The sequence below is a fragment of the Carcharhinus amblyrhynchos genome, chromosome 14 (assembly GCF_965287045.1).
Source record: "Carcharhinus amblyrhynchos chromosome 14, sCarAmb.v2.hapA, whole genome shotgun sequence".
NCBI lineage: Eukaryota > Metazoa > Chordata > Chondrichthyes > Carcharhiniformes > Carcharhinidae > Carcharhinus > Carcharhinus amblyrhynchos.
The window spans coordinates 39,733,221-39,805,309 of NC_137337.1; the positions used below are offsets into that span (position 1 = coordinate 39,733,221).

At 42.3% G+C, this 72,089-nt stretch overlaps 1 long non-coding RNA gene across 2 annotated transcripts; it reads right to left on the minus strand.

The window, feature by feature from the left end:
• Positions 1-19,641: 19,641 nt before the first annotated feature.
• Positions 19,642-55,692, minus strand: LOC145352248 (uncharacterized). Of its 2 annotated transcripts, none has more exons than XR_013888521.1 (3): positions 55,142-55,692; positions 22,213-22,374; positions 19,642-20,885 (listed from the first exon to the last, which is right to left on the minus strand). It is a non-coding gene; the product is annotated as an uncharacterized LOC145352248 (long non-coding RNA). The 2 variants fall into 2 exon arrangements; XR_013888520.1 differs by lacking the exon at positions 19,642-20,885 and adding an exon at positions 20,941-21,055.
• Between the last annotated feature and the right edge of the window lie 16,397 nt (positions 55,693-72,089).

Genomic DNA, 72,089 nt, shown 5'->3' on the forward strand with positions numbered 1-72,089 from the left:
ATTCAGATGGAGGTCATGTCTACACAAGTGTAAGATAAAATAGCAAGTAACATTAGTATGATGAAGTGGTCTCCTCACAATCAGTTCAAGGAAGTTGGAGAGAAATTTACCAATTTTTTCCCCAAATTAGCCTTCAATTTCTTAAAATCATCTTTTCTGCCTTTACCAATAGCTTCTGTTATTGGTTGGTAGGGAGGGTCTAATCAGGATATGCTGGGCATCACAACAGTGGGACAGACTTGAGAGACCAGCTAATCCTTTCCTGCCCGTCATCATGTTTATCATGTTCGCCACCAGCCTGGAAAATAGCAACTTGAATATTATAGCAACACAATGGACTGTCCAGCTACCTTGATGAGGAAAAGTGAGAAGTTTATCTCTCTGCATCTTACAGTAAGTAACAGCAGCAAAAGATTGGAAATTGTCGTCTGGCCTGTCCCCACAGCTGATCTTACTGTTTGGACTTAGTCATAAAATCTGTCTCTCCTAATGGAGGGTTGAGTCATCAGAATATCAAACTGTAGTTCACAACCACTGAAGGTAGTTTATGAAACACCTTCCTGTGCAAGTGTAACATCAGGGCAGCATGGTGGCACAGTGATTAGCACTACTGTCTCACAGCACCAGGGACCTGACTTGGGTCACTGTCTGTGTGGAGTTTGTACATTTCGTGTCTACGTGGGTTTCCTCTGGTTTCCTCCCACGGTCCAAAAGACGTGCTGTTTAGATGCATTGGTCATACTGCTAACTTGTCCCTTAATGACAGGGGAAATCACAGGGTGATTCTGAGGATAGGGCCTGGGTGAGATTGGGCTTGGTGAAGACTCAATGGGCAGAACGGCCTCCTTCTTCGCTGTGGGGATTCTATGATTCTAAATAGAATGTACTTCAGCCCAAAACAAAACTCACGGCAACTGACTGATATCATTGGAGAATTTTCTGCAGTCTCTCTTTTGCCTCTTAGTTTGTACTATTTCTAATTACTGAGTTTCTCTGCTGTTTTTGCTCATTGTTCCTGAAAATATGGACAACGTGGAGGAACAAAGTCATTTAGCACCTCAGGTTAATAGCATCCCAAGGGTAAGTGTAACTTGATGAAAGTGAATGTCAGTGAATTGATATTTAACCATAGCACATTGGTTTGATCAGAAGTTGCTTAAATATATTGCAAAAAAACTTTTGAGTTATGTTATAAATCTGGAAATGAAATATAAATGATGCCTAGGATTAATTTATTTAACTTGACTATAGTTTGGTGTCACTGAGTTCTGAAATTTCAGGTTAAACTGGAATGCTATATAGCAGGTTCAGATTTGAAGTCTTTTACCCAAATTGGATATGGTCAACCTCAGCATCTTTATCCACTCACCCACACTAAGTAAACTTTCAATTTACATACAACGCCTATCAAATTAAATTGATTTTTTTCAACGAATTCTCCACAGCATTATTCAAGCTTTCTGCAGCTTGGCTTCGCTATCTACCTGTCAAAAAATAGAACCCACACCCCGTTCACCTGTCTGCTGTTCCAGGGCTGATTGATAATGACCCCCACCCCCAGTGCTTACAGGATAATGTTTCCCCTGGAACACCATTAATAATGTACCAGATTCAGTGGTAGCATTGACACACCTGGGACACACAATATTCACCATAAGTATATCTTAATGAAATCCCTCGGCTCTCTGTGTCCCACCCACAGTGTCTATTCTTCCCTTACTTCTTTGCAAAGGGTGACACCTGTGACTTATACCGGGTAGAGAGAGTTGAGCCTTTTCCACACAACTGATTCGCTGCAGTCTGCGAGCAGACTCCTGTATCTCCGAATACGTGACCTCGTTTCAACACCACTCTAATGAAATGTGTGTGAGACCTATGAGTTTTAGGTGGGTACCTGAGCTGTTTGGGCAGATGGCTGTTTCACATCGGGGTAGACAAATTGTTTTTTTTCACTGTAGACGGAAGTATTCCCAGGGTATTAAGAAAAGAATTATCCAGACAACCAAATAAGTTGTCAACATTTCAACGCATTTAAGTTTACAACCAGCAGAGGGCAGAGCAGGCAAATAATTTGCCGGGCATTGTTAACCTAAATCTTAATAAAGAATGTTGGGTATTGGAGGTTTGTGGGAGCATGTCTTGCGTGCATTTTTTCTTGCTTGTATGTGGGTTGTAGGTAAAGCTGTGGATAGCCATCTGTATTTTAAAGTTTATGTCATATAAATAATCCTCTTTTATTTATTGTACCCACATGAATGAATAGTATTTCACAGACTTTTCAGCAAGCAGTGTGGAATTTTAGCTGTATTTGCAAGGATCTTGGTTTTTTTAAAAAATGTGACCATAAAGCTGTTGTTTATGAGGTAGTGTGATAAATAAAATACAGACATTACGAACTGCACTGAAAAGTGCCCCAAATAGGCTTTTCAGTGCAGTTCGTACTCGGTACCTACTTTTGTCTATATTTCACTAACTCACTTGACATCAGCATGCATGGTCATTAGATATTTAATTCTAATGATACTAAGCTATTAAAGTATACCGAATAATTGTACATGATGAGTACCACTGGGATATTGAATTTATCGCAGAGTTCACCTCATCAGAGTAACTGTTATCACGTCGATGGTGAGAACTGTCTACTTTGTCATTATGTTTTGGTTATTTCAATGCCGAGGGCTGGGTTTGATGTATGTCTGACAGAGAATGTGATTGTCACACCATCTTGCTTTTAGGTGCCTCAGTTTTGATTATGTGTGTTTGGAATTTAAAGAAGCCACTTGTTCATACAGTATGAATAACATTTAAAAATAACATCCCCATGTCCTTTAATTCATACAAAAATTTGGTTGATTCTTATTGTAATTATAATGTTGCTATGACATTTTCCAGAATTCACCAACATTGCTGTTTTACACAAAAATAAATCTGCCTCTTCAGTGTGTTTTTGACCTTGCTGTATTCAAGGAATTGCTGATTCTTGTTCAATGGATGTTTACTCTACCATACCTCACCCATGTAGCCATTCATTGTGTGTTTCTCTGTTTGATGGATACCATCAGACTGTTGGGATATGAATAGACCAAACCCAGTCTTCACCCAATGGTCACAATCAATAACTTCCAGCACAGATCACTGAACAGTGATTAGAAATCTATCTGCCTTTCCCCTCCCAGCACAGGGTTGCTGGTGTCAGTTTTAGCATTGAAATTTAACAAGAGTCTTACCTACATTGATTTCATTTCTTTAAGTTGATTATCCCTTGCCTACTGTACGAAGCCACAGTAGATTCATTTCCACTTCCTGCATTGATCTACTGTTTCTTCCTAGAAATGGCTTTGTTTATAGAGAGAAGAAGTATTGTGCACAGCATGAGCTAATGGGATGGGGTCTCAGGCTTGTCAGTTCCGAAGAACAGGTATCACTTAGTTAATCAGTAATGAATTGGTAATGAGAGACTCGAAGAGTAGCAGGGTAGATAAGGGCAAGAAAGTAGATGTAGTATATTTAGATTTTCAAAAGGCATAAAGTACTCCACTCTTGATTAAAGTCAGAACAAAGAGGACAGGATTTAACACATCCTCACCGATGGGTTTGAAGATCGGGGCATATTAAGTCCAATGGTTGATCTTCCCATCCATCCCACCACAATTTTACCAGCTGTGGAGATGCAGTGGACAATGTGCCTCTGATGGGCCGGCAGCTCTCTGAGGCAGGACCTCCTGTCCCTGAAGGGCGGAAATCCTGCTTCCGGTCTATTCACAGTCAATGAGTCTTTAAATGGTTGCAGAGCAGCCAATCCTAACCTGGGTGTGTTACCTCGTGACTTTTCTTTTAGTTGGGTTGTAGGGCAGGGGCTTTGTTTTAATTCAACCCGTGGAGTCAGAACAAGAGGAGAATTGATTGAAAGTGTAGGGAATAAATGTAATGACTAAAACTGCAAATAGGGAAAGTGATGATTCCCGAGAATCAGTTTGTGACCACTGTCATTCACTGATGAGAACTGTTCAAAACACAGAAATCCATAAATAATCTTGCAGAACATGCATGTAATTAGCAAATAAGCCATACAGATAACTATGAGTTGATGCATTTTAGAAGGGAGATTAAGGAAGTCATTCACTCTTTGCAAAATAAGCATGTAAATAGGATGAAAGAACAGAGAGATTGGGAGGTAAGGTGACAAGGTAGCAAAATGGTTAGCACTGCTGTCTCACAGCACGAGGAACTCCCGGATTGGGTCATTGTGTGTGAGGAGTCTGCACATTTTCCCCATGTCTGCAAGGGTTTCCTCCAAGTACTCCGGTTTCCTCCCACAGTCCGAAAGATGTGCTGGTTAGGTGCATTGGCTAAATTCTCCTTCAGTGTACCGGAACAGGTGCTGGAGTGTGGTAACTGGGGTATTTTTACAGTAACTTCATTGCAGTGTTAATTTAAGCCTCCTTGTGATACTAATAAATAAACTTTAAACTTAAATGTAATGGCATAGGTTAATGAGGATATTAAAAATTAAGCAAACCAAACATTGGGTTCCATATCTAGAGAATAGAATTGAAAATCCAAGAAGTTATGTTAACCTTGGATAGAACTGTGGTTAAACTACTTTTGAGGCATTGTGAATAGTTTTGGTCTCCATATTATAAAAAGGATATAGAGACGCTAGAGAAGATGCAAAACAAAACTAGAATGATGTACATATTAGAAAGAATTGATCAGTTAGATCTCTTTTCTCTAGAAAAGCCAAGAATGACACTTGATCTGATGGAGGCCTTTAAGATTCTGAAAGGGCTTGGTGTGTTAGATGCAGAGAGGATGTTTCCACCTGGGATATCAGAACTAGGAGCCATAAATACAAGGCAAATCCAATCGAGAATTCAGAAGAAAGGTCTTTACCCACAGGGTGATTGAATATGGAACTCACTACCACATGGAGTAGTTGATGGAACTTGCATAGTTGCATGTAAGGATAAGTCAGATAAACATGTGAGAGGAGAAAGGAATGGGATATATTAATAGGGTTAGATGAGAAGGTTCATGTTGAACATAAATGCTGGTGTGGTACTGTTGAGCTAAAGGCCTGTTTGCGCTATATTATTATACAATGTTAGCAGGGAAAGGTTCAGGGAGGAGGCTCCCTGCCTGATCAGAGGGGAATTTGGAGCAGGCTTTTGAAGGAGTGGAGAGGGATAGCAAAGTTCAGGGTGAGAAGTTGATGGTGTAAAACCAAGGCAGTTGAATGAACTGCCACTAGATGTGGAATAGAGGGGACGTGATGAAAAGGAAAGCAGAGTTAGATGAGCTGAATATGTCAAATATGTAAGTCAAACCAGAGTTGCTGAGCAGTTCCAGGTCATGGACAAAGATGATGGTAAACTCTGAGTCAATGAAAGTTGGCAGAGCAGTGGTGGTAGGACAATGTGACTCAGTACTGACTAGATGATGAGATCAACAATGTTTGTCAAATTGGTGATTTAGAAACTGTGACCACATCTTTGATGAAGTCTTGAGTTGATAACATCATAGATAATGTTGGACAAGATAAGATGAAAGTAGTCTTGGTGATAGATAGGATAGAAACTAGAAGCAGGAGTAAGCTGTTCTGCCCTTCAAGCCTGCTCCACCATTCATTTTGACCGTGACTGATCATCAAATTCAATATCCCCTTCCCCATCGCCCTCCCCCCCATATCTCTTGATCCCTTTAGTCCCAAGAGCTCTCTTCTCATATGACAGACCTGCCAGCCCAGGAATCAGCCTGGTAAATCTTTGCTGTGCTCTCTCTATAGCAAGGACATCCTTCCTCAGATAAGGACACCAAAACTGTACACAATACTCCAGGGGTGGCTCACTCCAATACTCCAGGATATGTGACTTGAAGCTGAGCTTGGGGTTAAAAAAAGATGCTGAGGATGCCTGCTATTGAATTCAGCCTGAGAGAAGAGCCAGGAAGTGGGTAGAACCAGGAGAGGCTGCAGGATGTTTGCTTCTGGTCAGCAAGGTAGCTTCAATCTTGTTGATGTCTAAGTGGAGCACAGTCTGCCTCATCCACAATTTTATATCGCATTGTGACTCCAAAAGCTGCGACCTACACTCTGGAGCAGTTTAATTTATCATAATCAATCAGGCCTTTTCCAAATTGCTGGTGTGCATGTTTTATGAATACAAGATGGCACAGGATTAAAATCAGGGAAATTCAAAAGTAAAATGTATCATTTCCTTTCTGAGAGTGGAAATCGATGCTTTAGCTGATTTCTAGAATACGCCTGTTACTTCACAGCGACAAGTTAGCTGCAGTATGAGGCAGTTTAAGGAATTATTGGAATAATTATGACAGACTGCTTTACCTCTGAACAAACCAGACTCCCTGCTCTGGGACAAAAGTGATCTCCAAGCCAGAAACCTTGGACAACAGTAAGCTTTTAAACCTTTATATCAAGTGATATAAAGGTTTAAACTTGAAGGGTCAATTCCATTGAGGTGCACTCACTCTGCTGCCATTGGCCATGTGTAACACATTTGAAGACGATTGCAGGGGTCATCATCAAACACATTTCTTGATATCAGTCTCCAGCTCACAAAAAATAGGGTTTCAATTATTTTTGTTTTAATATGGAACAAGACAACTCTGTTGATCTGATGTCTTTCAACAAGTTTAATTCTGTTTGTAGATTAGTGCTGGAAGTAGCATTTCCACTCAGTGGCAGAGTGGGGCATGAAGCAGACAAACTGCTCATTGTTTGTCTAGCTCCCTGTGTATCCCCCCCCCTCCGCCCCACCCCCAGCCCCCTCTCCCACCACCCTTTGCATTAAGCCCTAGGTGGCATTCTTTACATCTGACATCACAGCACTTTCCGTGAGCTGCTTTATCTGACAGGATTTGCTGGGAGAGCAGCGGAGGTGTGCGGAGCAGCGAGAAAGAACAAAACACACCGTTGTGAGGCGGGCAGTCAGGGAGATCTGCGGCGATCGGGTGACTAGCCGGCCATTCAAGCCTTGTAACCGAAGATCATTAGAGAGCATCAAAGGGAATTAATTGGGAGGGAAACAGAAAGTGCTGCTTACGTGTTTTATCTGTTCCGTGATTGCAAAATAGCCCCAGAGATGGTCAGTTTGTTAGCAGAGTTCATTGCAATTTTTGGAAGCAGCAGTTGCTGGCTGTACAGAAGTGATCATTTTTGATGAATTTCCCCCTGCATTCTCCCTTTTTTTTTTACACTGCTACCTTACATTTACTGCTACCTTGCGCAGCAAAGATTGGTTGTCACCGTGGCTTTGTTTTTGGTGCATTTTACTGTGGGCCGGGTTTTTTTTTGTTTTGTTTGTGTGAGCAATAAGTTAAATCCGTTGTGGAATGTGGGAACTCTGATTGGGGTCAATGTGTAAGTGTACTTGAGTCCTCCCTCTGGCTGTGTGAGATTCCCATTCAAGAAGCTTCATTCGTAGAACTAAAGGGCTGGAGGTTTTCCTTTGGTCTCATCTCTTTATTTCAAACGTAAGGAACTGGATTAATTTGCTATTTCTGCTCACTTTGGTCGGAAACATCTTTTACCAGTTGCATAGTTTTGAAAGCCGCTGTTAAACTGGTGAGCTAACCACATTTCCCCTACATATATATTCTATCACATGCTTTAAATGCACAGGTTTAAAAGCTTACTGTTGGCCGAGGCTTGGAGACCACTTTTGTCCCAGAGCAGGGAGTCTGGTTTGTTCAGAGGTAAAGCAATCCATCATAATTATTCCAATAATTCCTTAAACTGCCTCATACTGCAGCTGACCTGTGGCTGTTCCTCTGAGTGAGCCTATACAGAGTAGGTGAGAGATACCTCAAGTTCTTCATGGTTCTTTCCTTTCTCGGGGAAACACAATACCCTCTGTTCTCTACCTGACTCAGGGCGACAGTACACTATGAAGGGAGGAATCACCATAGATCACTGTGATGGCAAAACCAATGCGCTGAACTTCTGCCCTACCTCACCTGATTTTCAATAAATCCTTTCATGGGATGTGGGCTGCGCTGGCAAGGCTAATGTTTGTTGCCCATCCCATTTGTTGCCCATGTTTCAAGAGGTAGCTAGATATAGCATTTGGGGCAAAAGGGATCAAAGGTTATGGGAAGAAAGCAGGATTAGACTATTGAGTTGGACGATCAGTCATCATCGTGATGAATGGCAGAGCAGGCTTAAAGGGCCTCCATCTGCTCCTGTGTTTTTATCCCTAGTTGCCCTTGAGAAGGTGGTGGTGAGCTGCCTTGTTGAACTGCTGCATTCCATGTGTTGTGGGTACACCCGCAGCACTGTTAGGAAGGGAGTTTGATCCAGCAATAGTGAAGGAGCGTTGCTTTAGCTCCACTTGAGGATGGTGTGTGTGAAGGAGAAAATGAGGTGGTGGTGTTCCCATTGGCCTGCTGTTCTTCCCCTTCTAGGTGCTGCCGAAGGGGCATTAGTGTGTTGCTGCAGTTTATATATAATAGACACTGCTGCCACTGTGCATTGGTGGTGGAGGGAGTGAATGTTTAAATTGATGGAGGAGATACCAGTCAAGCGGATTGCTTTGACCTGGATACTATAAAGCTTGCTGAGTGCTGTTGGAGCTGCGCTCATCCAGGCAAGTGGAGAATATTCCATGACACCCTGATAAGTGCTTGTAGATGGTGGACAGGTTTTGGAAGGAAAAGGGAATCTCAGGATGAGAGTTACTCACCAGAGAATTCCTGATCCTTGATCTGCTCTTGTAGCCACAGTATTTATATGGCTAGTCCAATTCAGAATTCTGATTAATTGTAACCCTCAGGATGCTGATAGTGGAAGATTCAGAGATGGTAATGCCATTGAATATCAAGGGGCAACGGTTAAATTCTCTTTTGCTGGGGATGGTCATTGTTTGGCATTTGTGTGGCATGAATGTGACCTATTATTTATTAGCCCAAATCCGAATGTTGTCCAGGTCTTGTTGCGGATAGACACAAACTGTTTCACTATGTGAGGAGTTGTGAATGGTGCTGAACGTGATGGAGGGAAGGTCATTGATGAAGCAGCTCAAGGTGGTTGGGCACTAAGGAACTCCTATTCATTGCCTGGAACTGAGATGAATGGCCTCCAGCAATTACAACCATCTTCCTTTGTCTTGGGTATTACTCCAACCAGTGGAGAAATTTCCCCTGATTCTCAGTGACTTCCTTGATGCCACACTTGGTCTGGTGTTACGCACAAGCGTTCTCACCTACCCTCCACCAAGAGCCTTCAGCTCTTTTGTCAATGTTTGGACTATGACCATAATAAGGTTAGGAGGGGTGGCACGGTGGCACAGTGGTTAGCACTGCTGCCTCACAGCACTAGGGACCCATGTTTGATTCCTGCCTTGGGTCACTGTCTGTGCAGAGTCTAAACATGCTCCCCATGTCTGTGTCAGTTTCCTCCGGGTGCTCCAGTTTCCTCCAACAATCCGAAAGATGTCCTGGTTAGGTGCATTGGCCATGCTAAATTCTCCCTCAGTGAACCTGAACAGGCACCGGACTGAGGCGACTAGGGGATTTTTACAGTAACTTTATTGCAGTGTTAATGTAAAGCAATCTTCAAACTTGACAGAAACCAAACTGAGGATCAGTGAGCAAATTATTGCTGTGTAAATACTGCTTGCCAACAGTGTCAGTGACATTTTTCACCCACTTTCTGTAGGTCAAAAGTTAGATTCATCCTGCTTTGTTGGAAAATGTTTACAGTTGAAATAGGAGTTCCATCAATTAAATAGGGAAATCATGGAAGTGTAAAAAGATGACCAGAACATGAATATTTTCAAAATTCTAGGGAGTAACAGATACACAGTCAATTGCTTCAGATAGAGCAACATATCCAAGGAAACTCTATATAAATGATTTGGATTTTCTAGGACAAGCCCATCTCTTTGTGGGTGGGCTTGTTGTAAGCATGACCGTTGTTTGGTCAAAGTAGTTTCACGTTCCAAGTGATGGGTATCATTTCTTGAATTCAAGTAAAGGGGATAAACAAATGAACATCAAAATTGTATGTTGTCCGTGCTCAGCAAATAATAAATTACCAAACACCGACTTCTGTGAAATATGCTGAGACCAGTGTCAGGGTAATCTGTGATAAAGATGATGCAATAGTGGCTGCCCCTTGGACCCTGCAGTCATTTTAAAAGGAGTACATATACCAGCTAGCTGAAGCCAAGGGTTTTGACATTTTCATACACTTTCTTGTTCGTATCTCCCTGGTAATTTCCCAGATATGCTGATTGACTCTTGTTGAGTTACTCAAAATCCAAGATATCCTGGGTCACCCATTACTGGAATATGAAACGAGATTTGTCTCTTTGAATATCACGTATTTGGAGAATTTGAATCATAGAATCCCTACAGTGCAGAAGGAGGACATTGGGCCCATCAAGCCTATACCGACCACAGTCCCACCCAGGCCTATCCCCTTAATACCACATATTTACCCTGCTAGTTCCCCTGACACTATGGGCAATTTACTATGGATAATCAACCCATAAAGAGACAACTGAAAAACTGATGACCTCTTGAGCTCCTGTTTAAATAAAAAGGACATGTATTTATATTATAACCTTGATTCATTCATATTTTATTTGCTCAAAGAGATAATGAAAAACATTCCTCTATAAATATGGAAGGAAGTTATAACATTGTTAAATTAATTATTTGCTTAGTTTCATACATTTCCTATATTTATACAGTACATTTTGACGCTCTTCTGTTTAAATAAGAAAGGAAGCATAATATTTTCCAGCACTTTAACATCAATGTTGTCTGTCACCTGGATACTTTACCAAAACACTTCAAGCCAAAATGAAAGAACTAACTGATATTTCTAAGCACCCTTCATGTTGTCAGGGAGTCCCCATTGTCCCATGCACCCCTCAACCTCTCGGGGGGTCTGGTGTGACCTGAAATATGACAGGCAAAATAATCAGTGTAGGAAGATTTAAAAAGGGAATGTAAGAGTTTGAATGAAATTACCTTCAGTAGCTTTTAATATTTCTTAGACTGGGAATTGATGAATAGAATAATATCACGCTTTGTTGTGGAATCTATTTGTTTTGTTCCAACCCTTGTAGAACTACTCAAGCTATGTAAATTATCACAGCAACAAAACTCTCATTGTAACGACAATCGGATTTATAATTTCTGTTAACCACTGCAATGCACAGATTACACAGCATGCGTGATAATACTTTTGGAATGTGTGGTTGCACAAATACGAAAGTAAAGAGTTTTTTTTTAATTATGTAGGATGTTGGTGAATAAGGGAATATCAATTCAGTGATGAGGGCCATTCAATTTAAAATTGCCATTAAGAGATTGAGAAAAGAGGTTAGCAGATTAATTTTACACAGAGGCTTTTAAGAGCACAGGTTGCTCTGTTGTAGGAAATGATTGGAGCAGAGACCATTAGAATTTTTAAGGGAAATTAGATTCACATTTGATGCAAAGGAAGATATAGCCATGGTAAATGTGTGTAAGATACGCTGCCAGAGAGTTGGTGCAGATTTGATGGGCCGAATGGCCTCCTCAGCACTGTAGGGATTCTACAATTCTATGATAAGTCATGGGAGAAGGTAGATCCATGGGAGTAGGTGGCTTTGGATTTTTGTCACAAAGAGACATACAGACAACGGGCTGACTGGCGTAACCATCAGTGGTTCGATGGATATTCTCTGGCAGTCTTGAATCAGGAGTGAACAAATTACAGTGCAAAGAGGAATCTGTCGCAGAAATAAGGACCTAAGAACAAAAGCACAATGACAAATTGACACCCAATGGGGAAACAGTATCAATTGAAGCAGAACCTGGCTCTATAAATGTCAAATCCCAAGATCAAATCACACTTGCCGTTGGACATAAACACACGCAGCGCTGAGAAACTGCCACAGAACATACAAAGCTGATTCTCTTGTGTCACCAAGTCACGACTGGCACACTGAGAATATCAGCCATGGTCCATAGAGAAGTAGCAGGAAGGATAAATGTTGATGTGTGTAAATTGGCTTACAGCATTAAAAGCATGGAACAGTTACAGCAGAGAAGGAGGTCGTTTACTGTGTTGTGTTGGTACAAGAGGAGTCCACTCCCCAAATGGGAGCCCTGCAAATTTTTACCATCCTGGTGTTTATTCCATTCCCTTTTGGAAGTCACAGTTGAATCTGACTCCCCCACACCGTCAGTGTGTTCCTGCTCTAAAAAACTCATGGAATAAATTACCCCATATTGCCATTGCTATCTTTTTGCCAATCACTTATTTTGGTCTTCTCTTTTTCTCCACCCTTTTGCCAATGGCACTTGTTGCTCTCTGTCCATTCTTTCTAGACCAGCAAAGACTTTGAATGTTTCTATCAACTCTGCTCCCAACTTTCTCTTCCTCAAAGAGCACAACCTCAGCTTCTCCAATCTATCCACCTAACTGAAGCTCCTTTTCTTTCTAAAGGTGTCACATCCTTCCAAAAACTGCCCAGAATTGGACACAATGGCCCCAATTTTACTGGTTCACCCCACTCATCAATGGTGGACTGAGCCGATAAAATTGGGACAGAGCCAAGGAATTGATCACGCTTGATTTCTTGGCTCTCGTGATCTTACCAGCACTGGATTTCACCTATTTCCGTGAGAGACTGATTATATTATCTATGTTTATTTGAACCTGCATTTACGTCTATTTAGCGAGCCTGCACTCAATTGTCCGGGCTTACTTGCCTTTGCAGCCTCACTGGGAGATGTTCTCTTTGGTGAGGAAAACACCTCCTGGGGAAACAGTTGTGTTGCCCTTGCTGGTAGAACAGAAAGCCATTGAGGCTCCCTTGAGGAGGTGGAGGACAGGGGGCTCCCCTTTGGCTGAGCACTGCCAGCCTGGCACCTTGGCAATGTCCACCGGGACTTGGCATGGTCCACCATACAGTGCCAGGGGATGGGCCTGGTGGGGCATAGGGGGGTGAGGCCTATGTGAGGGCAGGGCCTTTGGGGTGGGGAAGGTGGGGTGAAATTTCCAGGTGCTGTGAGGCTTACATCAATCACTGTCCCCTATGATTGTGGGTGGGGGGCTTTTTGTGAGGCCAGCTGCAGCAGCAAAGGCCTGATAGCTCTCCTCTCTGTCGGACCTCTGCAGTTAGAATTGTGCACGTGCAGCCATAGAGGTCTGCACACGCGCAGTAGCTCCCTCTGCTGCCTGATCAGGCTGGCTGACGAGTTTAGCCCCATCCACTGCCTGTAATAGCTAGAAACAATCTAGCCCAGCTTTTCAAGCACTATGTGTATAAGATTAGGAGTAAAAGCCCACCAAAAAATGGACCTACAACTCTTCACGCTAGCTGGACATTCAGAACTTACAAAATTCACTCCAGTGGGCAGAATTCTCCTGTTGTTCACACTGGCAGGGTTCTCCTGTCTCTCCAGCAGTGCACCCTCACCCACAAGTTTCCCGTCGACATGGGATGACGTCAATGGCAGCAGTGGGATTGGAGAATACCACCACTAACAAACAATGTGCCACCACTTGCCAGCAGGAAACATGTGCTGAGAGGCCAGAGAATCTTGCCCAATGTTCTGGTTGAGACCAAACTAGAATTGTATAAAAGTTCAACAAAAATTCAATGTTTTTATACACTGTGCCTCTATAAAACCCAGGATTCTCTGTACCTCCAACCCGCTCTGTCACCTCCAACAAATTGTACACTTATACCCCCAAATCTCTCTATTCCGGAATCCCTTTAGAAATGAACCCTTTGTTTTCTATTGAATCTTTTCATTCTTCCTACCAAAATGTAGCACTCCACACTTCTCTGCACTTAATTTCACTTGCTACTAGCACACCATTCCACTCTCCTGTCTATTTTCTCTTGAAGTCTGTCATTATCTTCACTGTAAGTTCACAATGCTGTCAAGTTTTGTGTCATTGGCAGATTTGGAATTTAGACCCTGTACTCCCCAATCTCAGTCCTTAATGTCTTTCAAGGCAGACAGTGGCGTTAACATTGATCTCTGGGCGACCCCACAGTATGACTTCCAGCAGTCCATTAGCCTAGAAATGAAAGTGAGCAGCCTTCAAAAGTACATCGTGGGTTGTGAAGATTTTAGAAAGTCCCATGGATTTTCCATGTACATATAAATACAAGGTCTGGCTTTTCGATCTGAAATGGTCTCCCTGAACCCCTTATAGATTACTGCCAGCATTTGATAAGTATGCAGGAAGGCCTCACTTCACAAAAGGCAGAGATCTCAAGGAACTGAACCAGAAGGATGATCATTTAATTTTAGCTTGGTTTCTTTCTCGGTCACTGCCACTGTCATTATGTTGCCAGCGCCAAGTATTGGAGACCTCATTAGACACTAAAACTGGCAATCCTCAACGTTGCGCTTGTTGCAGCTCCTTAACTGACGCTCACTGCTGTTTGCAGCATGAAATTTATTGACAAATTGCAGCAGGTGTCAATACAAAAAAGGGCATTCCAATTTCTATCTGTGGGAAGCAGAACCATGTGAGTTGAAAGATAATGCTATTGCGAGTACAATTATGTCACCAGGTGAGTGCAGTGTGTGAACAAAGTTTACCACTGTCTCTGTTGAAATGCCTATATGTGTCTGTAATGTGTATATATAATTTCAGTGTAGTAAAAGGCTTAATATGTGTGATTTATGTGCATGAAATCTTCTGTATGTAGGTATAATAAAATATTTTTGTAAGTATCTATTTTGCTGCTGAGGGAAAAGTTGCATTTGAGTTACCAAGTGTTTGGTTCTGGAGATGCATCATAACATCGGAAGTTGTAGCTTTTGAGGCAATGTTATGAATGTGAAATCTGGGTCCACTTAAATGTTGCAAAATGGTGAGAGTCCTCCTCCCAGTTTCTACCCAAGCCATCTCCATTCTTTTTGAATAGAAGATTTGTGGCTTTAAACCTGCTGAAAGCAACGTGGAATTTGAAATGTGACTGTGAGATTTGACGTGCAATGGGTGAAGGGGAATGGCTGGATAGTCAGGGTTTAGCTAGGATAAATGCATGGGGATACGGCCCGGGTTGGATTGTGGTCAGTGCAGACTCGATGGGCTGAATGGCCTCCTTCTGCACCGTAGGGATTCTTTGAGTTCAGGTTGGGCAGCAAGAGGAGTAAGCAGGTTAGTTGTTGAAAACAATGAACAGAGTTTGATCGAAGAGAAAGATGGGGGTAGATTTGTGAAGGAAAGAGTTTAGGTGGTGATAAAGGAGAAATCAGTGAGAGAACAGGCAAGGAGAAAAATAAGAAAAGCGACAAATTTCCCTTGCCATTATTCATGGGATATTAAAGCATGAAATCTTGTTTGTCTGTCACATTCATATTCATGTTGCTAGTTCTCATGTACCTATCAGAGCTTTGACTATTTTCTCTTTTCAGTATTCCAGTGAAACCAAAAGAACATGAGTTGGAACAGTTTTGCTCTATATTTGCTTATTAATATTCATCTCCTATTCACTCACTGCCTTTATCCTCTTCAAGCCCTCCATCATCCTCTTTCATCCCATCTCTTTCTAATTGCCTTCTGCATGCCTCTAACACGCTCCAGTTCTCCATTTCCCTATTGTCACTTTGAATCCCCATTGTTCCATTCTCCGATTGCAACATTTTCCTCTGCTTCTCTGCGTCCCAGTAAAATGCTTCTGTGCCTTTTACACCTCTGGTGTTTCCTGAAGCCTATTAATCTTCTCCATCTCCTTCCTTTCCTAACATCTCCCATCTCTATTATTGTACATGGCCTTCCCCTCAGCCCCAAAGGGTACCCTTCACCATCTCCTTTTATAGCAGTTAAGAGTGACAGCAGTGTTGCTGAGGAATCTCTGGTCCACAGGGAGGAGGCTGCAGGCTGGGGAGCAGCCAGAGGTGGGGAGATTAAGCTGGTGATAAAGTTCACTGAATGAAAGGAAAGAGGATGGGGGGAGGCAATGCTGGCCAACAGTGGATGGAGGAAGGTTTGCTGTGTTCATAACATGTTGGTCATGTTATTAACATACCTTCCATGGTCATTGAGCCTTGCAATGGGACTCGAATCCAGAGCTTTTGGCTCAGGTGGATGATGCAACCTCCTTAACTATAAGGCAATTTGTCCTTTTTGTTATAGAGATTAGTTATATAGAATATTAATTTAGAAGAATATTAATTAATAATGTCATCATCTGGACATATATTTATATATGTCTATATTGAATTTTTAAATAAACAAAGGACACTGGCCTACAGCAGCTAATATGCTGTATTTGTGAAGTACACAAGCTGCATTGTGGAGGCAAAGTCTAAGGAGCTCCCAGAGACAGTGGCTAAAATAAGCCCAGACTGAAACCACAAAGAAGTCATGTGATCCAGCTCTTGAGTGAAAAGTACCGAATTTGAATGAACAGAGATAGGCTGCCACAAGGATAAAAGGGAAAACAGCCTTATTCTCTCTCTCTCTCTTTCTCTAAAACTTCTCTGGTTAAAGCTGGGTTGACTGTGATTTGAAAACCCACCAGAAGACTTCATTGCTGCAAATTAAGAGCTCTTAAAGGAAGATTCTAAATCAACACAACTGTCTCCAAGAGAGAAGAGAACCAGCCATGCCTGCTCCAGTGAGAAACCCAAATACCAATAGTTCCTTCAGATATAAACATCTGGAAAATGATCCTTCAGATATAAACATCTGGACAATCTGTGAATATCTTTTTCTGACTTTAGTGTTTTATTTGGCCAAGGTTTCAGACCTAATACCCTCCAGTGCTTCATTTCTTTTCTGCGTGCTTATTGGTTGGGGGGGTGAGGAGAGAGCTGCATTTTATATGTGTTGCTTTTGCAATAGTGTGTAATTGGACATATTTCCACATTTTAAGCTTTGTGTTTTAAATTTAGTGAGTTTTAGCAGTGAAACTAACTCATTGCTAGTTAACTTTAGGAACCTGGCTGGCTTAGTCCTAAAACCAAGCTACATGCAGTTAAGTTTATGTATTGAATCAGCAATATCACTTCCTTTTTAAATTCATGAGATGGAGGTGCCAGTTTTGGACTGGGGTGGGCACAGAAAGAAGTCTCACACACCCGGTTAAAGCCCAATGGTATATTTAGAATCATGAGCTTGTGATTCCAAATAAACCTGTTGAACTTTAACCTGGTGCTGTGAGACTTCTTACTTTTTAAATTCAAACTCTGCCATAACCAACCCAGAAATGGGACAAAGAGAGGAGTCAGCTCAACCATCTGAACCTGGTCATAACATTGGACACGATTAGAGGGATAAGGAGAAAAAGATGACAATTTTAAATTAGAGAATAAAATCAATGTGGATCAGTGAAGTGGGCACATGTGATGGGTGACCAGGACTTGGTATGGGACAGGATAAGAGGAACAGAGTATTGAAATAGTTGTTAAGGAGGCTGGCCAGGAGAACATTGAGTTTGGAGGTGACATATACATGGGTGAGAGTTTTGGCAGCTGATGGAGTGAGATGGGTTGGTGATGAGCATTGTTATAGAGATAGAAGCAGGGGATCTTTGTGATTAAGGTAATATCAACTAATGCATATTTTGGACATAAGATTTTTTTACATAGAATCCCTACAGTGCAGAAGGAGGCCATTTGACCCAGCGAGTCTGCGCTGACTCTCCGACAGAGGATCCAACTCTGGCACTTTCCTGTAACCTATGTATTTTCCCACTAATCCCCCTAACACCAACCCCTAATTTAGCATGACCAATCCACCTAACCTGCACATCTTTGGAGTGTGAGAGGAAACCAGAACATCAGGAGGAAACCCACATAGACACAGGGAGAATGTGCAAACTCCACACAGTGAGTCACCCAAGACTGGAATTGAACCCAGATCCCTGGCATTGTGAGGCAGCAATGCTAACCACTGTGCCGCATGCAGTGATATCACAGAATGTGAAAAGGCCACGTATAAGAAACAGCAAGTCATTTGTAATAGTCCATTTATATTTTATACTCTCACTATTTTCTTTTAATCTCCTGAGGTAGATGAAAAACCCTGAAATTTTATCTTAACTCCCAAAGGCAACATGTGATAAGAATATTTCATCTCATTTACTGCTACATCCTGGAGTGCCATATGTGTTCCTCAATAATATCCTTTGGAGATAAAGACCTGGAAAACCACGGCTCCAACCAGCTGTGAGAATCTGGCAGGATTGGCCTCCCAAAAAATGAACATTACTCTGCGCGTGACCTGCCTGTGTAAGGAGCCACTTCACAGCTTTTGACACACACAGCATACCTTCAGAATAAAATAGCAGTTTCGATTCTGCTGAATTTAAACAATCAAAATTATTTTAATGCTTAAAAAAAACTCACATTCCATTTATTTTGTGAAAAGTAGTCAGGGTGGTACACGTGCAGATCAAAGGAAAAAAAGCCACCATAGCACACAAGCCACTTAATGCATGAAAGCTTAATCAGCACTTTGAGGAGTAATACAGTGCTGGGAAAGCTATTGGCCTTAAAAATAAAAGCATCAAAGTTTTAATGAAAGTCTGTTTGGATCAATGTATCATAAAGAGCATCCAAAACTGCTTAGGAGATCCTTCAGTAAAAATGAGAATGGATCTTCAGGATTTAGTCAGTAAAGCCTGCCTGTTTTGACCTTACTTGGTCTCATATTAAGTCTGCTGTAAGTCTATGAAAGCAGTTTTTGTTTGGTTAATGCGTGGGATTGCGGCCACCATTAGACAGTACTGTTCAACTGATGCTGCCACTAAACTTCAGTATGCATATAATTGGCTGATAAGACTACGGCATCAAATGGCTAAGGGACAGCTATCATAGAATTTGAAGATTTGTTCTTCTTTGCATTTCATTTACATCTCAAGCCATATTGGAGATACAGTTGAACAAAGCTGCGGCTTAAACAGTGATTAGATCTGAGTGGCTTGGATTTTCGCTGAAATTGCTACGTTTTTATCCCATGTATTCAGAGCACGGGTGAAAAATGATACCTTGGGTAAACTTTATTATTTAGTGAGGCAGTTTTAGTGCATTGCAATCTGTCAATTAGTCAAAAGCCTTTGGCACCATTAGTGTCAAGGGTTAGATGGAAATGAAGCCTGGAATAGGCCAGAAATCCAGCAGTGCAGCTTTGATAAGAAAACCTCCAACCTTGTCCTGCTCCAGCCAGTTACCTTTGCCAAACAGAAGCCTCAAGTCCATGAGGACAATTAATGTTTTCATTAATCCCTCAATCTGTTGAAGATTTCAAAAGAAACACCATTTTGTTTGATACAAAGGAATTGTTTCTGGATTCTGAATGGCATCACCTTGATACAATATTGGGTCATTTACACCTCATTTTAAATTCTGCTGCTTACATCAAGCAATAGGATTTATAGATTTTGTGTTACGGACTGTCTTTTTGAACACCAAATTGGAAATAACGTATTGGATTCAAAGAATTATGAAATCTGCTTTGCATCAAAGTATTATTTACCTGTAGCAAAATAATATTAATATATGTAATATTATTGGACAAGGCAGAAATGAGAAGCGAAACCATCTTCCCTCACTAGGTGAGGAACAAAATCCATTGTAGAGAATAGTGTTTCATGAAAAAGAACTGTTGTTCAAAGATAATGGAGAAAAGAAAAAATAAATCCCATTTTTATTTAAAGTTCAAAATATCTCACCTGTTTTTTAACAAAAGAATTCAAAACACAACATGAAAGCATGTTTAGCTTAAATTTGTAGCAATTTTAAATATATTCTTTAATCATTTAAATAATTTAGGAAGTTGCATGCAAAAGTATAAATTCAAGCTCTATTTCATGCAGGTAATTTATGTATGTAGGATGTTTTTTAGTTAAACCAGGTACAAGACTAACTAGTTTAGAATGATTTATATAAATGCATCACCTAGGAACTATATATCACTATTCCCTGCGAACCTATTGGTGATAGTCACCTTAAGAAAGGTGGCTGAAATATTTTTCCCGAACATTAGTCCCTGAACATCAAACTCAAGCAGCAGCATTGTAACATTAAGCATACAACAGTCAAGTCACTTTGAGTCAGACAGCTCTGGAGTGCATTCCTTTTACAGAAGGACAGAATCATTATCTGAGAAGCGTACCCTATAAATTGAAGCAATTTCAGAATAAATCGTAATCTCATACCTTGCCATGAACACGCAGCTTGAGTTCCTAACATTAGAAGCCACAGGGGATGTAATTTTTTAGCATAACATATTCATCTACAAAAGGTAAAGATTGAACATTCATATCAATTGCATTTGTTCCAAATATGAAGCAATATGACATGCAAGAAACATGTAATTTTAGGGTGATAATTACATTGTTTTATTGGTGTATCTGTGGATTAAATAACGGTCCTATCTATGCTGAATAATTATTGCAACCTTTCAAGTGAAATTACTTTTGAAATTTTACCATTTTCATCTCTGGTGGAAAATTGTGTGTTTATTTGTGATGCAAAAATATTTCTGCTTAAGTGTAATTTTGAGATTCTTTAAATACTTAATATTACTAAGCTTCCATACATGGGGGAAATGGAAAAACAACAGAAAAACTGTCAGCAAAATTTATCACCAGGTTTTTTAAAGATGCATTTAAATCACTGGTGAGCTTATTTTGTTTATTACACTTTCTTCCTCTCTTCTTCACTCCTTGTCTTCTCCGATTTTTCCTTTCCTTAAGCACTGACAGATGGAATAATTCTGCGTTGTAAGCTGCAACATTTTACGGTCCTTTTATTCTGGCAGAGTTGGCACCACTGACTACAGGAAAATAGTTGTGACATTAAGCCATGTCGATAAATGAACAGCAGCAAGTAAAATAGGAACCCATATCTCAGCCTTCAAGAGAGGTGAGAGGGGGCCACACAAGCTGCTTCATCTGTATTAACAAAAAAAAGCAGAATGTTCAAAGCAAACTGATTGAGAACGGCAATTTTTGAAAAAAACATCTCCACATCAGTAGCACATCCCTGGCATGAAACAATGAAGATTATGTGAATTGAATGTATTTTGCAACTTGCACGTTTGTTAACTTCCAAAATTTAAAGGCTGTAAAAGAACAGGACAAAAAACAAACATTTGTTTGAGTTTTAATAATTACAGACCTTGATAAACACTGTATAAACTTCCCTAATTTAGTGCAAATCAATCTAAAAGTCTCACATAATTTTCTAAAGCAGCCAGAATTAAGGAGGGGAGAGGGTGGATGGCCCTTAGGAGTCAGCCATTTAGCATTTGATAATGAAGTGTACATTATAATGAATATGTTTCATATATTTTAATGGAACATGAATAGTTAGAACTCAAAATGTAGTCTAAAGTAGACTGTACTTTAAATAGGCATCTTATAAGAAGTGGGCAGCGCAATTTTATTCTTGAAAACTAAAAAGAGCAGCCGTTAAAACGAAAATGAAAATCTCTAAAATTCCTGAGACATTCTGAATATCTTTTAAAGGAGCCGTACAATAGGCAGCACGATTTTCTGTAAATTAATTTGTTTTTTTTAATCAGTTTGAAATATACAGAAAATGAAACAGAAATTCTTCATGTTGTTAATGTTGGTAGCAATTCTTATATTTTTTGTAGTTACTTTTACATCTCCTTTGGGTTTGACATTTTAGTTAGTGAAAGTTCTGCCTGTAATCCTTTCTGTGAAAAAGAGTACTGACCCCGGAAAAGCGTGTTAGTCAATGAAGGTGACTTCTTCTATACTTCAGTGTTAAAATATTGTGCTCACAGCTCTTGCACATAAAGGTAACTAATTGTGACTTGATGCCTGTCATTACCATGGCAAAACTGATATTGTTTTAACCCGGGGTCCTTCCCATTAATGAGGAATAGACAGGAATACCATAGGAATGCAATTGGCAATGCAGATTTATTTTCAATAATATGTTAAACCGTATCCACTACAAGTACCCTTTGTTCTTACATTTGATGCATTTTGGTTGAGGAAATGTCTTTTTGCTGCAACTTTTTCCAAATGAATACCTTTTTTCTTTAAATAGGCACAATGAAATTATATTTATTTCAAGGACTTCAGGATCATAAAATATCTCAAACCTGTGTAGCAAAATGTTAGAAATCACATTGAACAAAATGATTATTTTAGGTGCACTAGTAAGTAAGATGGTTGTTTGATCTTGTTACTAGCATTGTGAATTAAAATGGACACAAGTTGAGTGATATATTTATTTTTACCCTACCTTTTGGAATGAAGTTCTGAAGAATCACAAAACAGAGATTTTCATTAGACAAACAATGGATGCTTAGAGTGCTGGTCAACATATTGAACCTATACAGATTGACCAAATAGATTAAGAGAAAATCCTCCTCGACTCAAATCCAGCAGATGGACAGTAGGGTGTCTGAAAAATATCAAGATAAATGTTCTGCCTTAAAATGACATCCATATGTCCTAAATGACATTCATAAATCCTCTTTGTGTACTTTGATCAACAGAAAAAAATGAAGCAAAAATATTTTTAACGTTATCATCAAATTTCTGAAATGAAATAATTCTTAAAGTTAGCATGGGATTGATCAAAATGGCAGTCCTGACTTGAGACATATAGATATATCATTCATTTAATTTTAATATATTTGTCGATCCACTGCAATTTTAAGAATAGGCAATGTCTGTATTAACTAGCTTTGGAGAGAAGGTATCATCCTTAATAAAAACCAATATTAAACCTAATAGGAAAAAAGCAACACTAATCCAATAATATAAAAGCTCTGACAAAGGGTCTTTAGACTCGAAATGTTGGCTCTATTCTCTCCTCACAGAGGCTGCCAGACCTACTGAGATTTTCCAGCATTTTCTGTTTTTGTACTAATCCAATAACATTGGCCCAGTTTTGAGGTCAGTGCTATGTGCCAATTATTATACTTTTAGCTGACCACAGATCTTCCATGGGTTTTTGAATGACAATTTACAATAATTTGAGAGGCATTACAGTGTGGTTCTCCCTGCAGGTAAGCAAGAGCATCTTCCACCAACAAGACTGAAGAATCATCATTGAGCCACATAGTGACTAATCCGGGAAATATAAATTAGAATATTTCCTTCACTGTGGAATCACGTACAGAATGCTAAATAAAATGAGGGAAGGAAAGATGTAAAGAGGAAACTAAAATGAGTGGACAATGTTTAGAAGTAAAACAGAGATGAAGGAGAGTTTTTTTTCTCCCGAAAGGTCATTTGTGTGTGGAATCTTCTTAAAGTTTAGAAACTAAGTTTATTCATTACTGTCACAAGTAGGCTTCCACTGCAATGAAGCTACTGTGAAAGCCCACACTCTGGGTACACTGAGGGAGAATTTAGCAAGGCCAATACACCTAACCAGCACATCTTTCAGACTGAGGAGAACATACAGACTCCACACAGACAGTGACCCAAGCCGGGAGTCGAACCCGAGTCTCTGGCATTGTGAAACAGCAGTGCTAACCACTGTGCATCTTCCTCAAAGTAGTGGTGACTGGGTCATTGAATTTATTCAAGGCAGTTAGAGTTAGAGTCGAGGGTTATAGCAATCAGACAGGAAAGTGAAGTTGAGGCCACAGCCAGATCAGTCATGATCTTATTGAACAGTGCAGAGACTTGAAGAGCCAAATGGCCTATTTCTGCCCCAATATTCCCAGGGTATTAAGCAAAAGAAAGAGAGAGAAAAAAGAGACACAAATAAAAACTTGAAAGTAGCTTTATTATGATTTTCCCCTTTTAAAGACTCCAAAACTAATCAAGGTCTAAAGGAATGAGAATCTGCATTTGATAATTTGCAGTGCCAGAGAGGTTGTTTGACAGTATGAAGGTTGATCTTGCCAGTAAAAAAAAATCACTGCACGTGAATGCATGAGCCCTAACTTTTCCTGTCATTCTTAGTGGGTACCTAATGCATATGTACCACAACTTCACATCCTTCATATTTTTGAATGCCAAATGCCTTGGCACAGTACCAGTGTAGTGTAGTTTGTAGAAGAACAAAGCTCCCTGAATTCCATGTTTAACTGTGCGTGGGCAATTGCTGGAAGTTGCTGTTGGATTTACTCCATAACACGGAGTGTTGATAGCCTCACTGTTATTCCTACTGCAAAATCTCTGAGCCAATATATGCAAATGAAGATCATATAGGTAGAAAAGAATAAGTAAAGGGATCCATTCCATCACTGTCAGAGCAAGATTCTAATGAATTCAATGTAGCTAAATAAACTTGTTATAAACAAAACAATTGTACAGAACATCATGGCCTGGATTTTCAAATTGTTGTGGAGACTCCAGAGTATCCAAAATAGCGCATAGACCCTAGATCTAGAAGTCCTCCCCCCATATCCATAAATAACCATTTTGGCACAGAGCAGGCAGGGGCAACGGGACAGGACGTGTTTTAATCATGCCCAGTTCAGGTCTTAGGCACAACATTTAAAGTACCACTGAGGTGAAGCAAAAGCAATTTCTGGCAGTGATGATGACAGAACCTGTCTTCTGGGTCTTACAAATTTGTGGCAATGTCACAAACCCCTCGGAAGGTCTTTGGAAAGTACATTATCGCTCTGAGTGCAGAAAGTTTTAAAAAGTACCACTGGAAGTCCAGCAACACAAGTAGAGGTTTATGGCTGTCAGCCAAAATGGTTGTAGACCTGCAGTTGCTGCTTTTCTGATGAGACATTAAACTAAGGCCCCATTTGTGGACACAAAAGGCCCCATGGGGGTGAATAAAAGATCAATGCCACAATTTGGAAGAAGGGCAAGGGAGTTTTCCCTGATTAATATTCGCCCCTCAACCAGCATCGCAAAAACTCATCGCATTCCTGTTCATTCATTCATCGGAGGTGGGTGTCGCATCTATTCCCCATCCCTAATTGCCTTTCAACTGAGTGGCCATTTACAATTCAACCACATTGTTGGAGGTCTGGAGTCACAAATGGGCCAGACTAGGTAAGGATGGCAGATTTCCTTAGAGAAAGGATAGATTTTTCTGATAATTGACAATGGTTTCAATGTCATCTTTAAACTTTATACTCAAGTTTTTTTTATTGAATTTAAATTTCATTATCTGTTGTGGTGGGATTCAAACCTGGGCCTGTTGGAAATTGCCATGAGAGCTTAAGACATGGGAGCAGAAGTAGCCCATTCAGCCGGTTTGAGTCTGTGCACCATTCAGTGAGAACATGACTGATCTGATGTGTTAATCCTCAACTCTACTTCCCACCTTATCCCCATAACTTAATTACCTTACTGATTAAAAATATTAATTGCCCTGAATCTCTTGATCACTAGTCAAATGACATTTCCAGAAACCATTATGCCACTATTTCCCTGTGCTGTGCACAAACTGGCTACTGTGTTTCCTTTGTTACAACATTAATTACATCCCTAAACTAATTCCTGAGCTGTGAAGCACTTTGGGACATCTTTTCGTTGTGTCCACCTGATTCCTGATCTCTGGAGTATCGGGTGTGCGATTATAGTGTGTTCATGAAATGTTCGTGTCATTCAGAAAGGCAGAGACTAGACTTGATCCCCTGGTGAAAATATCAATCTCATCTATCAACAGTGGAATCATAGAATCCCTACAGTGCAGAAGGAGGCCAATCGGCCCATCAAGTCTGCGCCAACCACAATCCCACCCAGGCCCTATCCCCATAACCCTATGCACTTATCCTAGCTAGTCCCCCTAACACTAAGGAGCAATTTAGCATGGCCAGTCCACCTAACCCGCACATCTTTGGGCTGAGGCAGGAAACTGGAGCATTCAGAGGAAACCCACACAGACATGGGGAGAATGTTCAAATGCCACATAAACAGTGACCCAAGCCAGGAATTGAATCCAGGTCCCTGGCATTGTGAGGCAGCAATGCTAACCACTGTGCCATCATGCTGTCCCATTTGGAGTTCCCAAACTATAGGTGATACATTGAGGAAAATTGGGCAGAAGCAGAGAGGCTTAAGAGGGGGTGGGAGAGAATAGTATATGTTGAACTTGAATTAAAATATCCACAAAGTATTTCTGGCTGTGCTGAGTTAGTTAATCCCACTTAGGGCAGTGATAGGTTTATGTTGTGGTCCCCATGGAGACCAATAGGCTCAAAGAACGGAACTTACCAAACAACTCCAATGGAAGGAACAATTGAGAGACAGGATATACAGGTATTTAGGGATGCAAGGACTGATTAGGGACAGCCAGAATGGCTTTGTAAGTGGAAAATCATGTCTCACAAATTTGATTGCGTTTTTTGAAGGCGTAACCAAGAAGGTAGATGAGGGCAGTGCAGTTGATGTTGTCTACATGGACTTTAGCAAGGACTTTGACAAGGTAGGTTGTTGCATAAGGTTAAATCTCACGGGATCCAGGGTGAGGTATCTAAATGGATACAAAATTTGCTTCTTGACAGAAGCCAGAGATGGTTGTAGAGAATTGCTTTTCAAACTGGAGGCCTGTGACCAGCGGTGTGCCTCAGGGATCAGTGCTGGGTCCACTGTTGTTTGTCATTTATATTAATGATTTGGATAAGAATATAGGAGGCACGGTTAGTAAGTTTGCAGATGACACTAAGATTGGTGGCATGGTGGACAGTGAAGAAAATTATCTCCAATTGCAATGAGATCTTAATCAATTGGGCCAATGGGCCAACAAATGGCAGATGGAGTTTAATTTAGACAAATGCGAGGTGATGCATTTTGGTAGATTGAACCAGGGCAGGACTTATTCAGCTAATGCTAGGGCATTGAGGAGAATTACAGAACAAAGAGACCTAGGAGTACATGTTCATAGCTCCTTGGAAGTGGAGTCACAGGTAGACAGAGTGGTGAAGAAGGCATTTGGCATGCTTGGTTTCATCAGTCAGAACATTGATACAGGAGTTGGAATGTCTTGTTGAAGTTGTACAAGACATTGGTAAGGCCACACTTGGAATGCTGCATGCAATTCTGTTCATCCTATTATAGAAAGGATATTATTAAATTAGAAAGAGTGCAGAAAAGATTTACCAGGAGCCTACACGGACTTGATGGCTTGAGTTATAGGAGAGGCTCAATAGACTGGGACTTTTTTCTCTGGAGCGTAGGAGGCTGAGGGGTGATGTTATAGAGGTCTATAAAATAATGAGGGGGACGGGTCAGCTAGATAGTCAATATCTTTTCCCAAAGGTAGGGGAGTCTAAACCTAGAGGGCATGGGTTTAAGGTGAGAGGGGAGAGGTACAAAAGTGTTCAGAGGGGCAATTTTTTCACACACAGGGTGGTGAGTGTCTGGAACAAGCTGCCAGAGGGAATAATAGAGGCGGGTACAATTTTGTCTTTTTAAAAAGCATTTAGATAGTTACATGGGTACGATGGGTATAGTGGGATATGGGCCAAATGTGGGCAATTGGGATTAGCTTAGGGGTTTTGAAAAAAGGGTGGCATGGCCCGAAGGGCCTGTTTCCATGCTATAAACCTCTATGACTCTATAAGAAACCAATGGACAAGCTTTCATTTCTTTTCTAACTTTTACTGCAACATTCAAACCAAAATCAATATAAACTAAACATGGGTTAACAGGCAAATTGTATTTGGTATAAGCTACAGGGGGAATCTTGCCAAATCTTCATATCTGATACAAACATAATCTGTTACAAACCTTTAAAAATATGCTGGGTCTCAATATCTGGCTGGAGGGAGGAAGGGAGTGGGAGTATTTAATATGATGGAAATATATTTAATTGCACGTAAATCAGGTTCACGCCTGTTGTGGGTGAAGGACAGCAATAATCGGAAGTCACAATCTCCCTGGTTCGTGACTTCTGGGTTTCGCTGGATATTGTGCCCTCACCATCGGCCCTGCGGATGGCAAATGTGAGCTCAGGATCCAGCCCTATAAATTAGATTTTAAATACAGATATATAGATTTCATGGATTTACTGGCAATCCCTTTATCATATCTGGTATCATGCTCAGCCACAAAGCCCTTCAAAACTCTGTCTTTGTCAGGTAGGTCATGGGCGGCACAGTGGTTAGCACTATTGCCTCGCAGCTCCCGGGACCTGGGTTCAATTCTGGTCTCGGGTCACTGTCTGTGTGGAGTTTGCACATTCTCCCAGGGTCTATATGGGTTTCCTCTGGGTGCTCAGGTTTCCTCCCTCAATTCAAAGATGTGTGGGTTGGTGCATTGGCCATGCTAAATTGTCCCTTAGTGTCCTGGGATGCATAGGTTAAAGGGATTAGCAGGGTAAATATGTGGGGTTATGGGGATAGAGCCCAGGTGGGATTGGTGTTGGTGCAGACTCGATGGGCTGAATGGACTCCTTCTGCATTTTAGGGATTCTATGATTCTAGAACTCCAGTTCATGTCTCCACCCAGACTTTAAATAGTAATTTTCCTTCAACAGCTGTTCCCAACCAGCCTAAGTCCCATGGGTGCAGCTTTCACCAAAATGGCCAGCTCCAGTTAATCGGTCACTTCAAAAACAACTAAAGCAGTGGCAATAATTTTACTTTTCTTTTCCACATTCCTGGATTTAGTCTTCAGGTTTTCTTATTTAAACTGCTCCACACACAACTCCCTACAGCCTGCCCGCGCCAAACTCCATTGCCCAAACCTTTTTTTGATGGCTCTGTCTTTTGACTGGTTTTCATTTCCATAGCAACCTTGGGCCATCGTTCATTTTCAGAATCTGTCTTTTCCAGAAACCTGAAGCCTTAGGACTGAATTTGACAGGGGATAGCATGCTGCTCACCCCACTATCTCCTACCCCCTCCTCCCTGCCCCTCTCCCCAGGTTTCGGACAGTAAGGAACAAAGAGGGGAGGGGGTGACAATTTGTGCACAAGGCACTCCCCAAACAATGTGGTGTCCTTTTCCTCTCTCCTTTTATCAACTAGGCCTCAAAAAAACGGCGTGACCATATTGACCATTTTATGAAATGGGCAACATAATATCCTGGTCAATTTTCTTACTAAGAAGCTCAATTGATCATAATTCTTAATTTAAACATATCAGATGGGCTATATTATGGGGGACAGCTCAGGGATGGGTGGGAAGATGGTGGAATGGGCAGCACTCATTTCTTACATGACCTCAGCTGTAAATGCGCCTGGCGAGGAGCAGTAAACTTCAGCCCTCAGTTTCAAGTTAGGAACTGTCAAATAAAAACAAGAAGCCTTGAGACCAGAGTTAGTGCGCCCAAGGAAAACATTTGACAAGTCGTCAGAGCAGACAACAGCTCACACCCCTGTCTTCACTGGTTTTGCATACCATGGGTTTAATCACATTTAGAAATAATATTTTACCTACTGCTTCCTTCTTTAAGTTTCAGGACATCCATTGAGTGCCTCAGGTTTTGTTTTAGGCTGACTCTAGAAATATTATCAGAAGGCATCATATCTTTTCACAGAGTGGTCCTAGACTTGCCCAGTCATGCTCATATCACTAAGATGTGATATATTAAATGTGTATCAGGACAGTAAGAACATATTCTGTGTCATTTGAATTAAACTTTTATACTTAAGATGCTGTTGCATCATCCACAAGGTAAACAATTTTTTACATACAAAGTAATAGAACCAGAGAATCCCTACAGTGTAGATGGAGACCATTTGGCCCATCGAATCTGCATTGACCACAATTCCATCCAGGCCCTATTCCCGTAACCCCACGTATTTACACTGCTAATCTCCTCGACACAAGGTCAATGTAGCATGCACCTAACCCGCAAATCTTTGGAGTGTGGGAGAAGATGGAGCACCCAGAGGAAACTCATGCAGACACGGGGGGACACATGCAAACTTCACACAGCTAGTCATCCGAGGCTGGAATTAAACCCGGGTCCCTGGTGCTGTGAGGCTGCAGTGCTAACCACTCTGCCACCATACTGGGATAAAGATAAGCGTAGAGGTTTAAGTTTGAAGTTTATTTATTAGTGTCACAAGTAGGCTTACATTAACACTGCAATGAAGTTAATGTAAAAATCCCCTCGTTACCACACTCCAGCGCCTGATCGGGTACACTGAGGGAGAATTTAGCATAGCTAATTCACCCAATCAGACATCCCTATGAGAAGGATTGAAATTAATATATAAAAGAACATAACTGGAAATTTTAAAAATCAGCATATATAACAAGATAATATGTGTGGTGAGAAGCTCTTTGGAATTTTAACAGAAAAGTTGGTAACAAAAAATCCAATTCTGTGTGAAGGCTCCAAATTGTAACATTAAAAACTTCACTAAATCAGTTGGCAAAAGTGGCTTGGAAAATGTCCAAAAAATTTCATTCAGACTTTCAGGACACAGTGGCTGGTACAGTTAGAGACAAAAAGATTGTTGTTCTTTATGTAGCTCTGACATCCTTGTGGATAAGCTTATCTGTATTACTGTCTTAGGGCCACCATAAGCATGAATGAGTAAGTCAGTGTAGCTTTGGAATGCTAAGCTGATGTAAGTTCATGTAAATCAGGAGTAAAAGTGATGGGGAATGCGGGACATGGAAGCCTTTGGCGTAAATGTGAGACTACTGTCACGGTTGCTAAGGAAGATCCAGGGGGCAATCACCTTGTGACTGAGCTCAGCAACTGGAACGTGAGATTTCCTGCAAACTTTGTATATTTTAGGTTGTCTTTGAATCTTGTTTCCTCTAATAAATCTGCAGACAAAAACTCTATATTTGGAAGTCTAATTTCTTACACAGAGATAACTCGTGCACCCCTATCAAATCTCCTCCCAACCTTCTCTTCTCCGGTAAAAACCCAACTTCTCCAATCCTTCTTCATGACTAAAATTCCTCATTCGTGGAACCATTCTTGTGAATCTTCTCTGCACTCTAATGCCTCCATGTTTTCATGAAGTGTGGTGCCCAAAACTGGACACTATACTCCAGTTGAAGTTCCACCAATGAATCAATTTAACATAATCTCCTTATTCTTGTACTTTATGGCTTCATTAGTAAAACCTTATGCTTTGTTAACTGTCCTTTCAATGACTTATGCACAGATGCGTGCAGGTCCCTCTGCTCCTGAAGGGATGCACGCATGTTGGGCTCGAAGTGTGCCGCCTGCCATACTGGCGAACAATCTACACTGGCATATTTACTGGGAACTGCTTTATTGGGAGATGGTGTTGTCACTGGACTAGTATTCCAGTGGCCCACACTAATGTGGGGGATACACGTCCGAACCTTTCCATGGTGGGACATGGAAATTAAATTCAATGAATAAATCTGGAATTGAAAGCTAGGCTCAGCAATGGTGACCATGAAGACATCAGTTATTGTAAAAGTCAATTTGGTCCTTTAGGGAAGGAAATCCTTACCTGGCCTGGCCTACATTTGACTCCAGGTCTACAGCAATGTGGTGACTCTTAAATGGCTGATCAGGCCACTCAGTTCAAATGCAATTAGGAATGGGCAATAAATTCTTGCCATGCCAGCTACACCCACATCCTGTGGAAGAATAAAGAAAGACATAAAAAGGGGTTGTATGATGGCCCAGTGGTTAGCACTACTGCCTCACAGCATTGGGGGATCCAAGTTTGATTCTGGTCTTGGACGAGTGTGTAGAGTTTGCACGTTCCCCCCATGTCTGTATGGATTTCTTCCAGGTGCTTTGGTTTCCTCCCACTGTCCAAAAATATGCAAATTAGGTGCATTGGCTATGGTAAGTTGTCCATTAGGGTCCAAAGACATGTAGGTTAGATTGGTTTGCCATAGTAAATGTGTGAGGTTATGGATAGAGTGGATGGGGGTAGGTCTGGGTAAGATGCCCACTCGAAGATCATTGCAGACTAGATGGACTGAATGGCCTCCTTCCGCAGTGTATGGATTCTACAGTTCTATGTTTTGGATTAAAGGAGGTTTTCTGATACTCTGCATAATTCTGTATAAATACATAGTGACCTGTACCTGTACTTTCATTGGATACCAGGCAGATGTTACACCAGATTGATTGAACAGAAAGGAGGACATTGCAAACCTAAATATAGGTTAAGCTGTCCTTGAGATATTCAATCCACATGTAGCTTGATACTCGTGATGGGGATAAAGTATTCTGGAAAGCAATTTTTTCATTTATCATGTCATTTTTGATTTACTGACCAAGCAAGGCTATATATGCTAAGACCAGCAAGTGTTTGGCAGAAGACCTTAATGATATTTTCTTATTTTATAATGTGGACACGCTGCTAGATTATAATGTTATGCATGACTTGGCTGTGCACAGTTACAGCTGTTTAAAATAAATAGATGTCAAAATACATTTCTTGTAATTATGGAGTGGCTGCTTTTGACATAGAAAAAGCAATTTTGCTTTCCTGTATTAACAATATTGTGGGATTCCTAGGCCTATATGCCCTCCTCCAAAACACAAGCTTCATCGCTGGTGTCTCTATTTGTTTCAGACTTGCAAAGCCTTGAATTTTTCACCTGGTAAAGCATTCCTAATTTTCAACATATAATAACATGTTAAACAAATGGCGCATGTTTATGAGCAAAAGTAATCCAAATTTTCAAACTAAAATTCAGTAGTAATACATAGCATGACACATTGTTCTTGGTACATTTTGGAGAATTTTTGGGTGGGATTGTTCGATCTTGGCCACCACGGGAATTGGAGTGGACGAGGGATGGGAAATGAGAAGGTCCGTTGACCTTGGGTGGAATTTTATGGTTTCGGGACAAACAAGGCCATAAAATCCCACCCCTCATCGGTACCCGCTCCGCTGCAAGTGAGATCGGAGTACTTGGTGTTCCAGCTGGAAATCCATTCACTTTCAGCGGCACTGGAGAATCGCAGTTGCAAACAAGGACAGATGTTTCTGGCATTTGTCTCTATACGGCTGAGGAATGAAGTAAGTGCACCAATTTTCCATTGCATCAAATTTTCAACGGTATTAATGTTAGGAACAAGTGCAATGTACAGTTCCATCTTCATTACTCTGATAATTAACCATAATCTGTAGCTGTTCAATAGCTCACATGGTAAATGAAAGTTAAAGCCTCAACCTACACTGATATTCAGAAACATTTTCCTTGTTTAGATGGTCCAGCCGACTTAAAAAAAATGCAGGTAACATTGAGTTGCCATCTCTTGGAAAAGGAGTAACTCTTCAGGAGAGAATCATTATAGCATCAATGCTTCCATGATGGCCAGAGAAGTTTTCCATTTCTGTTTCTCAAATAATAATACTCATGATTTCATCAAGGGAACTAACCTTGATCCATTTATGGATCTTGTTTCTGGTGTAAGTAAGTTCATGTAAATCAGGAGTAAAGATGATGGGAATGGAAGACATGGAAGCCTTTGGTATAAATGTGAGACTATTGTCATGGTTGCTGAGGAAGATCAGGGGGGCAATTACCTTGTGATTGAGCTCAGCAACTGGAACGTGAGGTTTCCTGCAAAGATCCATATAAGTTTTTTGGAGGTTTGTTCAACTGCATGACCTACCCAGACCATTAACAGGTCAACCCCCACAAGTAGAACGTCAATCGCAACTTCCAAGGAGCAATGGGTGAAGCAAGCATGGTTCAAGGTAGTCTCACTTTTTCCAGGCGTTGAGAGGCCTGACTGAACTCTGTAAAGGCCTCTGCTGAAAGATCATTTCACTAGCTTCTGGACCATTCTCACCCTGTCATCGATCAAACCACCCCCCCTGCCCCCCACTCCCGTCCCACCCCGTCCATCATCCAAGTTTCTTATTCCTCCATTTCTCTCCCATACAGGCCATTACTGCATGAAAGCAGCAGATGGAGACAGGAAATGTTCCTTCTTTGACATTGTGAGCTGCAAGATGGTACCTCCAATTCACTGAGAAAAAGTTAATAATACTTAAATCTATGAGTGGTTCCTAGCACATTTGCTAACACTGTGCCTATTTATGGCCAACACTGATGTCCGTCTCTCACTTCCCATGCTTATATAGGATTCCTATTCATCCTCTTCTTCAGTGATCACTCACTAATGAGTATGATTGTCTGCCTCAGAAACTCCATGTTATTGCTCTTGGGTTCTGTGGGTCTTTGCCTTGTTGATGAGCCTGATCCTGGAGCCACACTTTGACCACACACTTGGCAGGCATTTCTGGGAGATGGGTTTGGTCCTCGGACTCTAAATTGCTGGTATTCCTTTTTTCAGGTTTCTTTTTCCAGGCCTCCTCTTGCTATCCCATATTCTCAAAAAATTGTATTCCTTCAATCAGAAGGCTCCTCAAGATCGGTTCCTTCTCAGCAAGGCTCTCGCAGGCATTGATTTCTATGTTGTATTTCTTGAGGTAAGACTTCAAGACTTTGCAACGCTTCCTTTGTTCTCCTGTTGTTGGGAAGCCATCCTTGAACTGAGCGAAGAAGGTTTTCTTTGGCAGTAGGGAGTCTGGCATCCTGAGCACATAGCAGCCCAGTGGACTCTGTTTCGGATGATCGTGGCCTCGATGCTTTTGGCTCCTTCAAGAATGCTGATGTTAATACACCTGAACTCCCAGGTGATGCAGAGAATCCATCTCAGACAGCATTGATGTTACTGTTCCGGGGCATTGAGATGGTGTCTGCACATAGTCCAGGTTTGTGAGCCATATCCCACCCTATAGTGTCCATGGAGGCCTAATTGATGCTGAGCTTTGTTACTTTGCTGGCACACCCTAATAAAGAGGGGATTATTTTCCTTCAAAGACAGCAGCATTTTAGGAGCTGGATACTGTAGTGAATTATCGCTATCTGTAACATTGCCATTTTCTTACTTGATTGAATTTGATTCGAACTGAATTTGGTCACTGTGGAAGTTTGTAGAATCTGAGTTTTGACTGTTAATACAGCAAAATTGCTCAGACAATGTCCTATTACATTTCGATAATGGTGACATGAAGGCTCCTAAAGTGCGAAAATGCCTTTGCCGGTGATTTAATGCTGGAGCTAAAGTGAAAAGACAATGAAGTTGCATCCAAAAGACTAGACATAGATCTGAGGATCAGCTACAAAGTTTTGAGTTACGTAATCCCTAATCTTGATCTAAAGTCCTGTGACGAATATTATATTGCATCGGATAACGTTGGTTATAAAAATGCCCTTTTTATTGACCATACAACAGCTTGGAGAAAGGAATCATTTCGAATTCGCAGCAATATGTTTAGAATGAGCTTCTACTGTAAGACCAGTATCGTGTCCTGGAGGCTCCTGTTATCAGTCTGGATGTAGCTTCTGATGTGAATGAGATATTTCACTGTAGATAATGAAGGTTGAGTAAGAATTATGGTGTGAAAATGCGCATCAAGTGCTCTCTGCGTGACAGAATATTGGATGTTTTTAATTTGTTCTGCTTCTGTAAGGTAGGTTGGATAAAGCATAAATACTGAGTGAAAGCAGTATGCAGTCAGGGATTGTTGTGCTCTGATTTCCAGCACTTCTGCTTGGTTCCTTAATCAATTGTTTTGTGCAATTTCTCAAGTTGCAATTAGCTGGTAAAACAAAATCACTGCAGCTGACAGCAATGAGAGGGTTGTTTCAGTTTTCCTGTGGAAGTGAATCTTTGCTCTGTGTGAAATGAAGAGTTGTCAGTTCATATATACGACTGAGGATGATATCCAAAGGGCAGAATTTTCCCATTCCTCCAGCCGTGGGAATCGCAACGGGTGGGACACGGACCATGCAAAGGTTCACCTCGGGCGGCATTTTCTGGTCTTGGAATGAGCGTGGCCAGAAAATCTCGCAGAATGACTGTGCAATCTGCATTCAGATTAAAACAGAGTAGGACCCAGTTTGTCTGAATTTCTTTCCCAATTGTTCCAAAATGCTGCAGGATAAAATGATGGATGGATGGGTTGAATGACCTTTTTCCGTGTTGTAATTTTTATATAATTTCTTTTGTAGCAGATACCCCATGTTTGGGTTATTTTACCAAGGAATGTTTCATAGAATCGTAGAATCCCTACAGTATGGCAAAGATATGTTTATAAGGCCAAAGTCAGTTATTAGTAACAAGAACATAACCTTAGTTTGTACAATGGAAGTGTGTGTGTTATTGTGTATTTCTCATAATGATTGGATATTACTGTTATCTGGAAAGAAAATGAATTTTAAAATATTCTATGCATTGACAATTGTTTATTATATACTGTTAAGCATCTAAATTCTAACTATTTAATGAGAGAGGTTTTTGAGGATTTAGGTTAAACAATGGAATAGATTAAGGCCATGATTCTTCCGAATTGTGACTAAGAGCCCATGCCTGTGGGAAACCTGGAGGGTTGGCGCTGGTGTTCGTAAGATTCTCTCATCTGATAGATGCTAATTTATGCATCACAGATAACCCATTGGCCAACCCACTGCTCCGAGACCGGACTGCCATTTTTAAATGGTGACCCCAATTTGCGCGCTCAGAAACAGGCCCCCCATCCACACACAATAAAAGCTGACCCCCACACTGACCAGGGGAGCACCAATAACCCCTCACCAAAGAGGGGCATCCTTCCCCTCCAACCCACAAATAAAGGGTAAATCCCCCCAAACACCACAAAAGCATGAGGTTGGCCCTACTTCCCCACTTAGACACCCCAATCAAGCCTCCATCTTCCTCAAACCCCGATCTCAGCCCCCATCTCCCTCAGACCCCCACTCAAAGCCAACCCCCTCATACCTTGCACTCAGCTCTCTTCCTCCTTGGATCCCTCACTCGGACCCCTCTTCCTCCTCACTCCATCCCCTCAGCTCCCCCACTTGGGCCCTTTTTTCTGTCCAACCCCCCACTCAGACCCCATTCCCCCTCCGACTCCCAATTCACCCTCCTTCAAGCCACACACTTTGGAAATGTCAACAATGCATTGCACCCTGGTGCTGACATTCTGACCTGACTCCTTGGGCCCCATGGGCGCTTAAGGAGGAAGGTCCTATGGCCCCTCTGCTGATGCTAGGCTACAGAGGAAGGGTTCCTCAACGGTCCTGGGTGAGTTCGGGCTGAAGGCAAGGGGATGACTGTGATGCACTTCACTGGGATCAGTGGCTGGACTGCCCCTTCTATCCCTGGCAGACCTGACGTCACCCCTAGCATGGTGATTTCAAGCAGACCCTGTGATCAACATTTTCATTCCTGCTTAGCAGCTATGCAAATTGCGAAGTAGCCAGGGCACTTTAATTTCCATACACCGCCTTCCCACACCCCCGCAGATGAAACTGACATCTCCTCTCTGGCAGAGGACTTCAAAGGGGTCTGCTCACACCTGCAGCTTCTAACAGCGAGGAAGTAAAATCTCTGCTGCAGAATGGAGTGCTCCTGTGATTTAAAATCCTGCCAAGTGGGGGAGGTTGTCGCAGAAATTAAAATGACCAGGCCATCTCAGAATGTTCACGGTTGACAGGCAGGAATAAAGGGAGGGAATGGGTGGCGGGGGTGATTTCTCTCAAAAGTACTGAATTGGTTGAAAACTGGTCTAGATCGCGGCTGTTTCTTCAGTGTAACTTCAGACATAAATCTCCGCACTCTGTGCAATGCAGCAATCCCAATCATGAATCTCAGTTAAAAACCCGGGTGGAGGGGTGGTGGGGGTGGCCCTATTTGCGCTGGAGTCTGACAGCTCCGGAACTCTGCACGTGCACCGTGGCCCGATCTGTCAGTCTGTCCGCTGGCCAGCCTGGGACCCCCACAGTGCTTCTCCTCCAGTCCCCCCCGGTCCGATCTTGGCCCCCACAACAGTTCCTGGGCCAGTTCTGACACTCCCTCCCCATTGACAACACACCCCCACCCCGGGAGGTATCCTGCCCCAATCACTGGCCTCCCTCCATCTCAGACTGATCTCCATGCAGATTGGCAGTGGGACATCCCAACCCTACCAATCACCCCCAGGCCCTGCCTACAATAGATCCCGCCCCCTTATCACTGTCTGATGCCCGATGGGCAGTGTCATGGTACCCCCGGGTACAAGCACTTTACCCGCTTTGGCAGGGCCAGAGTGCATAAGCTGGCACTGCCAGAGTGCCCATGCCCAGGGAACACCACCCCCGGTTGCCTGACCCCTCAGGAGGCCCCAATTACCCCCCCCCTTCATTCTGGCGGGGTCTCCTGCCAGTTCCTCAAATGTCAGGAGCTACTTTAAATCCTGCCAGAATGAAGTACTCCAGGTGGGGTAGGAGATGCTATCGGCTCCAGCAAGTTCCGTGCCAGGCCCGATAATCAGATGTAAGCTACATTTAAAATGTATTAAAAATAGATTTAAATTACTTCTCTTCCTGCCAGTTTCTAGGGAGGTCCCGACTGCAACTGTTCCCTGACTCTGAGAGGAACGCGTGCATGAATCCCGCGAAATGGTCGATGCGCGATTCTCACGACCAGACCTGCCAGAAAATCTGCTGGTTGCAATGGGAGAATCACCACCCCCCCGCCCCAAAGATGTTGATCACAGATCAGATGCTGCCTAAAATCACCATGCTAAATGTCCACTGGATCTCCCTCCTTGAGCTTTCTTGTGACCCAATGTGCCGTGCCAGGGTGTCAGTGCTAGAGTGCCAGCCGGGATGTCAGTATCAGGGTAGATGGTGCAGTGCATTGTTGGCACCACCAAGACATGTGACTTGAAGGAAGGCTGAGTGTGAGGTGACTGAGGGGTAAGGGAGGCTGTGTAGGGAGTCTGAGGAAGGAGGAAGTCTGATTGCGAGGTCGAGTCGGATAAACCTCTTGCCTGGATGGTATGCAGGGAGGAGGGTGCCTCTCACAATGGTACTTCCTCAACCCTCAGTGTCCAACTCGCTGGATCCTCTCTTGTAAGAACTGTGCAAAAGCCTGTCAGGTACAGCCCTCACTGGGGAGGCGGATGAATAGCGAGAGCGATTTGAATCAAGCTTCAAGCCCGTTAATTAAATTTAAAGTAGTGAATTTGAATATGCATTAGTTTCCCGACCTCTCTGGGCAGGAACCTGACCGGGGTTGGTGGAGTGGGCTGGGCCAGGAGCATTGCGACAGGTTTGGTGCCCAGTTTTGCATCGATATCTGATGCCTGGGGCCATCGTGATTCACGATGGGGGGAAAGTTAGCAGTAGCTGCCTGTCTTCTGTCCTGTCCCATTATTCTTTCAGTTGGACAGAGTGAATAGTGAGTGGATGAACTGCAAGGTCAAATTTACTTTTTAAAGGTGATAACAGAACAACCCTGTGAACAGATTGTGGAGCGAATAAAAATATTCCTCTCCATAACCTTCATAATTTACTGGTAATCCTGAAATATGGGGCTGTTCGAGTTATTCTTATTTATTGACTCCCCACTGAGAATCCTTTATTAGAATTTAGTTATGAGAGACATATAATCTATTTCATCCGAAGTGTGCCTAGTTAAATGTAAGCTTATTCTCAAACAGTAATTCCTCTTACTGTCATCATGTAAATTTATCTATTATTTTTGGTGAAGCTAAGAGTGAGAATAGCGAGGATCAATCAATGTATTTTGAAGCAATTTACAGAACTATTTTATAAAATTTGTTTGCCAAACTTATACATAATAAGGAGTCTTTTAATGACGATAGTTCTTCTGTTTTTTTTAATTTTGGCTCCAAATAGTTGGAGATTTGGGTAATATTACTTTCATATGACATCCTGCTAGCTTTTCTTATAAGGTATTATCACTTCCTGCCTGTATCTAATGGTAAATATATTAGCAGCACTCAGAGAATGAGTCATGCCAGGAGTCAAATATATCAGTGAATTTTACCATCCTGCTGCTTGCCATGAGAATCGGAGCAGAGAAGGGGCAAACCATGTTGACCTTGGGCGGGGTTTTCCGGTTTCGGGACGAGCAAGGTCGGAAAATTGTGTATCATTACAGAGCCGATGTGGAGTTTCCGGCATTGGACTGAGGTAAACACAGTAAGAAGTCTTACAACACCAGGTTAAAGTTTATTTGGTAGCAAATACCATTAGTTTTCGAAGCACTTGCTGCTCCTTCGTCAGATGAATGGGAGATCTTTTCACAAATAGGACATATAAAAGCATAAACTCAATTTACAGAATAATGATTGAAATGCAAGTCTTGACAGCTAATCAAGTCTTAAAGGTCTAGACAATGTAAGTGGAGAGATTCTCACGTGAGAACACCATCTACCAGGTACACGTTACATACTCTTGTAACTCGGCCAACATTGTCCACCTGATACGCTGCAGGAAAGGATGTCCCGAGGCTTGGTACATCGGGGACACCATGCAGACGCTATGACAAAGGATGAATGAACACCTCTCGACACTTCCCTTCCTGTTGGGGAACACTGCAAGACACTCCCCTTCCTGTTGGGGAACATTTCAGCGGTCATGGGCATTCAGCCTCTGACCTTCGAGTGAACACGACATATGACAGCACAGAGTCGCTGAGCAGAGACTGAAAGCCAAGTTCCGCACACGTGAGGATGGCCTCAACCGGGATCTTGGGTTCATGTCACACTATCTGTAACCCCCACGACTTGCCTAGGCTTGCAAAATCTCACTCACAGTCCTGTCTGGAGACAATACACATCTCTTTAACCTGTGCTTAAGCCTCTCTCCAATCACATTGTTTGTACCTTTAAGACTTGATTAGTTGTAAAGTCTCACATTTCAATCATTATTCTGTAAATTGAGTTTGTGTCTTTATATGCCCTGTTTGTGAACAGAACTCCCCACTCACCTGACGAAGGAGCAGCAAGAGCTCTGAAAGCTAGTGGTGTTCGCTACCAAATAAAACTGTTGAACTTTAACCTGGTGTTGTAAGACTTCTTACTGTCATTATAGAGACAGGCTCTGTCATCTTGTTGTGAGCAGCTGTGGTAAGGTGACTATGAGCCCTTAGATGTAAAGTAAAGTTTATTTATTAGTCACAAGGCTTACATTAACACTGCAATGAAGATGCTGTGAAATTTCCCTAGTCGCCGCACTCCTCCAGCACCTTTTCCGATCAATGCACCTAACCAGCATGTCTTTCAGAATATGGACGGAAACCGGATCACCGAGAGGAAACCCATTGCAGGAAAAACGTGCAAGCTCCACACAGACAGTGACCCACACTGGGAATTGAACCTGGATGCCTGGTGCTGTGAGGCAGCAGTGCTAACCACTGTGCTAGCGTGCTGCCCACATAATTTTCTTTAATACAATATCGCGAACAGAAGACCACAAATAAGAAAAAGTATTTAGAGACAATGGCCAAAAGGAATTGTTCCTATTTTACAGATAATAAAACAGATCCCTAAGCATCCAGTCTGATCTCAACTGTAACCCTAATCCTCATGGTCCTATGCCAACCTCCTCTGAAGGTATTCAAGAAGAGTGATGGATTTATTCAAATATTTAAATAAAGTTGCTATTCTCATTATGTGTGAAATTGGGCTGCCCGGCACTGATTCACCAAACTCACTACACAAGAAATAGAAGCAGGACTCGGCCATCAGGCCCTTCAAGCCTGCCCCACCATTCAACACCATCATGGCTGAGCAACGCCAGCCTTGGCTCCTTTACTACACCATTTTCCCCATCGCCCACTATTCCTCCATCTATCAAATACTTATACACCTCCACTTTAAATATTTCTCATGATCCAGCTTCCACTGCCCTTTGGAGCACAGAATTCCAAAGATTCAGCACCTTTGCGATAAGAAGCTTCTACACACTTCATTCAGCAAGCGAAAATGCTAACAGGCGAACCCTGTTGTGATGATATTTTAAAATGCTCATTCATTACTAACAGGCTAGTTGCTGGTTTGTCAATGGACTCTGCTGGTTAACTTCAGGATGCTTTGTTTTTCAGCCTGTTTTATTACTTCTACAGCTGATTTCTGACTTCTGAGAAGTTTGTGAAGCTGCTGCACAGTAAGTAGCTGCTTTTAGAACAGTATCACTGCAGGGGGTGGTCTGGTAGGTCTGCCTGTGAGGCAGGAGGATAAAGAAGAGCAGCCAAGAACACGGCCGGGAGTAGAAACACCTGGAGAAGGGGTTCAAATGGACAGGCACGTCTTCAGGGCACACTTCGCCTACCTGAACCTCACCAAGGAGCAGTGTCACAGAAGACTTCGCTCCACTGAGGAGAGAGTCACCAGATAATGTCACTTGCTGCAGCCACAACTCAAAGCAAGGCAGAGACAACAGTACCTAGAATCATAGAATCCCCACACTGCAGAAGGAGGCCATTCAGCCCATCGAGCCTGCACCAACCACAATCACACCCAGGCCTTATAACCCCACATATTTACCCTGCTAATCCCTGTGACACTAGGATCAATTTAGCATGGCCAATCAACCTAACCTGCTTATCTTTGGACTGTGGGAGGAAACCAGAGCACTCGGAGGAAACCCACACAGACACAGGGAAAGTGTGCAAATTCCACACAGGCAGTGACATGAGGCCAGAATCGAACCCAGATCCCTGGCACTGTGAGGCAGTACTGCTAATCACTGTATCACCGTGCCAGCCCTGTGGCTCCCAAGCTTACAATCATCCTTAACCTTTATGCCACATCAGTGCCACCTCCAGGTTTGCTACTCACCTTTGTATTTAAGGAGGTTACCCAAGTTCTCTCTCGCAAGAGCAATACTTACATTTCTTTTCCCCTCGATGGAAGCAAACAATACAAGGGGGTACACAGATTCACTCACACTTAAGGCTTCTCCGAGTACCAATGACTGCACCCACATTGCCTTGTGTGTTCCCTGGCACCAATGTGGCATCTTTCTGAATAAAAAGGGATTTCACTCCCTCAATGTCCAATTTATTTGTGAGGACAGGCATTGGATCAGACAGGGCCTGTGCCAGGGTTCCTGAGTGCAGTCCTGAGTCATTCATCCTGCACCAGTCAGCTGTGTCTCCTCTGTCTCAGGCTGCCAGCTTGCAGGTTGGCAGGTGGGCAACAGTGTCTGCCCTCGGGCTTGGATCAAACTTCCTGTCAAGAACCCAGGTCCATCTAAGCAGAGCCATGCTGCCAATTGAAACATCACTGAACGTGGTCGGTATGCTCAAGCAACACTCCTGCTATCCAAGCAGATCAAGGGGAGTTTTGCAGTACGTCCCTAAGCTGTTATCCAGGTTTATCATCATTTGCTGCCTGCTCCATAACTGTGTCATTGTGTGGTATCTGCACCCTGCACCCCGCCAATACTGCGATGAAGTGTTTTCCCCAATGGCTACAGTATGGGAGATAGAAGGCTGCTGAGTTTCTCATTGAGGATGCTTCAGATGGCCATGGGCGAACCCAAGTAGCCTGCCAGCTTGCTCCTATGTTGGCCAATGCACCCAACATTTCCTGGTATATACGCTTCATCATTTATCAACAGCCTATCCCCTAGAAGTCTACATTGAGTCCTCTGCAGCAGAGTTGGTTTGTATTCTGGATCCCTGTACTTGTAGTATCCTATCTCCCTGCCTTAGGTGTCAAGGGGTACGGGAGACTGTGGGAGCAATTTTAAGATGCAGGATCCACCGTGATCATGTTTGGAATGGCACATGGACTCGAAGGGCTGAATGGCCTACTCCTGCTCCGATGTTTCTTAGCTCCTACATACTTACGACACATGATTCATCATATGAAGACCCCCTTCTTTGACCAAGACTCTAAAATAAGCGCTATATCAATCTCTGAGCTGGTGCTTGTTAGGGACAGGTTTAGAAGGTTGCCCCACTCCACCTGAAATGGCAGAGGTATCAGCATATATTCAGCACCTGAAAAGAATGAGAAGGATAAAAGTTAATTTTTAGCTTCTAATGTGAAGGCAGAATAGAGGACATGAAGTTAGTGAATGCAGCTGTAATTTGTTATTTGAAGGGTGAATGGAAATAGAAATATAAAAGGAAAAAGGTGATACAATGTGAAGAGACTCAGAGAGGTATCTTCTCAAATGATGCCACTCCTCACTGTCATGGTTCACCCTCTGCCTGTGATGGTCAGCATGTCTTCTTCCACAAGGATTCAGCCTGTTCTAGCCAAGGTCCCTGGCAGAGCTGGACACAATCTCCTACTGCAAGAAAGAAAGGTCTGTGCAAGGGCGATGCTCCGTATGTTTGGTGAATGTGCCGTTCATGGCAAGATAGTTATTACGCAGTATGGAAGATGTGAATCATAGCAAAGTGAAGGTTGTAATAGTAATAAATGAGCAAATGGAGAAAAGAGAATGTGGGATGATGTGTGATATGCTAATTTTAGGATAGCGAAAGGAAGCAACTGAAATAAACCCATCTGGTTCACTAATCTCCTTTAGGAAAGGAAACCGGCCATCTTTACCTGGTCTGGCCTACATGTGTCTCCAGAGCCATAGCAATCTGGTTGACTCTCAATTGTCCTCGGGCAACAAGGGATGGGCAGTAAATGCTGGGCAGTAAATGCTGGGCAGCCAGTGACACCCATGTCCCATGAATAAATCCTAAAAACTGCATTGTGATCAGTGAGGTGTGAGCAGACAGCAAGAATACTATTACCTTAATGACTTTGGCAGGGTCACTGAACTTCTTCCAGCATTACAGCTTTGTACTGAATGTAAGCACTTTATATCAAAGCCCTCAGTGACCTCTTCCTATCATGAATGGAGGTATTGCCTTGAGGGCTTTCTTCATCCTGAGGTGGAGATGGAGGAAAGCATGATCTCTCTCCTGACCATTATAGAATCCCTACAATGCAGAAGGAGGCCATTCGGCCCTTTGAGTCTGCACCGACAACAATCCCACTGAGGCCCTATTCCCTGTAACCTCTCATATTTACCCCACTAATCCCCCTGAGGCTAATGTTAATTTAGCATGGCCAATCAACTAACCCACACATCTTAGAATCATAGAATCCCTACAGTGCAGAAGGAGGCCATTCGGTCCATCAAGCCTACACTGACTCTCTGACATAGGATTCCACCCAGGCCCTCACCTGGAACAGAGCCCTGAAGTAACCTCAGAAAACCTGGGGGCTCTGTCTGGATCTCTTTCAGGTATTTTTCAAGTATTGCGGCTGTGCGCAGTCAGCGTGCATCTCCCCATTATTAGGCGCTAGCTGCCTTTAAGTGGCATCAGTGAAGCTTCATTCCCACTCCCCACAAGCAGGCACCCAGCTAATTGATCTGCAGGTTTGTCACTAGCTGCATACCTGAATCATGCTGTGAGCCCAGCATTCATTTCTCCTGGCCATCAGGACTGAGTAGCAGTGACACACAGCGCCACAACCACCGCCAGCCCCCCCTCCCCGCCTCACCCACAACCCCTGCTCGCCTGCGATTTATAAGCAAATTTTTAGGTTGTGCTTTTTTTATTGTTTGTAAAGAACTGATGGTACAAAGTCTAAAAAACAGGACCGGTGATTAACACATCGGGATAATACATATTTGTGAGTCAGATACAAACCTGCAGTTAAATCAAAGAGCTCAAATGTCACTACAAAGTGAAAAGAGAGAAGCTCGAATTGTAAGCGATCATAGTCTAATTCAGATTGCATTATACTTTCTCATAACCATGTCTATTCATATAACAATTGTTTTCTAACTATTCTCACCCCCAACACACTCATTGTGGCTGGAACGTCGAGGTAAAAGGAGTCACTGTTAGTGGGAGATCTAGTTGGTAAACAGCAGGTGCTGTAGTGGGACAAAATAGTTGTTGGAACTAGTTATTAGTCTATGTGATGTTTAGTATTCTTTAAAAAGAGATGAAAAAAGTAGAAATAAAATATGCCATTTATTTTGCGATATGATACAGTGATGAAGGAACCCACGTGATAATCTAATTATACAAATGTATGTATGGAAGAAAAGTTCCATTAGGCTGGGGAGGTGCTTGTGGGGATTGCGATGCACAATTATTCAGAGCCCTGTCCCATCATCTTATTGTAGTGTGCAGCCCAGGGTAAAACACGTTGCTAACTCTCTGTATGCTGAGCAAGTGACCCGTGTGTGTTTTATTCATCCGTGGAGCATGGACGTCGCTGGCTGGCCAGTATTTATTGCCCATCCCTCGTTTCCCTGGGATGTTGACAATCAACCACATTGCTGTGGGGCTGGAATCACATGTAGGCTAGATCGGTTAAGGATGGCAGATTTTCTTCCCTACAGGAGTTAATGAATCAGTTTTTTTTCCTGACAATTGACAATGTTCATCAGTAGATCCTTCATTCCAGATATCTTTTGTGATTTTTTTTACTATTGAATTCAAATTTCACCATCTATCATGGTGGTATTCGAACTTGAGTCCCCAGAACATTAGCTGAGTTTCTGGATTAATAGTCGACTGATAATACTACTCTGAGTAGTAGACATGCTTCCCTTTTAATCAATTGATAGTTTATCAATTGATTGTTTATCAATCAATTAGCAATTTGAAGGATTGGTGATAAGGATATGAGAGTAAGGTGGTGTAGGTCATAGCAAGCCAGCATGAGCATAGAGACACACTGTGGTGGGTTATAGAGGGCTCTTTCTTGAGCAGTCCTGGAAGAGGAACTGTCGCTTTTAGGATGCCAATGATTTGGTCCAAAACGTTTCAGGCAGCTCTCATTGTAGGAGTGCTAACCTTGAATGGTCGAGTGGCAGAGGGGAGTCGTGATCCAGATGCAAAGGAATATCTATCCCTCACTGCCTAGCAACCAGCCTGGTTCCTCACAGTGGTTCATAGATGGCAGACATGGCTAGTGGAATAAAGAGGAATACATTGTGTCTCTTGTAAGGAAAGTGGGCATTGATCAACCTGATGTTCAATGTATGGTCACACACCAACAGCAAGTGCATGGAGTGGTAGCTCTTGAGATTTTTATACATCACCCCATTAATAGGTATGGCCTGCAGAGTCACATGTGGTACCACTGCAGGTAACGCAGTCAATGGCTCCCTGCACCGTTGAGAATCTGCCTCGTCTGGCATCTATTCTTCTCTCTAATGAGGGAGAAGAGGACAAAGATCTTTCTATTCCTGTACATGTACCCTGTGTGGTTCAGGACATGGAACAGTGTGGGCACCACCTCAATGGTCAAACTCAGACTCTATTCCTGTCTGGAGTGGAATGAGTAAATAAGCCATCAAAAGACCTTGGGTGGGTCAGGCTTTCAACTGAGAACCCTCCGCCGTCTTCTATGCACAGCCTTCCCTCCCCACTGCCCCTGCACCATTTCCGTGCCATGCTGCTGCTGCTCAGGAGAAACTGTGGCCACCATCTCCGAACAGTCTGTCTCCTGACAGGTCTTCCAAGTCCAGAGACCTCCCTGTGTGGATCAGCAGCAATCCCACGTAAATCCAAAATCTTCTGTCACCTCCTCCAGCAACACCAGTATGCAGTATTTTCGTCAACTGCAGTAGCGAAGTAAAATCAAATAACACCTCACCTAACATAGAAACATAGAAGATAGGAGCAGAAGAAGGCCATTTGGCCCTTTGAGCCTGGTCCGCTATTCATTACAATCATGGTTGATCGTCCAGTTCAATAGCCTATTCCTGTTTTCTCCCCCTAACCTTTGAACCCATTCGCTCCAAGTGCTATATCTAGTGCCTATTAAAAACATTCAATGTAACAGTCCAATGATCCCTTTAAATAATGCTGGTGGGGGTGGAGGGAGTTTGGGGAGTGGGGGGTCCTTCAGCAATTGAACACATTTATCCGCGAGTGATTAAGAAAGGTCATTAACAGACCCTGTGAGGTCTAAAATAGCAAACTGGATACCAGTTCAGCTTTAGATCCTGTTTGATATCATGATCTATGCATTCTGCATGCTCCTGGCATAAGCATGGCATGCCCATGTCAGTATCTTTCCAGTTGTGCTGTGCTACCTGGGCCACAATAGAAATAAGTCTGACAACACCAGGTTTAAGTCCAACCGATTTATTTGATAGTAAACTCACAAGCTTTCGAGGTTTCCTTCTTCACCTGATAAAGAGGGAAAGCTCAAAAGCTTGTGAGTTTACTATCAAATAAATTGGTTGGACTTAAACCTGGTGTTGTCAGACTTCTTACTGTGTTTACCCCAGTCCAACACAGGCATCTCCACATCATGACCACAACAGAAATGGCCAGATGTGTACCAGATGACATTTTCTGGGTTTTGCGTTTCCATAGCACCAGCACCAATGATGCTATGGAACTGAATTTCACAGTCATAGATTTTTGTAAAGTAACTATAAATATTGGAAGTTATGTGAGATTTAGGCTTTAGTCATAGAGATTTATTGGAGCTGTTTGAGTTAGATGTTCTAATGCCAATTTGTTTTGGGTTCTTGTGGCGTGGGGTGTAGCAGCTGTTATGTAACATAGTCCTACTAGAGTCCAACTGCCTGTTCAATATCCAGTCTTGGCTGAAAGAAAGAAAGATTTGCATTTATATAGTGTTTTCCACAACTACTGGCTGTCTTGAAGTATTTTCCAGACAATAAGTACTTTTGAAGTGTGGTACCATAATTTCCTTCAACTAAACATTTGGAGGAACTAAATCAATCATGTCTTCAATTCCCATCAAAACTTGCCTTTGACCTCATTCCCACTCAGCCTCTGACTCCCATGATGATCCACGTGCTGGAAAAAGCCTGTATTTTCTTTTGTGCAATGCTCCTTTAAGACCAAAGTTGGCCAGGGACCTATCTGCAAGAGGGTTGATTGCTTTCCTCATTAAGACAACCTTAGGTTCATTTCCATAGCAAAAACGGCCTGAGTTTGCTATGGAAATGAGGAGCTAAGAAGCAAAGGGTAAATAGAAAGCTATTTGTAGGGAGTTGGGTCACCCTCTGTTTTATGCTTGGCAGTTCAGAGCACACTGAAAATGTATACATGCAAAGAGGAAATGAGTAAGCTTCTCTTCAAATGGAAAAGTTTTCTGTTTGATTGTCTTTGGATAGATCCTGCTGTTGAAGCAGGTCTCTAAAAAGAGACTGCGGCCTGGATTTCCAGGTCACACAATGGGAGTTGGCGGAATTCCTGGCTCTGCCCACCCACCCCAGGAGAATATGCCCAAAAGGATGGGATCTTCATTGCCAGGGCCCAGTTGACTCAGGAAAGGGTTCTGAGACAGTCACGGGCTGTCGGGTGTTGACACAGCCTGTTTAAAAGATACATCTTTGTGCTGTGAGACATGGCCCTGTTGAAATAAAAATAGGCCCTCCAGTCCTCACCTGTCTCTCAATCCCCATGCCCCCACAATGCCACCTCATTCCACACATGCCAGGCTAAGCTTGCACCCATGCACCAGACAATCATGCTCCCAATACCAAGCTATGGTCCTCCACCCACCCCATATCCCCCCATGACAATGTTTTCCCTCGGGTTCAGATGTTTCAGTACTCTAATGTGTTTCTGGGCTCTCTGCCAGGAATAAAGTAATGAGGCTTGGCATAAAGCCCAGGAATGAGTTAGAGTTTCAAAACAACTGAACCCTGGGAGAACATTGCTTCATTGAGGTCTCTGGGGCTGTGATCTCTTCTGTCAATTTTATGAAAATGGGCATGGGCAGGGGGACTATGGGGAAAGTTGTGCTGGGCAATACCTGGGCATAGAATCATCAGGAAGGCCTTTTAAAAATTTACTTTTTAAAAAGTTGCCCTCATGTGTTTCACAACTCCTCCACAGGGCTTTGAACCACAAGTTCTTTAAAAGTTAATCCTCATCTGAAAATTGAAGAGGGCTCGGACATGATTATTCCTGCAATGAAGCCAACCAAACTGAGAGTGCAGGGGGTGTGGGATTTTGACCAGAAGTCCACACCATTAAAAGGCACTCCTGAAAGTTGGACAGCCCAGAAATGGGGCAACCCAGGAATGAGGCTGGGATTTGGGACCTGCTTATTATGCTTAAAAGGATCTTGAGTCTTTGAGTCCACAAGTATCCAGAGCTGTTTATACTGTGTGTGTGTGATATAGCTGGAAATAGCAGAGGGCTGAAGACCAGAATAGCAGTGGTTTGGACAAGACCCTTTGCCACTGTTTCAGCGTTTGCAGAGCAGACCAGGCCACTTAAAGGGATTGGAGATGGGTGTCTGTGGGAAATCTGTGCTTATCAGGACTGTTGTAATACAAGTGAGAGAGGGTTGGTAGGCATAATCCTTGATGGCAATAACCGTGTCTGGAGACTTCAGATGGATATGTCTGCTGATGAGTGTGATTCAAAGGCTGAAGCAATTGAGTGTGAAGTAAGCAATCCTACATAGTGGAGGCAGAGTGGGAAAGATTGTGAGTTCGAATGTGGTCCCACATTTGTGCAGGAAGTAACGTGAGTACTTGCAATTATGTGAATTATCTTTGTGGTATTGACTACTTTGGGTGGGATTTTCCAGTCATGCTCACCCCAAGGCTGGAAAATCCTGCCCAAGGCCGATAGACCTTTGCATGGTCCGCCCCATGGTGGGCATCAAGGAAAATTCCGCCCTTTGAGTGCAATCTATCTTTTTATTTGAAATGTTTGTTGCCTGTTAATTTGTGTTTGAACGATGTTGATTGTAGTTGGCGTGATGCAGCAAATGATTAAAAGTGAAACTTTGTTTATTGCTTTTCTTTCCATTGGTTTTGTGAAGATTCCTTTCTTACAGAAGTTACACACCCAATGAATAGATTACCTGTAATCTTTGACTCCAAATTGAATTTACAACAGCTCTATCTTCTCCATCGCAAAGACCAAGGACAACCACTCCCAGAATGTTGTCTATTTGTCTATTCCTTATTTTAACTCAGTGCATAGCTGTTGTAAACCTTATCCATGCCTTTGTCACCTCTAGGAACAATTATTCCAGTGTCCCCTTGGTTGCTTCTAAGTCCTCTGGTGCCTCAAATTTAAAATTCTCATCCTTAGTTTGATCTCTATCTCTTTCAGCCCTACAGTATTTTTTGCATTTCTCACACTTTTTTTAAGGTTTAAAGTTTATTTATTAGTGTCACAAGTACGCTTATATTAATACTGCAGTGAAGTTACTGTGAAAATCCTCTACTTTGATCAGTTGTACAGTTTTTGTCACTTTGTGCCACCATTTGATCACCTTGTCTTCAGCCATTCTGTTCATTCCCATCCTTAAACTCTTTCTCTTCTTCATCTCTCTCTTTTCAGTTAACAACATCCTTAAAATCCACCTCTTTGATCAAGCCTTGTGTGACCCCCCTCCTTTCCCTTTGGTATCTCTTTTTCCCTTAAGCCACGGAGAAGCACCCTGGAGCATCTTTCTACATAACAGACACAGGGATGAATTTTCCCATCCCTCCCGCCACAGGAATCGTAGCAGGTGAAGGGCAAACCATGGAAAGGTCTGTTGACCTCGGGTGAGATTTTTCCGGTTTCGGGGTGAGCATGGCCAAAGTGCAAATTTAAATTTGTACCTGGTGATTGGATTGTCCCCATTATTCTGTTGTTGATGGTCATTTATAATGAAATATTTATCAATGTAATATTGCCATGAATTAAATGTTTAACACACTTTCTTTCTCAAACTCAATATCAGTCTCATTTCAAGTTGCTCAAACAGAGATGCCTAGAAAACCGTCACAAGCTAATCCAAATGTTAGTTTGGAATTTTTCTGTCATTGTATAAAGTTGCTAGTTTATATTCTTGTAAGCCAGATAGTCTGGGTCAACAACAGCAACTACAAGTTCAGTTCGCTGAAAATTTTCAAAGTTAGCTCTTGAGGCAAAAACTGGGCAAAATCACAAGGATCTTGTGGCCTTTTCTGTTCAGTGGAGAATAGAGTTATCTTTTTACCAATCAGATTCTGCTTATTTCTTTTGTATAATTTTTATTGCAAGAAATTCAGAGGTATTTTCTAACAAACAAAATCAAGTTTAACTGTCCTTTCAGTTTATCTTGTGATTGACTTTCCCTGGAGACTTGAGGAGCTAAAGGGTCATCTGAGATGGCAAAGAAGGAATCTCGAATTGAACTGTCAGCTTAACCACACATTTGGTGCAAGCAGCCATCTTGGTAAAGGAGTTGAAGCTTACATTCAGAAATGCAGCCCAGTGAATTGTTAAACAGGTGATTACCACTTAAATTGCCTGTTAGCACTCATTAAATAGGCTGCATAGCATTTTGGCAGCTAACGCTTGACCCACTGCCCTCTCCTAGTGCTCAGTTGGCTGGAAGTGAAGAAGTTATTGCTAAAGATTTTAAACATTACTTATAGATATATCACCTTTTAGTGACGTCACCGCTCTGACAAAGAGTGATCTAGACTCGAAATGTTGGCTCTATTGTCCCTCCACAGACCTGCTGAGATTTTCCAGCATTTTTTGGTTTTTATTTCAGATTCCAGCATTCACAGTATTTTGCCTTTCTTACCTTTTTAGCGTTCATTTGCTGCTGGAGATTTGAAAAGGATTTTTAAAAGACATTGGGAGATTTTTTTCAGACACTTTGTCAACATTCTACCCTTGTTCCATCAACATTTAATCCTGGAAGTTCTTTAGGGACGTCACTTTAAAAAGTGTAAGTGCTTACTTCTCTACCTTACTGGACTCCTTTAGGAGTTTACCAGGAGAAAAGGAGTGCTTCATCACTGGCATCTTACTAGGGGTCCCGTTTGGTCTGGATGAAGAATTGGTGGAGAAAATGAGACAGGCAAAATAACAGCAGCTGTTATAGAAGTGAGGGACAGGAGAGCGGGGAGGGCTTTGGTTGTGGTGACTTGCTGCATGCTCCACAGTTTGGTGATTGTGAGAGACTAGCTGCTCCACCAACAGGTTGTGTCAGAGAGTTAAGCACAGGGACCGGAAGAGGAGGAGGACGGTGAGGAGAAGGGAAGGACAGGAGGAGCAAGGAGACCCTGTGGGCTCAGGACATCTTTTCTCTTCTGGACCTCCTGCACTCACTATAACTTCATAACTGATTTCCGAGGCATCCTGAAACATACTGTTGTTTTTCAGCCAGTTCAGTGGAAGTGGGTGAGTGGAGCCCACGTCTACTGCTCTACCAGAATTGCATCCAGTCACTACTGCAGTGTAACATTGTGGCTGCCCCTGTTTTATCACTTCCAGGAAGTTCAAATTATGGCAGTCAGCAATTAGGACCTAAATTGCCTGCTAAAACCAACCTTCCAAATATGCATATCTTATTAGTGCTGTACCCAGCAAGGATCTGTTTTCACCCTTTAGTCAAATAACCTCCATGGTATTTTAACTTTGAGGTTTATGTTATATTGAAGTCTGCTTAAATGTTATTAATGTACAACGTGCATATCCAGAAATAGAAAAATCACAGCATCCAAAGCGTACTGAAATCTGCTTAAGTGTTATTAAATGTACAAGGTACATATCCCCAAATACGGAATTCACACCATCCAGAGCATTTCCGTGTAGAGACTATAACACAATTGTATTTGGTCCCTTCCTCAACTTTGGCAAGTGGGCATGGGAATTTCCCTTTCAAAGAATCTTCTACACCACAGCTGAAAGTGACCTACTGGATTTGAATTGTATTAAGCAAAACATCCTTGCCCAAAATTAATGCTTCATCTTCCTTTATTTCATTGATGCTCATATATCCCTTAACTTTTGCATTTGCAAAGCCATTCATACTAATGCATTACTGAGCTCATACAATTTGTCTTTGAAAGACACGTTTCGGTTTGGGGAGCTGACTGGTGCTGCTCTGAGCAGATTGAACTCATTTGCAGCCTCTCGTACACAATGCAAGGCTGAGATGTTTGTGCAGAATAATACGGATTCTTCAAACAAAATGCAGGGTCGAGATAAACCCACCTGTGGAAGAACATTCTAAAAACTAGTTTTGTACACATATTCACTGTCAGATCAAAGATTTGAAATATTCAGCACTGGCCTCAAAAGTTTTTACAGATTTTTAGGTCTAAAGTAATGCAGCTCATTTGTATATTGCACTGTACAATTGAAATTGAGTTCCGAAAGGGCTAATCTCATTTTTATGGAGAAAATGTATTGTGGAATTTAATGAATGCTCTGGCCTTGTATACTGCCACACTGAAATATACATTTATTTATTTGATATTAGAAATAAAATTTGTAGTGCAGCTATACAAGGATGAGCGATTAATTTGCAGCAACATGCAGGCAACAGATTGTAATCAAAGGAAAGAACTGATCCTGTCAAATTGAAATGTGTTGTTCCGCGCTATGTCGGGACACAGGGTAACACAGGCAGCAACAATCCTTCCTCTGAAGGAAGTGAAAAGCTTGCAGACACTAATCACAGCTCCGGCTCTGCAACTCAGTAATTACCCACTGTCTCATCATAATCCCAGCCTAAGCTCTGACAATCCACCTGGGACCCTTGTCTCTTGTCTAGTGTGCCACACAAGAATGAGAGTGCTTTAGTTATTGGCTCTTGTTGTCCTACAAGCCCCTGGAGTAAACATCCACAACAGCCTTCACTTCCATCTTCCCTTGTCCTTAAACTATTTCTCAATTATTATGTATTTAAATAAGCTCCTTCAAGCGAAGGTGCCCGCAGCATCTCAAGTCAGCCCAGCCCTGCCTTGTCATCGAGCAACAGCTACCCAAATTGGGCACTAATTGCAAGTTCCAACTCATTCCAAACACTCACATTTTATCAATTAGTTAATGGGCTAAAGAGGGTCTTATTGTTGCAGCCAGGTCATTTGGAAGCTTGAAGCTTCGATGGTGAGAACGTGAAGAACAGCAGTGTTAATATCTGTAATTAATCTTGCAAGCTCTGTGCTGCTGAGCTGGGGACAACCCCCATTTCATCCATATGTCTTTTCTTTTTCAGCTGTCACGTTCATACTCAAGTAACAATATTCTTCATTTTGGTGTTCATCAAGAAAATATTACAAAATTATAATTATATATTCCTGCCTAAGGATTTTGAGATCACCACAGTGTTTCATAAAATCATTGGAAAGGCTGCGTTTTACATTGTTTCAGCTGCATAATGCTTCTTAATGTTAAATTTAATTACAAACACTGAGTTTGGAAGATATATAAAAATTATATTGGTATAATTTTAATATATTTAATATTAACATGGGATGCCATTGATTTAGAGAAAAATGTGGCTTCAAACCAACAAGATATAACTACTAAAAAGTATATTGAAATATCCAAAGGATATAAGCATTTTATTACTGTAGGATAGTATACAATTATAATTTAAAATAACTTTTTAGTACTTGTATTCAAACAAACAAATATTTAAACAAACAAATATGATTTAATTACTTTATAGTTTGTTGCGTTATCTTGTTATGGCTTTTTTTGGAAAAAGAAATGAAATGAAGAAAGATCCTATTCTACATCAATTCAATTTATTTATAAATTCTTACCTTTGTTGTCACCTTCTGGAATTCGAAAATATTGCCTCCACAATCACTTGCACAATACAGCTGATTAGTTTAAGCAGTTATTATCTAGGATTTTTTTCTATGTATCGTCAAGTCAAACCATTATATACTGCAATCAGCTTTGGCTCTAGAGGCACCTTTTTTATTTAGTGCATCTTAAACATTTGTTACTCAGCTATTTGTCATTATGCTCTCTGTCTGAATGATTACCAGGCATACATTTTTGAGTGTACATTGCCCCAGTTATAAGACAGGTGGAATGAGGGGGACATCTGTCTGAATATTGAATACATTGCTTCTTCCCATCTGTTGTAAAGTTGGTGATGACTCTGCTTGGCGTCAGTTATCCTTCTCAACACACAACTAGGGTGCCATATGCCCTAAATGTTGCACGTGCCACCCAGATGACTGGTCTGCCTCCCCTCTCAGCTTGAGCACCTGCACCACAACAAGGGGTGAGGGAGGAAATTGATGTCTGGGCACGTGCTGGGCACAGCAGGTGACATTCAATACAACCACAGAGGCCTGTTGAATAAGCCAATAGCAGACCAAACTGGCCGAGTGGAGCACGCTGCCAATCAAATGTACCAGGGTCCACCTTACCGGCTCACAACTGAGAAGATTTACAGAACACATCGGTTCATCATTTCTAATCCTGTCTTAGCCCAGCATGGCTTAGTGAGAGTTTCTGTGACAGACAATGAGCACCTGACAGCTGGGAGCTTCTCGTGTAAACATGGGCTGCAGATCACTCATAATTAAAAAATATTGTTTGAAAAACTAATTAATTTTCTGTATTTGACCTCTCCTCTGAACCACGACAAATGTACTGTACCAGTAATTATAATTAAAACATTAAACACGTATAATCATTGCAGGAATATTAGTTCTTTATCAAATTTTGCGTTTTATCAGAGGTTTGCCGCTTTGTTGGAAATTGATTACCATATCAAAATCCCTCAAATAAGTAGTTTGTTATTAAACCATGTAAGTATACTAAAACTAAAAGGCTAGTTAAAGTTTAAATGAGTATTTGCACGGATTGTAACGTTCTAGTAATTTTGGCAGATATGGGGTTCCATAGTTACTGTCGTGAAAACTAAATTAAATTGCAATCTTTTGGTTGGGCATTTGGGCTCTGCTGCTGCATATTTGGCACATTACAGTTAACTCAAATAACTTCTGAAAAGCAACTGATACAACTGACAGTTTTAATAATATCTTTATAACTGAGAACTTGCCTGTCTGCGGAATCACAATGATACAAACAAGGCCACTTTAAGAGGAATTTGGGCTTCTAAAAAGCATTCTTTTTCCTAAACCTTTCACAGTGTTAATAGTTCACAATATTTGAACATCAATTTTAACTTTGGTTGCAAATTTTCCATGTGGTGGCAGGAGACCTGGTCACCAGGCATCCACCACCCCATAATGTTTTTGGCATTTGATTCAGCCCATTTTAACTTGCGGGATTTATTTTAATAAGATTGATGGGCTGGCTCCCTGATCACATGAGGATTCTGCTCGCAAGCCAATACAATGTACATAACAAGTCCTGACTCTGAAAAGCAAGGTTGCACTCTGTAAAACAAGATTACATCCCCTGCTTGAAATCATCTTTGACTCATTTGCCTTCTATAAAGGAGTTCCTCATATTCAAAGACCATCTCTGATGTCAGCCCAGGCCATCTCCCCCAGTTGCCACCAACCCTCCACCATGGATCGCCAGTGTGATTTTCAGATGCCTCTTGGATGTTGCAGTGAGGAATTAAAAACAAAGAGGGAGCAAAGGTGTCTCCAAAGCTACCATTCAGCAGCAGGCCCAGACTGAGGTGCCTGGAAGAGGCAGTCCCACCACAAACACCTCAGGAAGGGGAAATAATAGAGAGAAGTTCAATGAGCACACATATCCCCATTACAAAGAATCACAGAGTGGTGCAGCACAGATGAGGCCATTCAGCACATCAAGCCTGTGCCATCTCGTTAAGAGTTATCCAGTTAGTGCAAGGCAATGAGACTATCCACTTTGAGGATTTATCCGATTCCCTTTTGTAAGTTATTGTTGAATTTTTTTTAACCACTCTTTGAGGTGAGGCATTCTTGTTTACCGCAATTTGGACCCTTTTGCCATTGCAAAGAGTTTCTTCATATTTACGATAGCAAAACCCCTTCCTGTTTTGGAACACTGTTTTACATTCCCTTTTTAATGTTACCCAGTAATCTATTCCCATACACTCACTTTGCCTCTCTTATTTCCTTTTCCTGTATATTTGCCTTGCACTTCCAATGTATAATGAACCTGACCTTTATTGTAAGCCTCTTCTTTCTGTTTTACTTTACTACCTATAGGTTTAGTCACTGAGGAAGCTCTATCTTTGAATACTCCTCCGTGACCCATTATGGGGACGTGCCCACTCTATACCTGAACCATCTCCTATTTTAAGGTTTACCATTACTCATTTACTATTTTACCTGTTAATCTTTGAGTCTCATCTATCTGCGCTCAATTGCTTTTCAATTTACCAAAGTTAGCACTCATCCAGTTGAGTACATTCGCATTTGTGGTGGGATTTGCCCACCCCTCCCCATGGCATGTTTAGCTGCTGCCAATGGTTTTTCCCATTGTTTACACTCTCTGCTGCTGGGGAATCCGTGGCAGGGGGTCGCCATCAGTGACACTAGAAGATCCAGTGGGAACGGCTGGAAATTTTTGACTCTTTTTTGTTACTCTATTTCATAATTATGCTAAACTTAACAATATTATGATCAGTGTTTTTCAAATGCTTCTCTACTGAACATAATTCTCTTGTCCCACTTCATTCCCTGGCACCATGTGTGGAAATGATTCTTCCCTCATTGAGCTAGGAATGCATTGATCAAAAAAGTGCTCTTGTAAACATTTCAGGAGTTCCTCCCTCCCTCTTTATTGGTGGCATGGTGGCACAGTTCAATTCTAGATTCAATTCCCATCTTGGGTCACTGTCTGTGCAGTCTACACATTCTCCCCATGTCTGCGTGGCTTTCTTCCAGGTGCTCTGGTTTCCTCCGGCAGTTTGAAAGACGTGCTGGTTAGATGCATTGACCATGCTAAATTCTCCCTTAGTGTACCTGAACAGTTGCGGGGGTGTGGCGACTAGGGGATTTTCACAGTAACTTCATTACAGTGTTAATGTAAGCCTACTTGTGATACTAATAAATTAACATTAGCACTATTATTTTCTAAGTCTACATCAGGATCATTATCCCCCTCCTATTGGCAATACTTAATAGTTGTTTGCATTTTGCCAGTGTTTGCCTTCACATTTTCTCCTCTATCTCTTCCCCATAATTTTGTGACCTGCAATATGTACCCAACAGCATTATAACCCCTTTATTGTTTCTTATAACCAAATAAATTCTGCTCAATTCCATCATTCTTTTGTGACTGCACCTTTTGATTATTCCTGTCATCCAACTCCCTCTTCTTCTCTATCTTTTGTGAATACATGTAACCAAGAACACTAGTGGCCATTACTCCCCTCGTTTAAGCCAGGTTTCTGTCATTGCATTGCCAATTCTATTTGTACCTACACCTCACCAACCTCATTTGCCATGCTCCGTGCATTTACACACACCCTTGCCCATAGCATGAGATAAACCTTTCGTGCTGACTTTGCAGCCAGTCCTATTGAGGTGGAATCTATCCATCTTGTGCAGCTCCCACCACCCCAGGGATCATAACACTCCCTCTCTCACCATTTGTCAAGCCCGTGTAAACCTGCTTTATTTTACGTTCCGATAATTATTAGTATGTGGCATTGCTAACAATTCAGAGATTCCTCCTTTTTGAAGTCTTGATCTTTTAAACAGACATTTATTAACACGACCTCTTTCTTTCTTTAGGACAAGACTTTATATAATATCCTGGAGAGGTGCAGAATTGGAGGACAATTATCCAAATGGAGCAAGAAGCTCTGGAAAGAATTGGCTTTGTCTGATGCTTGGATATCAGGGAGATAGAGGATGATGGCTTATCTGAGCATAGTATCTCTACATCATTTAAAGCATTCATTCATCTCAGAAAATTGGAGTCTCCAAAAAAAGCTACAAGCTGTTTCCCACACCTACCTATATCCAGCTTCAATCTGCCATCCTAACTTCTGTCTTAACATAGGAACATAAGAACAGAAGAACTAGGAGCAGGAGTAGGCCATCTGGCCCCTCAAGCCTGCTCCACCATTTAATAAGATCATGGCTGATCTTTTCATGGACTCAGTTCCACTTACTGGCCCGCTCACCCTTAATTCCTTCGCTGTTTCAAAATTTCAATGAGGTAGCCTCAACTGCTTCACTGAATTCCAGATTCACAACCCTTTGGGTGAAGAAGTTCCTCCTCAACTCAGTCCTAAATCTGCATCCCCTTATTTTGAGGCTATGCCCCCTAGTTCTAGTTTCACCCGCCAGTGGAAACGACTTCCCTGCTTCTATCTTATCTATTCCCTTCATAATCTTATATGTTTCTATAAGATCTTCTGAATTCCAATGAGCATACTCCCAGTCTGTATATGTCTTCCCACACCTACCTATATCCCGCTTCAATCTGCCATCCTAACTCTTGTCTTTTTTTCTTCTTGGCAGCAGACAGATCCTCTTACACAAGACATCCCAAAGGAGGGACAGTTGTCCCGAGGAGGCGTCATCATATGTTCTAATCTTATCAGGAACCAGCTCAGACCTAGCATTCAGCACAGTGAGTCGTATATGTGTCCAAACACCCAGCACCAGTGGGCAGCAGCTCCTGTTGGCGGCAATGCCAGAGCTCGTGGAAACCGAGGCCTTCTTCAAGCTCTTGTCAAGAATCATAGAATTGAGGACTTTTAGGCCCAGCACAGGAGGGTAAACTATTGGAATCACATAAATAGTGCCAAGGAGTTTCAGCATCATGTTGGAATGTGTAAAGGAGTCCATTTCCAGCCTGTGTTGAGTCTTCTCTCAGGATATTACAACATTGCAGTCCAGCACAGGGAGTGTGGTCACCATCAGGATGCTGTAATTTGGGCCTCACATCAGCAAACCATCATTTAGAAATCAATATGCTTTGCATCTTTTTTTTAGGCATGCAGCACAAAGCACATCCATTTATTATTCGGGCACCCAATGCCCTATCAGCATTGGCACTCACCCCACAGCTAAACTGATAGTGTCAATTCATAGATTCCAAATATTCAGGCTCTTCCCTCTAAGTTAGTTGCTCTGTTAAAAACTCTTTTAAATATTGGTTAGAGATGAGTGAAGCAGTCATCAAGTTGCCAAAGGGGCAGCTTGTCTTCTGAGAAAGGGTTGGACAAGTTAGACTTTTATCCACTGGAAGTTAGAACAGTAAGTGGTGATTTTATTGACATATAAAATCCTGAGGGGACTTGACAGGGTGGACGTGGGAGGATCCAGAGCCAAGGGCCACTCTTTTTTAAAAATAAGGGATCGCTCATACAAGACTGAGGTGAGGAGGGCATTCTGAGAGTTTGGAGTTCTCTTAAATGGTGGTTGAAACATTGGGTGGAATTTTCCCACCCTTCCCGCCAGCAGGTCCTTCCGGCCCTGCCAGCAGTGCAGTCCTGTTGGATTTCCTGTTTCAGTGGATGGGGTGGATTCAATGGGAAATCCCATTGACAGCGGTGAGACCAGAGGATCCTACTGCCAGTAAGGTAAGTTGGTAAGGTAGCACCTGCTACTGGGAAACGTGCTAGGGGGAAACCAGGGAATCATGCCCTGAGTCTTTGAATATCTTTAAGGCAGAAGTAGTAGTCTTGATTGGCAAGGGGGATGAAGGTTATGGGGGAAGGAATGTGATATTGAGGTTAAACTTAGATCAGTCATGATCTTGAATGGTGGGGCAGGCTTGATGGGCCAAATGGCCTACTCCAGCTCCTAATTCATATATTTGTTTGCCATAACTTGCCATTTTAATTTAAATGAAGTGACAGGCCAAGTTGTTCTGATGCAGGGGTCATTCGCTGTAAGCCCAGTTTATGCCAATGGGACATGAGTATGCAATTTTCACATTCCCCACCTACCGTTTCAAGCTTGCACTCTGTGGCTTTGCTGGAAGCTCAACAGTCTGCCACGCAGGTGCTGGCATCCAACATGGATAGATTGCTGGATCGAATTTATCGAGGTTTTGAAGGAATCTTCTGCAATCTACTCTCCTCCACCTCAATGGAAATGTAACCAATGGCATCCTGCCTGCAAGGAAACTCTGTCAGCTGCAACTGTGTACTTCAGATCGTACTGGTGTCCCCTGTGGCAACCTGAAAGGATCTAGTGGCAAATATTTAAGGGCTATGGTGGTTTCAAGAGCCACAGGGAAAGGGTATCTCGCAGGAGGCCCTGTCCAAGAGCTCACTTGGTAAAGTCTGGCGTACTCCTGTGTTACATTTTAGGGAGCTCCATACATGTTTCTCTTTAGACAACCTGTACTGATGCAATCCCTTGTCAGCTATCACCATCACCACCCCCTTTCACCAGCTGCTGCTGGATAGAGGAGCAGCAGCATTGAGAAGTAGGAACAGCTTTCAGAATAAGCAGACAAAGTGTACTGAGTATGATAATGGCAGATAATCATGGATAAAAAAACAATCGCTAAGCTGCAAAACCCCTTGGAAAACTGTAATAAATCGAGGGCAACTGGATGTGGCTCAAAGTAACAAAGGATTTATTGACAATGATAAATAGTTATTTATGGCAAAGGATCAGACAGAATTAACTATGCATACAAACTCCAGCCTGGCTCCAGATGAGGATTCTCCCCAACAATTGAGGCATGCACCTTTCCACCCAATTGGCATGGCTTCCCTCCTTGACTCTCTATGGTGTCTGGCCTGATCACAATGGCCCTCAGGCCCTAAAAGGGGCCACGCTACCACACTCCTTCCCCATTATCTCCTGAATTAATCTATGGATGAAACAAAAAGAACTGAAGCAGTTGAGGCTACCTCACTGAATGTTTTCAAAGCAAAGATAGATAGATTTTCGTACAGTCAAGGAATTAAGGGTTATGGTGAGTGGGGGGTAAGTGGAGCTGAGTCCACGAAAGGACCAGCCATGATCCTATTGAATAGTGGAGCAGATTCAAGGGGCCTACTCCTACTCCTAGTTTTTATGTTCTTAACACCATTAACAGAGGCATGTAAAATGTAATAGATATCAGGAATACCCCAGGAAAACCCATATGTTTCATTGATCTGGGGAGTTAGGAACCCGATGGAGCATCTCAGTTCTATGCTAGGCTCTTCTGGGAATGAAGAATCAGTTAGATGGCAGTGATAGGAATACTCATCAATCCAGGGTCAAGATCCTCCCCTGTAGCTGCTGTCTCCTCAGTTACATGAGTTGTTATACTGGTTTCACATTTACAACCAGAATCCCTTTGACTAGTCCCGGTGAACTCGAATCCACTGTAGGGGTCACCTGTTGAACCCCTGTGTCAGGCCCAGTTCTCTTCCTCAGATGGTCCACTTGTTTCTTGACACAATAATCTTGCGTCTCTGTAACATGGGAGACTGGTCCTGCCCCTTCCACAATTTTACTGGCCACTCACACTGGTCCTCCTGCAAGGTTTCTGACTAGAACTAAATCATCGACATGGGACACTCTTGTCTTTTTTCCTTGAGTCGTGAGACTGGTCTAGCCTCCACTCTACCCAGCAAACCTGGCAAATCATATCCAACCACATCCGTAAGCAACATCCCATTAGTAGTTTGGCTGGTGTGACCCCTGTGGTCGCATTTGGCGTGATATTGTATGACAACAAAAAACTGGCCACACGTAGAGGCCTATTGTTACATGTTTCTTCATCAATGATTTGAACGTTTGTACATTAGTTCGTTCTGCTAACCCACTGGGGGCTGGGTGGTAAGGTGCTGACCGAACATGGTGAATATCATTTAATTTGACAAATATTTGAAACTCCTTCACTGTGGAAGCTCTGGCATTGCCTGACACTAAGACCTCCAGGATGCTATGGATGGTAAAACTTATCCTCAATTTGTCAATGATCGCAGTAGCCATTGTGGGCTTCGTCAACTAAATATCCAAGCACTTAGAATGTGCGAAACATATATTCCATATATGGTCCTGTAAAGTCTATAGCCAGAATTCTGCCCCCAAAAGACCAAGTGCCCTATGGGCAAGAAAACAGGAGGATTTTCCTCCTGTTTTTGGGTCACAGATTGCCTCAGAGAGACTCACGCTGGTAAGTGGGGAGCGAGGCTGCATCCTGTTCAAGAGGCTGGCAGCATTCTGTTCAAGGTCCACAGTACATGTGCCAGTGGGGAAAGCGGCACATGCGACTGTCCTCACCACCCACATCGCTGGCCTCTCAATTGTCGGTTTCCCATTGCCTTCATCTGATTGCGTCCCTGCCACCTCCCGCCCCCCCCCCCACTGGTCACCAGCCTATCAACCCCATCCCTACTGGTCACATGCCTCCCAACTGCCCCACCGCCCCCCCCACAATCCCTCCAATCACTGCCTTGCCAACATTCCTTTTGGGCCAGCCTCAATCGCCAGTTTCCCACGGCCAGCCCTGATCTCCCCCACCCCTCCCCCCACCAAGGCCGGCCCTGATCTCCCCTCCCTCCCTCTTCCATTGATCCCATTGCAGAGTGGATCCAGCCCTACCTGCATCGATTGGTCCTGGTAGGCCCGCCCCTCAGTAGGCCCCACCTCCAATGGCCCTGCTTCTTGACACTGCCTGATGCCTAGTTGGCAGTGCCAGGGTGCCAGGCTGGCACTGCCCAAGGAGCACCCACTGATCCCAACCTTCCAAGTAGGCCTCACTGGCCTCTGTCCCCAGCCAGCAAGATTCAGCTCCAGCAGTATCTCTTGTGGGGCTGGTGGTGATGCTCCTGCCTCTGGCAAGAACCAACAGAGTGGGCGAGTGCACCCGCATTTGATATTCGCGTCCTAGGGCAATGCTGGAATGTATAACCGTATACTGCTAACAGGAGAGCTCATCTCTGCACCCTTGTGGAGTCAATTGGCAGTACTGACTTATCTTCAAAGAATAAACCTAAAAACTATTGTGAAATGTCATCCATGAATTAACAAGTGGAACTTTTTGACTGCATAAATGACTGAGAATTCTCTGTATCTGGGAATACTTTTTTTCCACATTGGATAATGTTCTCAACACAAAGGCTCCCATCAGACATCCTATGGGACAAAACTGCTCCCACTGCACGCAGCATTGCACCACAGGTCATTACCAATGGCCAGCATTTATTGTCCATCCCTAGCTGGCCTTGTACTGAATGGCTTGCTAGGCCATTTTTGAGGGCAGTTGAGAGTCAACCACCTTCCTGTGGGTCTGGAGTCACATGTAGGCCAGACAACAGGGTGGCACAGTGGCACAGTGGTTAGCAATACTGCTTCACAGCTCCAGGGACCTGGATTCGATTCCCAGCTTGGGTTACTGTCTGTGGAGTTTGCACATTCTCCTGGTGTCTGCATGGGTTTCCTCCGAGTGCTCCGGTTTCCTCCCACAGTCCAAAGATGTGTGGACTAGGTTGATTGGCCATGCTAAAATTGCCCTTTAGTGTCCTGAGATGTGTAGGTTAGAGGGATTAGTGGGTAAAGTATGTAGAGATGTGGGGTTAGGGCCTGGGTGGGATTGTGGTCAGTACAGACTCAATGGGCCGAATGACCTCTTTCTGTACCATAGGGTTTCTATGATTTTCTATGATTTCTTCTACAGGTAAAGTTAGCAGATTTCCTTCCCTAAAGGAAATTAGTGAACCACATAGATTTTTATGACAATTGACAATTGTTTCAGTTTCAACTCTGGACGTTTTTTGGCTGTGGGCACTCCTTAATGGCTTTAATTTCACCTTCCAAAGGATGTAAACCTTTTGTATTTACTTGAAAGCCCATATGGAACTTTGGCTGCCTGGAAAGTACATTTCTCCCATTTCAATTTGACATTCACCTCTTTAAATCTTCTCAAAACTTCCTCCAAGTTTGATTTGTGTTCTTTAAGTCTCCTGTAATTCGAATGTCATTGAGGTGAACCACTACATTAGGGATGCCTTGTAATAGACTTTCCATCATATGTTGGAAAATGGCACAGGCTGATTTGATTCCAAAAGGAGATTGTATTCTGGTATAAACCATTGTGGTGTTGACAATAACCAATCTCTGTGACTCTTCATCCAACTCCAGCTGCTGGTAAGCATGACTGAGGTCTAACTTGATGCATTTTAAATCCCCGGCTAGTTTGGCATTGAGGTCTTTAATTCTAGGAATGGATTTTACATCCATCTGAGCTCCTTTATCGACTGTTACTTTATAATCCCCACAAATTCTGACAGTATGATCCAGTTTGAGGATAGGGAGCATGAGTGCGGCCCATTTGGAGAGTTGTAGAGGCTTTATAATACTAAATTTTCCAGTCTTCTGAGTTTGACTTTAAACTTATCTTCAATCTTATGATGTACGGGCCAAATATGATGTGGAGATGCCAGCGTTGGATTGGGGTAAACACAGTAAGAAGCCTCACAACACCAGGTTAAAGGCCAACAGGTTTATTTGGTAAGTTACCTGATGAAGAAGCAGTGCTCCAAAAGCTAGTGGCTTTTCTTACCAAATTAGCCTGTTGGACTTTAAACTGTGAGACTTCTTACTGGGCCAAATAAAAACTGTTGTTTCATCAGATTTAGATAAGTTTTGGTTTTAGCTCCCCTTAAACATCCTAGTTCATTTTGGAAGACCTCAGAATATTTGCACAGCAGTTCCTGGAAACCTCCATCCTGCAGGTTTAATATTTCCAACCAATTTGATTTTATCTGCTTCAGCCAATCATGCCCATTAAGTAAAGTCTATGACCAGGACAGGTTGTTGTGCTATTTGTCGTTTGTCGGACACAGTAACTGTCACTGTCCCTATGGACTTCAATGTCTTTCCTGTACATGTAGACAATATATATCCTGGCTCACTCAATCACCTTTTGGAAGGTAACAAAATACCTGCCCCTCTATGATTGTAGCCACAGCCCCTGGGTTGATCTCCATTGTAAGAGATCTGCCAACTCTATAGGGAGCACTTTACTCAGTTGGACCTGGTTTAAGTTAAACAAATTGGATGCCTTGTCGGGTTCCTCATTCAGTATTTTTAAAGGAGTTAAACTAACCATGATTTTTTTTTGCACATTCTGCTCTGACTGCTTCACTCTTCATCATGCTTGTGAATTACCCTTCCTATTGCATCTGTAACACATTTTCTGCACTGGCAAGTTTCTTGGGAGTGCTCTCTCCCTCACATTGAAAACAAGTTTCTGCTTTCATTGCTGGACTCCCTTTTTTGAACTGTGCTGCACTCACACTTGGGCTGTTCTTCATACAGCTGTTTCCCGCCACAAATGGTTTACCTCCCTGGGCACGCCTTGCAATTCGCTTACATCCTGCTCATTCAGTCACCTGGGCCATCTCCAAAGCTTTTTCTAAAGACATTTTGGCCTCAGTCAATCATTTCCTCTGTATGATTAGGCTGTTTATACCACACACCAAACAGTCTCTTATCATTTCTCCTAAAACGGGGCTGAATTCGCAGTGCTCAGCTAAACCCTCCTAATCTAGCCACAAAACCTGAGATTGTCTCTCCTGTTTCCCGGATGACTGAATGAAATTTGTATCTCAACATAATGATTGAGGGTTGAAATGATATTTTTAACCAACTCAACTGTCTGGTCAGTGGTATCTGGAGCATCAGGCAGTGTTAAACTTCTGATGAAGCTGTAAATCTGTGAGCCACAGACTGTGAACAGAGTAATTGTTCACTTTCCTTCAGCTATTATTTCATTTGCTATAAATAAATAATGTTGCCTCTCATTATACCATCCCCAGTTTTCCATTTCTGGGTCAAATGGTTCATTCTTTCCAATCAAAGACTTTAAATCTGCACATATACCTTGCTACTTCGTATTTTCAATGCTTAAGTGTCCTTCCCCTCCAGCTGCACACTGCAATCCCCAACAACATTGAAAGCTTTTCCTTGTCACCAGTGTAATAAACCAAGGGTGATCTGATGCAGCTCAGAGTAACAAAGGACATATTGCCAACTTTAAATGGTTATTTACAACAAAAGCCCAGACAGAATTAACTATGTGACTATACAACACTCCACCTGGCTCCAACTGAGGATTCTCCTTGAACTGGGATACACTCCCTTGCACGCGATAGGCTCGGCATCCCACCTCGACACTCCATAACATTGGACCCAATCATGTGGCCCTCAGGATTGCCCCCCACCAACTCTCTCCCTTGAAGGGGCCACACTACCACAAAAACCAAACAACCAGAAAGATTCCCTGACCTGCCAGCTGCAACTGACAGCAGATTCACACATTCAGGAGAGGCCCAACTTGAATCCTGGCCAACTGGATGATGTGGGACTGGGCAGAGATTCATCTTTAAGAGATAAAATGGTGCGCGGATTTTTTGTATTTTTACATGAGACGAGGATGGCAGATTTTCTTCCCTAATGGACATTAGTGAACGACAAACTGTGGTAATTTTGTTGTCACCATTACTGAGACCAGCTTTCAGTTTTAATTTTTCATCGAATTGAAATTCCACCAGCTGATGGGATTTGAACACTTGTCCCCAGAACATTAGTCTGGGCCTCTGCATTACTAGCCTAGTGACATTACCACTAGGCCATCATATGTAAAGGTCCATATGAAGTCATTGGAAAGCAGTGTTTCCATTCAAATTTGGCCACTTGGACTGGATATCTGGTCTTAACAGAAAGCATTGACAACTAAAATGGCAATTGTTGACACTGGCAATGATGAACATCAAAATCAATTTTAAACATTGCCACATGCCATTCCTTCTCACTAGGCTGAGTTAAGCTGGGACTTTACTCTTTATAATGAGGGTTTTTGTGAGACATAACACAAAAGAGCTGTTTGTACTGTGGTGGAATATCACGATAAAAGCAGCAAAGGTTATTTATTCATACCACTTTGGCACAGTAGAGGAGTGTACAATGGGAGGCTCAGGTTTTCCAATGAGGCTGTAACAGGCGTGTCACCTGATTCACAAAGGCCAACAAGGTTAATCAACATCTGTATTCCACTATCATTGGAGGTGAAGTTCACCAATGCCTGCACTTTCAATATGGAAGACATCATCTGAGAATCCATGAGAAGTGGCCACCTTGCCATTCTACAAAGGCGGTAACTATCACCACATTTCCTGCTACGTCCTCTGGGAATGTTCCTGAGTACCCATATGTTGTAATACCCTCTTTGACCTCCTTTGGCAGCCTGTACAAGGTCTTTGCTGCCTTCCCTACTGTTGCCCCTCCTCCTGATTTGAGATCCACAATAGTAAGCCCAGCAGTGTGACCATGTTGAACAATCCAGAACAATTCTCAATTCTTCCCACTCCCCCTACACACCCCCAATTACTCAAAAGTACTGAAGAGGAAATTCTGACAGAACATTACAATTACAGTCAGATAGTACTTTGTGACTTGGGAAAGAATTTCCCTGATGACTGTGAATACTCCTTCCAAGGAACAAATTCTGTTTATGATTGCTCCTGGTATGATTTGCTGGGCAGATTAAGGAATTGACATTTCAGCTGCACAGGGTCATTAATGGTTGCACTTGTTGGACACACTGCCATGGACATCTACTCAGTACCTGGACAAATATGGTGCCATTAGCACTTCCAAAGTGTTTCTGGTTGTATTTTGACTAGGCCATGCCAATTTGGGCCTGAAAGACATGTAAAGTAAAAGTAAATAAAGTTTATTTATTAGTCACAAGTAGGCTTACATTCACACTATAATGAAGTTACAATGAAAATCCCCTCATCGCCACACTTTTCTGCCTGTTTGGGTACATAGAACCATGGAAATCCTACAGTACAGAGACAGGCCACTCAACCCATTGAGCCTGCACTGACCACAACCCACCCAGGCCCTATCCCCATATCCCTACATATTTTACTCACTAATCCCTCTAACCTACACATCTCAGGACACTAAGGGGCAACTTTAGCATGGCCAATCAACCTAACCCGCACATCTTTGAACTGTGGGAGGAAACCAGGGCACCCGGAGGAAACAAACACAGACACGAGGAGAATGTGCAAATTCCACACAGACAGTGGCCCAAGCTGGGAATCGAATCCAGGTCCCTGGAGCTAACTAGTGTGCCACCATGTATGAGATATTTTGTCATCTCTTTTCTGACATTTTTACTGGCTTACAGCATTATTCCAATGACTAGAGCCATCCTTAAAACCATTTTGCTAAGACCAAACAGCTATGCGCTTTTTTTTGCCGTTTGGGTGATGGTGACAATAGAACAAAGGAAAAGCATCAGCCCCTTAGAGTATCTTTGACAGCACCAGAATTTAAATAGCATTTAAATCCCCACTAAAACCAGATTGCCAACAATCAGATGTATCAGGAATTGGAAAGGCTTAATCAGTTAAAGATTGAATCTGTTGAAGCATGATATTTTGGTTCTTGCTTGGGATCACATAATACATCTTATAAAAATAAAAATCCAATCGGGCTTTAAAAAGCTTTGATGTTTAAAGTTGATCATTCCTGTGTGCATTATCTTATGAGATCTTGAGATATGAGAAAGTCTCCAGGAGCTTTGAATGTTCGAAGGAGAACGTTAGTGGCAAAGGGTTTGACAGGAATTGTGTTATTGAAAATGTCGAAGTTGCTTAGTCTGAAATATAAATTTTCAGTTTTAAAAACAAGGTGACCTATTTTATTCCTGTTTTAATATTAGCTGACAGCTGAATAAAAATTAGTCATAACTTAAATTGTTACTGTTAAAAATATCCCTTTTTTTAGCATATAATGGAATACCCATGTGACGATAGTCCAATCATGTTTGTCAAGTTTGAACATCCTGGCTAGGATAAAGCTGTCAGCTTTAAATCGAAAGCAAGACAAATGATGTGTGTTTAAAATGCCACCATTTGGATTAACTATGTTGGAGTTAACAAAGCCAGCATTCAGCACGATGGCTCAACTTCCAAAAGTGAGTAAGTGGCAGGCTTAATTATAAAGATGCTAAATGTCTTTCAAAGTAAATCTTTGAACTTCACTTCATGGGAGATGTGATTTCAGGCTGCATGCTTCTCTACTGAGCTGAGTCAGAGGCCAGAACATCCTGACTGTTCACGCTGGTAGGATATTCCAGTCCTGCCAATGGTACACCCCTGCCACAGGTTTCCCGGCAGCGAGGTGTGCATTCTCTGGGAAACCCTGTAAAACTCATGGTGGGTTGCATGGAAAATTCTGCCAATAGTACCTGTCCTATTTGACATACTTACAAACAAATGAATTAGGAGGGGAATTAGGCCATTCAGTCCATCAAGCCTCTTCTGCCATTTGATAAGACCATCTGATTGTGGCCTCAACTCTACTTTCCTGTATACCCACTATACTCTTTGGGCGGAATTTTACTGGCACATCCGCTTGAGGTTCGTACGATCCTGCCCGAGACAAGGGAGAATGCCATTCTCTGAGCTCCGCCCGGCCTTGGAATTAGGGCGGGTGTGTTGGTAAAATTCTTGTCTTTGACACTATTGTCAATCAAGAATCTAACTCAACCTTAAAATTATTCAATGACCCTGTCTCTATTATGCTCTGGGGAAGAAAATTCCACAGACTAACAATCGCCTGTGAGGAATAAAATCTCCTCACCTCCATCTTAAATGGAAGGCCTCTTGTCTTTAAAACTGTCTCCCTAGCCTCTCCTACAGGGGAAAATATCCTATGAGCATTCATTTTGTCAAGTCCTCTCAGGATCTTATATGTTTCAATAAGATCAATTCGCATTCTTTTAAATTCTGATGGATACAGTTCAGCTGAACAATCTTTCTTCAGAAGAAAACCCCTTCACTTCAGGAATCAGTCACATGAACCTTCTCTGAGCTACTTCTAATGCAGTTATGTCCTTTCTTACATAAGGTGACCAAAACTGTAGACAGTACTCCAGATGTGGTCTCAATAATGCCATATGTAACCATACCAAAACTTCTCTACTTTTATATTCCATTCCATTGTATTAAGTGACAATATTCCATTTGCCTTTCTAGTCACTTGCTGTGCTTGCATGCTAACTGATTTTAAGATTCCTGTACCAGGACATCCAAATCCCTCTCAACTGCAAAGTTGCGCATTCTGTCTCCATTTAAATAAAATGCTGCTTTACCATTCTTCCTGCCAAAGTAGACAAGTTCACCTTTTCCCACATCATACACTACCTGCCAATGTTTTGCCCATCTGCTTAATATATTAATGTCCCATTGCAGACACCTTGTTCTCATCATAACTTGCTCTCCTATCTATCTTTATGTTATCAGCAAATTTAGCAAAAATACATTTGGTCCCTTCATCTAAATAATTTATATGGATTGTGAATAGGTGAGCCCCCAGCAGTGATTCTTCTAACACTCCATTGGGTATAACTTGCCAACCTGTAAAATATCCATTTATCCTACTCCCTGCTTCCTGTTCACTAACCAATCCTCTATCTATGCTAATTTGTTACCCCTACACCATTAGCTCTCATTTTGTATAGTAACCTTTGATGTGACATCTTATCTTCATGGAAATCCAATTACATTACATCTACAGGTTCCCTTTATCTGTGTTACTTGTTAGTTCCTCCAAGGATTCCAATAAATTTGTCAAACACATTTTCCCTTTCATGAAATCATGTTGCGTCTATCTGGTTGCATTAAAAATTTTTAAGTGCCCTTCTCTATCTCCATAATAGACTCTGACATTTTGCATTTGACAGAATTTTAGGCTAACTGGCCTGCAGCTTCCTGCTTCTTGCTTCTTTCATTTCTTTACTAAAAGAGTAACATTGTTACATTCACTAGCTTCCTAACTGATAGAATCTTTGCAG